The 60,948-nt window shown below is 56.6% G+C and overlaps 1 protein-coding gene across 1 annotated transcript; it reads left to right on the top strand.

Moving 5' to 3' along the window:
* The first annotated feature begins 1,804 nt into the window (after positions 1–1,804).
* TMEM132E (transmembrane protein 132E) lies at positions 1,805–30,195 on the top strand. Its single transcript, XM_072882139.1, has 9 exons — positions 1,805–1,918; positions 14,888–15,785; positions 16,722–16,862; positions 20,605–20,797; positions 21,050–21,193; positions 27,317–27,522; positions 28,100–28,379; positions 28,462–28,653; positions 29,167–30,195. The coding sequence occupies exons 1-9, from the start codon at positions 1,846–1,848 to the stop codon at positions 30,193–30,195; spliced, it is 3,156 nt and encodes a 1,051-aa protein (XP_072738240.1). The 5' UTR covers positions 1,805–1,845.
* The last annotated feature ends 30,753 nt before the right edge of the window (positions 30,196–60,948 follow it).

Genomic DNA, 60,948 nt, shown 5'->3' with positions numbered 1-60,948 from the left:
ATCCCTCCCCAGCCATGCTGTGAGCATCTCTGGGCCCTGCATGAGAGGGTCCCTGGGTGTGTGGTGGGGAGGGGACCAGGCAGCCCACGAGGGACTGGGGCGAGACGGTGGTTGATCCCCCATCCCCGGGGGGGCACAGGGGGTCCCCAGCCACCTGCGGCCATGTGCGGGGGCTGCAGCCAGGCCCTGCCTGCGTGCACAGTGCTGCACGAAGCGGGGTGACAAGGCTGATCCCCCTTGGGTGGCACTGGCAGAGGGGGCCGGAGAGGCAGGGGACACCCCGGTCACAGCGGGGATGGCAAAGGGGCCCAAACCCCCCAGGGTGGAGAGAAGCGACCAAACCCAGCTGGCCCTCTCTCTCCGGGGGTGACGAGGCATGTGCCCCCCGGTGCTCCGCACCTCTCTGCTCCCCCGCCCTGGGGGGGCCCCCCAAACCCCATTTTTTATTATTATCCCCTTGCATCGCAGCGGTGGCGGTGCACGGCATGCAGGGGAGGGCAGGGCCGGCCGTGCTGCCCCCCCCGCCGCACCCCGGGGTACTGGGGTGGGGGGGTCGGCTGGGAACCTGCTTGGGGGGGGTCGGGGGCTGCATCGCATTGCATCACCTGGCATCGCATCGCATCGCATCGCATCGCACTGCACCGGCGGGGAGCGGGGCTCCGTTCGGCTTCCACCTCCTCGCCCGAAGAGGAGGGGGAGGAGGGGGGGGAGGAGGAGGAGGAGGAGGAGGAAGGCACCTCCCCCTGCCGCCCTCCCGTCGCTGGCACCTACCGGAGCCCGATGCGGCTCCGGCCGGGCGAGCGGCCACGGGAGCGCCCAGCGGCGGGGCCCCCCCGGCAGCGGGCACGGCACGGCCGGCCCCGGCGGCAGGCGGCGGGGGGGGGGTCCCGGAGGGTGGGGGCAGGGGGCAGAACCCCTCAAACTTGCCGCTTTGCCCAAGGCTCCTGCACCCCCTCTTTAATTTTATTTGCAAGCAGGAGGGGGTGCCCCCCCCTTTTTAAGCCGGGGGGGGGCAGAGGAGGCGGGGACCCCCCTCCTTTGCATGCTCATGGCCGGGTCCCCCCGCTTGCAGCCCCCACAGGGGGGCAGCGGGTGAGCCCCCCCCTGCCCCGCTCCCCCAAACTTTGCCTTCGGATGCGGGGACTCCGCCGCCGAGCTGCTCCTGCCGCTGATTAATTGCATCTGCCTGGGATTAATTATTCACCCGCCTGCTTTGGGCTGTGGTTATTTGTTACCGGTGGTTTTTTTTTTCCTGGGGGAGCGCTTTAATTCAGCTTTTTTGCTGTTTTTTGAAGAACCGCGCTTGGAGATCTTATTTTCTTGTGCATGGGGCGGCTGGCGACCTGCTAGCCCTGCAGCATCATCCTTCATCAGCACAGCTTTTCTTTTCTTTCTTTTTTTTTTTTTTTTTTTTTTTCCCGGGAGGGGGTTACACGTGCTCTTCTCCCCCGGCTCCTGAGGAGGAAGAGGAGGAGGAGGAAGAGGAGGGGGACCCGCCCCCGCCGGCTGGGCGCTCCCCCGGTCGCCCTGCAGGCACTGGGTGGGGGGGGGGTGCGGCAGGTTTGGGGTGCGGGGAGGGGTGGGGGGCCGGAGATGGGGTGCTGTGCTCGCTGAGCTGGGGGGGCAAAGCCGAGCCCCCCCTAACCTGAGCCGGCCCCCCCACCCCCCTCAAATTCCGCCTTTGGCTGCTGCTCCCGGCTCGCACGTGGTTGGATTTAGGGGATTTCTGCGGTTTTTTTGGTGCTTGGTTTGGATTCCTTTTATTATTATTATTTTTATTTTTTTTGGGGGGGTGGCTCGGGGCCCGCCCGGCCCCCCGGCTTTCCGGCTGCCCCCCACCTTGCAATGGCCTCTCCGGAGAAGATGCACCCCGGGCCGGCCGCCCTGCTCTGCTGCCTCTGCTCCCTGCTGCTGCCCGGTAAGTGCTGCTGGCACCGGGCGGTGGGGGGGGATAGATACGTTATGTGTGTGGGTCTGCAATACGGGGGGGGTTTGCACCCATTTCCCCCCTCCAGCCCCATCTGCTCCCCCAGGGGCAGCCCCTGCCCCGCTGTACCCGGCTGGGACCCCCCCCCCCGCAGCCACCACCTCCCTGGTCCTCTGTGGCCCCCCCCCCCCCCAGCGAAATGGGGAAAGATTAGAGTTTATTCCTGGCTTAATAAAATGACAGCTTGTGTTTGTGAGCGCTTGCAGTTTCCCCAGGCAGGGAGCAGGATGACAGGGGGGGACATGGGGTGTGGGGGCTTCGGTGTCCCCCCCCCAGCTCCCCCTGCCCCTTGTCTTCTTAATGCAGAGCTGCTTTAGCAGGGGGATCAGGGCTTTATCCGCTATTATCCACTCGCTTATCCCCCAGACCCGCACCCAGGCACTTTCCCAGCCTGTGCTGAGTTACAGGGCAAGTGCTGCCGAGGTGGCATCATTTTGGGGTGCAGGGATGGGGGTGTAGCCCCTGCCATCCCTCAGTTTCTTTCTGATCCCCCCCATGGGTTTTGGGGCAAGGGTTTTGGGGCTGGTGGTGCTGCCCCTGCCTGCGGCCTGGGCAGGGAGGGCCCCAGCTGCCTGCGCTCACTTGCCCTGAGTTGCATCCAAATCACTGCTGTGCCATGGCCAAGCTGCGGTGACATCCCGGCCTGCCCCGGTGACAGCCCTGGGGATGCTGGCACCTGCTGCTGGGGGCATTTTTTGGCGAGCGAGGCCGAAGAGGGGACACGGGGCTGGTTTCTGTAGATGGCTTTTTCAGATTATTTTTGTGTAAAACCAAGCCCCACAGATGCCCCAGCCAAAGCCGTTTTCCCTGGCAGCCGGCTTGGCCGAGCAGAAAGCGGGGGGCTGCTCGCTGTTTGGGGGGAGCCACCTGGACCCCTCCTGCCAGCCTGGCTCTGGCCGCGGGCTCGCAATGTCCTGGGGGCTGGGGACTGCACTGCCCAGCTCAAACGAGACCCCCTCCAGGAGCTGGAGGGGTCTCTGGACTGTGCCCAGCTCCATTTCACACCAGCAACCCATGGCCAAGGCACTTTTGGGGCTCAGGCAGGGCTTTCTCGGGCATCTGCAGCCCCCCGAGGCTCTTTGCAGAGCTTGGGGAGCTGCTCGCCCACAGTGGCTAAAAAAGGAGGAGGGGGGACGTTGGGAGCTTTGCGGGGAGCTGGCAGGGGGTTTCCGCCCTTAAAAAACTCCGACCCCAATGGAGAAGCAGGAGCAGAGATGCTCCAGGCTGGTGAACACCGCAACTTTACTTGGCATCCTTTGGCGTGGCAGATGCTGCCCCCCTGTACCCTGAAACTGGGTGTTTCCTGGGGTGCTGCCCGGGCAGGATTTGCTGGCAGAGCTCTCCTCTTTGGGACCACCAGCTCAGGGGGTTTGCAGGCAAGGGTCTGGCATCCGGCAGGGTGATCTCCTTCCGCTCCTCAATTTTCCTGGATGAGATTCAGCTGTCTGGGTCAGCGCTTCCCCACGGGGTGTGGGCTGCCGAAGGTGGCTGTCGGCTTTGCAGGCAGGTGACGGGAAATATCCCTGTGGAAGTGATCCATCGCGAATTGCCTCCAGTGCAGGGGCTGGATGTGGCCCCCTGCTCCCCATCCCCACCCGGGCATTTCCGAGCCCCCCTGTTGCTGCTGGGACTCCAACAGCCGTGTGGGTCAGGCCTCTGGTTTATCCCAGGGCAGCATCTGGCCCCTGGGCTGGGGGATGCAACGGGTGGGGGGTCCCCGTGGCGGCAATGCCAGCGTGAAGCGGGCGAGGGTGGCTTGCACTGGATGCGGGGCCAGGGCTCGCCACGCTGCTGCAGGAGGATGCCTGTGCCGGTGGGGAGAGAAGCCTCTGCCAGGAGTTTTTAGGCTCTTTTCAGGATGCACAGCTGCCCTCGCTGCCGCTTCGGCCTTTCCTGGAGAAATAAAGATCTCGGAGGGAGCTGGAAAAAGGCTGAGAGCTCCTAATTCTCGCAGCCTTTCTTACAAATCGTTCAGGTTGGCAATGGGGGTCAGCTGGTGGCAAAGCAGTGCCCTGCTCTCCTGCCTAGTGTTTTTTATTCCCTTTTCCATTGGTTTTTATTTAAGAGCAACCCTCAGCACCAGCCTCGCCCCTGCTGCGCTCCCCTACTGGCATCGGCAGCCCTGGGAGCTGCTTGGCTGCCAGCCCCCGATCAGCTGCTTCCAGAAAGGGGTTTTTTGGTACCTCCGGGGTGGGATGGCCCCAAGGCTCGCGGGAGCGATGGACCCCGGGGCCGCAGTGCTGTGGGGGGTGCCAGTGCCGGTGCTCAGTGCGGTTGTGCTGCGAAGCTGCAAAGGACCTGTTGGGATGCGGCATGGGGGGGGGATTTACCCACTGGTTTGCGAAATAACTTGTGCTGTCCGTGGGGTTGAGCTTGGACTCCTGCGCCTTCTCTCCGCTGCCTGCTGAGCCTCGTCCCTGCAGTGTGCCTCGGTTTCCCCTCTCCCGGAGGCAGCGCTCACCCAGAGGCAGTGGTCCAGGGGTGCTGGGGTTATTCAGCACCTGTCCTGGCGTGCAAGGCAGGTTTGGGGTCCCGCGCTGGATCCTACAGCCCTGGTGCCTCCATCCAGTGGGAATGGGGCTGTGCCGCTCTCCCCGGAATCTCCCACCGGTTCTTCCCACCATGGGCAAATCCCAGGCGTGGGGCTGGGGGTGAAGGACAACGCTGTGGCCCGTGGCTCCGTCCCTGGTGGGGGGCTGCAGCCAGCGCACCCCAACCCTGCTGGGGGGGATACGGACCACCCCTCATCCCCGTTTCAGCTCAGAGCATCTCCCGGCTCAGGGATTTTCAGACCAGCAGGTGGAGATGTGCAATAACTCGCCGCCGAACCGGGAACGTACACCCGGCGTTTGCCCATTTAACGCCCGAACCGGGAACGTACACCCGGCGTTTGCTCATTTAACGCCCAAACCGGGAACTTACACCCAGTGTTTGCTCGTTTAACAGCCCCTGTCCTGGCCATGCCGATGGGGTCGGAGCAGCTGAGCATCCTTAGCTCCAGCCAGGAGCAGAGAAGGGGCAATAGGATCTTTCCTTGCCCTGGCAGGCAGGTGAGAGGACAGAATCCACGCTCTGAGCTGGGTTAAACCTGGCACAAGTTTTACCTTTGGTGCTGCAGAAAAGGGGGTCATGCAAGGGCACCCCGGAGCCAAAAGGCTTTCAGCTCTGGGGTGTCCTTGCGTGACCCCAGGGCCCACTCCATCTCCCCCCAACCCCAACACCTTAAATCCCAGCAGGATGCTTGTGCTGGGACGTGGGGGGGTGCAAAGTTGGACACTTCGCCGGGAAACTGCCTTTTCTTCTACCCCTTTTTTCCTCTTGGTGTTGTTGAGGAAAGAGAAAAGGCCGAGGGATGCTATTGGTGGCATGATGAAAATCCTCTGAGCGATGATTTTGGCAAGCACCAGTCGCAGGGTTTGGCCCTGGCGATTTCGAGATGCGTTAGGTGCCTTGATACCCTTGGCCAGAACCGTCCTTTTGTGTGGGCATGTGTCTGTGTCTGATGCCGTGCCCTGTGCTTAGCCCTGCTGCATTGCTGGGGGAAACTGAGACAGGGCATCGGGTGGCAGCAACCCCCCTGGCTGGGGATTGCTCAGCGATTTCCCCCCCCCCCCTCTAGAAACCTGGCTATTTTGATTCTTTTTTTAAAGTGCTATTATTTAATTCTCCCCACCATGACTGGCTGCTGAGGTCCCTCCTCATCCAGCTTCTCCGCATCCTAAAAAGAGGAGGAAAAGAAAAACCAACCCAGCCAGGTTCCTGCAGAGCATCCTCGATGTCGCACCAGCACATCCCAGCTCCATCGCCTCCCGTAGCCTCCAGCTCTAACAGGGAGGTGGCCTCATCCTGGGAGATGTGGGGAGATGATGGGTGAGGGAAGGGGTGCTTACACGGCATAACCTGATTTTTTTCGGCTCCTGCAATTGCCTGGCCAAAATAGCCTTACGATGGGTGTGTGGAGGAATCTGTGAGCTGCCCGTGTGTTCCCCTCCCGCACGGCGCCTGTCGCTGCTGCCATGCGAGCATCCCATCCATCTGGAAAAAGGTCACGCTCACTAACCTAATCACAGTCTTTTATTATTAAATACACGGCTCTGCTAACGAGCAGCCCCCGGGAAGGGAGGGAGGTGGCTGCTCCTGGGGTGGGACACGCAGTGACAGGGCCAGGGACCCCAGCAGTGCCTTTGGGGACGGGGTCCCTCCTGGGGAGTTTGTCCATGTGTGACGCCAGGAAGAGAAATTTTTCAATGGTGGAAAGGGAGGCAGGTCCTGGTGCTCCTCGCCAAGGGGAGAGGAGGTTGGAGCTCACCATTTCCCTGAAAATGGGGAGAAATGGGGTCCTCCAGCCACATTTGATGGTGGCCCAGCGATCCCCACCCCGGGGGAGGCACCAGCCAGGCCGGGGGATTTGGGCTGTCACCTCTTCCCCAAATGCCCCAGGTTTGGGATGCAGAGGCTGCTCCTTGGGATGTGGCTCTCCTGGGGACCAGTCCCTTCATTTTTCTTAAGCTGTTGCCCAACTTGTTGCCTCTCCCTGCTGGGCACACGTCCCTCGCTGCCGGCTGGGTGCTGAGCCCCTTGCTCGCTGGTCTTGCCTCTCGGGAGGATACCGTAATCAAGGCAATTCGCAATCTTCTGATGAAGCCACAGTCTCCTGCTGGCGAGCATTTTCCCATCACTTGGACAACATGTGCCGTCCTTGATTTTTCAATAGCTCTGCTAAAAGCCCAAGCAGATGCTGCTGGGGTGGCTTTGCCCCTGCTCACAGGCACTGTCACCTCCCGGCCCCTGCAAGAGTTAACGGGGCAGGTTTTGCTGTGATTAAATGGGCTGGACTGGGCTGGGCTGGGCTCTTCCCCAGGACTGGCAAAAGTTGAGAAATAATTAATTTTTAATTTTTTTTTTTTTTTAAGGAAAAGCTATGTTTTCCCTCTTGAAGATAAATAAAGTAGAAAATGCGATACCTGCCACTGCCAGCTCAGTACGGCTGCTGGATGTGCTCCTCTCTGGGTAGCAGCTAAATTAAAAAAAGGAAAGGGATGTATGGGAGCCCTGCGTGTTTGGTGCTGTGGCTGCTTTGCTGGGTGGCAAAGTGCTGAGCTGGTGAGGTTCCCACCTCAGTGCCTGTCCCTGACCCTGCTTTTGGGGCTATCGGGTGGGGTCTGGGGCTGATGCTGGACCCCAGCCTCGGCTATGGACTGGGTTTATCTGAGGCTCCTTACGCTCCCTGGGTGCCTCTGGAATTGAATCCAGCTCCAAACGCAGCCTGACACACGTCACCAGGAGGAAAGTTAATCGGCGTCTAATCAGTCTGAAACGTGTCACTCGGCGCAGCCCGGGCTGGCGGTGGCAGCGGGGGGGGGCACAGCCCAGGGGGCATATTTGGTGTTCAGATTTGGAGGGTGCTGGCAGGATGTTCCTGCTCCTGGCCATGGTGGGAGGGGATGGAGAGGGGACAGGGGGGATCTGAGCAGGACACGTGGCTTTCGGGGGGGTCATTGCATCGCCTCCACCCCAACACCGTGATGCCAGGGGCTTCTCCCTCGGGAGTTGCTGTCCCTGTCCCTGCTTCCCCAGGCCACCCTTCAGGGCTCTCCCTTGCTGCCCGTCCTCCCACTTCTGGCTCCCCGGGGGGGTTATTTGGGGAAAGCATCTGGGCCCACAGGCTGCTCCCGGCATGGGGAGAACCCAGCCCAGGACTCGCCACGGCACACGCTGGGGGCTCAGGGGCTGCCGGCTTTATCCTGGGGCTTCTCCCCCCTGCCGCTGCCTTTTGGAGTCCCCAGGCATCCCTGTGGACATTCATGGTCAGGCACTTCCTCATCCTTTTTTTTTTTTTTTCCCCCTCTTTTAATTCATTTCTTCATTTTTCTTCCTCCTCCGTAAAGGCCCTCTCCTCCTGTCCCCTGGCCTGTCCCTCGCCGTGATTTGTGGAAATTGCTCTAAAGTAGCTGCCGCGTAAAAGCCTTGCTGGCTCCAGGAATTTATGGCAGGCTGCGCCTCTGCACGGCACATCCCATTTAGGCCATATTTATTTATTCCTTTAGGTTCCTTGCCTTTTTTTCTCCTCCCTTTTAATAATTTCCTGGGCGAAATGCAGAGCTCAGCACCACGGCCTGGTGTGGCGCTGGGATGGTTCCCTTTTGCTTACTGCTGCTGGCCCCGAAATACAGGCTGTGTGCTGGGCTGGGGCTGAGTCCCACTAACATTTGTTATTTTATTGCTTCTGCCAATGAAGCCAGGCTGGACCTTTTGGAGGGGAAGAAGTCTCAAGGACCTAAAAGAAAGGAGAATCTAGCACTGCCCACCAGGCATAAGCACAACCCTGTATTAGACACTAGAGAATCCACTTGGAGCCAGCGCTGCTGCTCACAGGAAGGCTTGATTCACTCTTTCTGGCCAGCACCCACTCAGTTCCTACCCCGGGCTGGTTTTGGGAAGACTGGACCAGTTTAACCTCCCAGGCTGAGCGTTGTGGCCCTTGATACCATGGGGCTTCCCAGCCCTGTTGCCCCATCAGCGCCGTGGGCAGAGCTGGGGGCTGGGAGCATCCCCCTGTCCCTCCCTTCCCTGCGGCCGCAGCTGGGGCGTCTCACTGCCGCGCACCGAGGGAAGGTAATTTTACATTTGTAACAATTATTCATTTAATTGAGTTCCAATTAACTGGGACTGGAGATGGAGGCTCTCGGCGCGTTGGAGGGAAGGGAGAGCTTGTTGTCTTTTATGTGACCGAAAACAATTTTCAAGGCTCCGGCTGCTGGGAAACATTTCGGAGGTTTCCACAAGGGGCCCGCCTGTATTTTCTAATTTTGGCTTGTGTTTTATTACTGGCTGTTTTTTTCCCTGGCTGCGTGGAAGCGTGGAGCAGAGCGGGGCTTGTGTTGGGGCTGACTGAGCTTGGGTGGAGGTGGAGGCCTCCATTTCCCCTTTTTGTTGGTTTTTAGGGTGTTTGGAGGTGCTGACCTCACTTGGGTGGGAGTGGAACGCGGCGGGGATCGGTGCTGCAGGGTGGGGAGGAGAGGGATGGGTGGGGAGACGGTGTGTGAGCCCAGCCCTCCCCTGGGAGCGGGGGCCGCCTCTAGCTGGAGCATCCAGCTGTTGGGACATCCAGATGTGGGACATCCCTGGCATTTGGGGCCATTACTGCTCGTGTTTCCCCTTTGCACTTGGCCCTGATGGCTGTGGGGGCAAAACCTGCACCACCAGACTTTGGGGCTCTGAAGCTTCAGCCGAGGATCTGCGGGATGCTCGGGGGAGTGGGGTGGCTTTATGCTGGCTTGAAATGAAACAGCAATTGGGACATCTGTGCTGGTGTCCTGGTGGGGAACAGCCGGGCTGCGCTTCCTCCTCGGGGGCTGCGAGATTTTGCCGTGGTCCCCTGGCTCTTGGCTTTCTTGGGTGGACCCATCACCCCATTGTCTCTTCTGGGTGCTGACCCATGTGGGGAAACTGAGGCAGTGGCATGTCCTGCCCTCGCCTTCCTGATTCAGGGGTGGGATCGTCACCTTGTCACCCTGATATAGGGCAGGATCCGGGGAGAATGGGAGCACTAGTGGTCCTGGCATCACTAGTGGTCCTGGCAGCCCCGTGGGAAGGACATTGCTGCGTGGCCGGGAGGAGAAGCATCCCCTGCCTGCATTTGCAGAGAGCCAGAGGCGATAGCTGTGCCCTGGGCTGCTGCAGTTGGCAGGGTCCTGGGGCCCGTGTCTGGGGTCTTTGGCCACTGATGAAATCCTGCTGACTTTTCATCCTGTGGCCAGGAATCCCGGCAACCGGCAAGTGCCGAAACCCCTCCACAGGAGTCCCGAGCCAGGCGTGAAGCCAGCGTGAAGCCCTCTGCTATGGACAGTAACACAGCTCCCTGTCCCCCCCCACCATCCCTCCCCGCAGCCCTTCCCATGTATTTATTGCGGGTTTTTATCATCGTGACAGCCCAAGTCATTGCTTTATGGATGACTTCCCTAGCTTGCTCCGAGGTGGGACCACCACAGGAGCCCAGCCACGATGCGCTGGCATGGGCCATAGCCACGGTGTGTGGCGGTGGCGTGGCAGGAGACCGGGCAGCCGGGGCTGGTGTCTCACATCACCGCTATTTCGGCATCTCCCTCAGGGCTGCGTTTGGCCCATTGATGCACCAAGCCCCCAGCGCTGCTTGTTAACACCATGAGAGGTTTTAACCCTCCTGGCATGACCTCAAACCTCCCCTCCCTCCTCTTCTTCTCCAGCGCTTTTTCCTATATGCTCTTCCCCGGCTAAGTGGGGCTATACGTGCTGGGAGCCCCCGACCGCATCCCACGGGATAAGCTGGGATAAAGATCCCCCCTGGAGCGTGGCTAAAGTGATCCCTATGGCAGACAGCTGGGGCTAAGCCGCAGCTCAGCGCTGGCTATCAGTGCTAGATAAGGGGAAGAGGAGGAGGAGGAGGAGGGTCTTCAGCCTTGGGACGGTGGATGGGAGCAGGGATGGGGCTGGTGAGGCTGCAGTGGGTGCAGGATGGAGGGGCTGAGCCACGCTCCTCCCGTGCCCCGTTTGCTGGGGATTCGGGGCAAGAAGGGAAGGTGAAGGAGCCAGTGTCCCCTGCCAGCCATACCTACGTCCAGTCTGCCCATCGGCCTCTTTTCCCATGTGTCCGTCAGTCTGTCTGACCCCAGCATCCCCAAGCAGGGGGGACAGAGCAGGAGGGTGGCCAGTGGTGACCGAAACCCCATGGTGGGGTCCTCACTGAGCAGGGGAAAGGCAGGGGCTTTCCGTGCTGCTTTTTGTAGCTGCAAGACCCCTCGGCATGGGGGGGGTCTTCTTGATTTTAAGGCATGGCCGGAGGGTGCTGCTGCTGTCCCCGCATGCCCTCGTCGGCGGGGGGAATGGCTCAGCCCATCTGGCTGTGGCTGGCGTGGGGCACATCTGGCTGGGCAGATGTGGGGGCTCGGTGAGGGGGTCGCTGGCAGTTGTGCGTTTCCATCTCCCTCTCTTCCCCCCTCTCCCCGCCGTGGGTCGCAGGTCACCCCGGCTCCCTGCAGGCTGCCATGGAGTGGGAAGGAGGGGACACGTGGGACTCCCATCCCGTCCTGCTGTGGGGCTGGGGTGGCTCCTCAGCCCGGGGGGGGTGGTGTCCAGGCAGCCCCTCAGTCGGAGCCTGGCCAGGCACGGAGATCTGCTGTGAGGGTGGAAGGACCATATGGTCCCCTCTGCACCATCCTAATAAACCCAGGAATGCAGGTCAGGCGCTGCAAATCCCGTTAACCCCAGTGGGCCACAGAGCAGAGCCGATGGCCAGGGCTTAACTCTTCTGTCCCCCAAACCCGGCCGGAGGTGGGGGCCCAAGAGCCGCCTTCCCTCCCAGGGGCTGCTAGAAACCAGGGCAGGGCCTGGGACAGTGGTGTGGGGTTCAGAGTCTCCTGAGCTGTTTTGCTTGTCTGTCCATCCTTCCATCCAGCCTTTCTCCCTCCGTCCATCTTCCTTCCATCTCCTGAGCTGTTGTGCTGTCCTTCCTTCCTTCCCTCCTTCCTTCCCTCCTTCCTTCCCTCCTTCCTTCCCTCCTTCCTTCCCTCCTTCCTTCCCTCCTTCCTTCCCTCCTTCCTTCCCTCCTTCCTTCCCTCCTTCCTTCCCTCCTTCCTTCCCTCCTTCCATTGCCTCTTCTCCCTCTTCCTAGAGCTATTCTCTTGCTGTCCAGCCATTTCTGATCTGCCTATCCCCTTCCTTCCATCCATCCATCTGTCCATACACCCTCCATTCTCTCTGCTGGTTCATCTGCCCTTATTCACCCTTTCTTCTTTGCATAGCCAGCAGCCATGCATCCACACATCCATGCATCTCCTTCCTCCCTTCTCCTTCCCTCCCCACGCTCTCCCTCCACGGTGCGGAGGCTCGGGCTGGGCTGGGCTGTGATCCACCCTCCTGGCACCCGCCTGGGGCTGGATTCGGCTGGGTTAGACCCTCTCCCCGGCAGGATTAGTTTACGGCCAAGGAACAGAGGCGCCGGTCCCGTCCCCCTCCTGGCGACAGATTATAGCATCATTTAAATGCATTTTGTCTGTGGAAGGAAATAGCTTCTCTGGGTGCCGGCAATCTGCCTGCACCGAACTAATCGTGACCGTCGCATTAATCTCCATCCCAGCTCGTCCCCGCTCCCTTCCCCCACCTGGCATGGCCGGGGTGCAGGTCTGTGCCTGGGCTCGGTGCCGGGGCCACCCCGGGTGTCCCCACCACAGCAGGGCTTGGCACCGCATGCCTTATCCGGGTCGTGCGGGGTCCCCAGCGCACATCTGAGAGCCCTGCCCGGCTGCGGAGAGGAGAGGGGCTTTCCTTGCCCCCTCCCCCGGCACACAACCCTTATCTGCCATCAGAGAATCCCCATGGCAAGAAGGAAGGAGCCGGTTGCTGGGGGCTCAGGCTGGGGGTCTCTGCCACCAGCCGGGGCTGGCTGCCAAATTGCAGACAAAAAACCGGCTGCTTTTGCCCTCCCAGTGCAGCGGGTGGCAGCGGGTGCCCCTTGCCGGCAGGTGACTGGGCGCGGGCTGGGTGCTCACCAGGGCGGCACGGAGGGGTCTCCTGTCCCCCCACCCAAGCAACAGGCGGTGGCACCAGGCATTTTGCACCATCTCAAGGGTGGGTTTTGCTCAGGGCCGTGTTGGGTGTTGAGTCAGGTGTTTTTTGAGTGGGTTTTCTTCGTGAAATGACCTGATCCTTCCCCAAACCCCAGAGATTTTTAAGAGGTAAAAACTGATGCTATTGCAACGAGTCAGTTACACATAGACTCTTTCCCTGGCTGCCGGTGCCTCCTTCGGTCCTGCCGGTACCTCACCCAAGCGGGCAGGCTCATGTCGCTCCAGCTGGTAGATCCTTTTCTGCAAATCATCTCATGCCTTGGAAAAAATCCCCTTTTCTAATTGCTGGGGATGGCAGGAGCAGCTGTGGCTGTGTCAGCCGGGATGCAGGGAGGACGCAAACCTTCACGTTTCACGGCAGAAAGCGACCTCCGTGAGCCAGAGGAGCAGAAAGCCCCTCGCTGGTGGTTATTTCTGAGCAGAGTGGCACCCATGGGTGCTTTCTGGGGCTCAGCACCTCTCCTGCAGCTCCTGGCTCTCTGGCTGGGAGGTGGGAAAATGGAGCAGGAGAGCGGGACGGGCTCAGCAGCCGGCGGCGAGCAGGGTTAGTTTGGCAGGTGCCGGAGCTATGGCCATGGCTGTGCTGGCATGGTGGCCTTGCTGGTGACGCTGGCAGCGTGTCCCCGGCATCCGCCCGGCCCTGGGGAATTCACTGCCTGGCTCTGGGACAAGTTTCATCCCAGGATGCTGCCCACTCCTGTATCAAGTGCTAATCCCTTTATGAGCCCTCTAAGCTGCTTAACTCCCCCGTGCCCCGCAGCAGAGAGTTCCCTGGGTGGGCTCTGGGGTCCCACTTCCCCTTCAGCCCTGGGGAGTCCAACCAAGGCCGTGCTCCCAGCTGGAGAAAAAGCCCCGGGGTCCCGGCACGCTCCCTGCCAGGGAGGGGGCCGAGCCGTTCCCGGGAGCCGAGCCGTCACATCCGCGCCTTTCGCTGTCGCTTGACACAGGTAATTTGGGCTCTCCTGCTCGGGAGCCGCTTGGGAGCGGTTGCAATCAGCAGCGGGAACAGGGGGTGCGGGGGGCTGGTGGAGAGCCGAGGGGGGTGCGGGGGGGCCCAGGCCTCCTGGGAATTGCTGGCAGCCGCTGGCGGATGCAAAGACCTTGAGATGTCTTCCAGGCTCCCGCAGCTGCCGGCACAGCGCGTGCCGTTGGCCCGGCTCCGCACCAACCGCCTTTTGCAGCATCTGCTTTAGCAGAAAGATTTTCATGGGTTTTCTTTCTGCTTGCTGGCCGCGGCAACAGGGTAGCCAGCTCCCTCCGAAGGGCTCGGGCAGCTCCAGCCCCCGGGAGTGCGTGGCTGGCAGGCACTGTACGCTGCCTGCGCAGGGGCTGCCTGCTCTGCCTGTATGGTGTTTATTCTTTTTTTTTTTAAGGCAAAATGGTCAAAATGTGAAGGACAAAAGGGATTTCCTAAGGGCCGTCAGACCTGGACGCTGCTGTGGTTTGCACAAGGTGGCACCAACATCATCTTTGTCACTTTTCCACTGGGCTGTGTCTGTGCCTGGAAAAATTGAGGCTGGGCCAGCTTTGGTGCACAGGGACAGCACCCCGTGGGTGGCACCCCTGGGTGGGTGACGGGTGACAGACTGGCTGTGACACCACCCTCACAGGCAGCTGGCGGGGACGGAGTGGGTCTGGGGTGAAGGAGCTGACTTAGCCACCTTCCCTGTGTGATCTGGGAGTTAAAAGTAGGAGGAAAGCCTTGATCATAGATACTTGATGGAATCTGCCAGCCAAAAATTAGCCTGGACCTGCCTAATTTTTGGTAACGAGCCTCTGGAGAAACTCAGCATCCTTTTCTCCATGCGTTTGGAAGCAGGGATGTAGCCAGTTATGCCCCGTTTCTACCAGTGGGTCCGTGCTGTTTCGGCCGGTGCCCTGGCGTGGGTGCCAGGGTGGGTGACCTGACCAGTGCTTTGGGCTCCCCGGGGGCAATACCGAGGTTGGATGTGGCTTCAACACACCCTGGCCCAGCCTTGGGCAGCCCCTGAGCATCCCTCCTCACCGTACGCCCTGTCCCGTGCCGAGGGCAGGTTTGGTGAGGCTGGAGCCGCCCGCCGGGAAGCACAGTGATGCCTGAGGTCCCTGGGGAGGTCTTTCACAATTTTTTTTGAAGGAGGGAAACCCAGCCAGGCTCTTGCTGCCCTTGCGAGGGGTCCGGGGACTGAAGCACCCTCTCCTCCTTGCCATGGGGCTGGACCGCTCCTGCCTGGATCTGCTCTCCCTGCTCCAGGGCTTGGGATATGCTCCGGGGGGGATGCCGTGCACTAACCCACACTCTCCATCCCCTTCGCAGCCCACGCCAAGGGGCCAGCCCCCAGCCCCGAGCCCGCCGAGCCCCCCGGTGCTGTCACGTTGCCCGTGAGCTACCGCCTGTCCAACACCCGCTTAGCCTTCTTCCTCAAGGAGGTGGGAGCTGGCCCGGCGGGCAACGGCAGTGCCCCGCTGCAACGCGCCGAGCCCTTCGTTGTCTTCCAGACCAAGGAGCTGCCCGTCCTCAACGTCACCCTGGGGCCCTTCAGCACGGGGCTGGTGCTGCCCAAGGAGCAGCTGCAGCCCTCCAGCACCCTGGAGGTCCCCAACCGCCTCACCGTCAACTGGAAGGTGCGCGCCTTCATCATCCAGCCCCGGCTGGTGGCCAACCAGCCCGTGGTCCAAGTGCTCTTCTACGTAGCCGGCCGGGATTGGGATGACTTCGACGTCACCGACCGGCTGCCTTGCGTGCGGCTCCATGCTTTCCGCGACGCCCGTGAGATCAAGAGCTCGTGTCGCCTGCGCGGCAGCCTGGCCACGTGCCTGGTGCAGGCAGAGCTGCCCCACGCCTGGTTTGGCCCCCCGGCCGTGCCGCTGGGCAGGCGGAAGAGCCCCGAGAGCCTGGAGGTGCCGGGCGAGAGCCAGCAAGCTGAGCTATACTACACCCTGCATGCCCCTGACGGGGCCGGCCAGTGCCTTGGGGAGACGGTCCCCCGCCGTGGGGCTGGGGGGGCCAGGACCGAGGGTCCCACGCAGCATCCGCTGCTGCGCATCGGCAGCGTCAGCCTCCTGCAGCACCCCCCTGGCCAGCCCATGCAGGAGCATCGGCTGGACGGCAACATCTTCATCCGCCTGCCTGACAAGCCCCTCAAGCCGGGCGAGGTGCTGAGCATCCTCCTCTACCTGATGTCCAACTCCACGGTGGAACACTTCACGCTCAGGTGAGGTCCTGGGGCTGCCCCCACTCCGGCAGCAGCCGCCTTTCGAAGGGGTGGTTGTTTCGGCTGTGCTGTGCGAAGGCAGCCGTGGGCAGGAGGGAGAGGATGGGGAGGGCGTACTGCATTTATGGGACCTGCCGGGGGCTGGACCGGGTCTGGCAGGTCTTTGGGAACGTGAGGGAGGCCAGAGGAGCAGCTGGCACGTGGTTTTGAAACGTTTTGGGGCCTTGCAGTGGGAGCTTCTTGGAGGGAAGGGAAGGACTGTCCATCCAGGGTTTCCACCTCTGCCTCACCGCTATGAACTGCTGCCTTCGCCCTCCCAGTGCTCCCAGTTGCACTGGGATTAGGGCCCCATCAGCAGATGTAGGTTTGTTCACAGCCACATCGGGAACAAAGTGTGGTATGGCCATAGGGCTGCTCCGGAGCGAGCGGGGGCTCCCCGTGTCCCCCCCATCCCACTCCTGTACCTACCTCCTAGTGCTGAGCACCCCACTACGGGGAGGCGTGTGGGGGGGACCCCCCTTGCTGCATGTCCCTAAGGATGGGGCGACAAGCCCTGGGCACATCTCTTGAAAGGGCATTTACAAGTGTCCCCGTGGCCACCGGGCCAGCAGTGGCACGGGGAACAGGGCTCTCCAGGCTCTCCTGTCCTTCGCCCCGGGGACGCCCAGCCCCACACGGGCGTTACTGTCCTGGGGCGCAGCACTGGGGCTGGGGGACCAAACTCCTGCTGGAGGGGTGATGGGGGGGACAAATCCTATGAAAAAAGAGGGGCTGGGGTGGGCTCAGCCCCACGGCTGTTGCTGCCAGCCTGGATGATGTTTCTGACAGCCAGGAGGGATCGGGGGCAAAAAATCCCCCTGCGCCTACGGCAGGGTGCCTGGGGGGGTCCAGGGGTGCCGGGGGTGAGGGTCCAGCCCTGACCGTCGCTCTCTGCAGGGTGAAGGCCAAGAAAGGCATCAACCTGCTCAGCACCAAGTCGAGGAGTGGGCAGTGGCTGGTGAGCTCGGAGCTGCTGACGGGCGGCAAGCACTCCACTGCCACCGTTGACGTGGCCAGGGCGGATGGTGCCGGGCCCAGGTAAGGGACCCCCCCTCTGCCCCCCTCTCCCAGCTATGGGGGGGGGCGTGGGGAAATTGCTGGGGTTTGGCCCGAAGCGGTTCTCCCTTTGTCCCCACCCTGGGTGTCTGGTCGGCTGCAGTGCCACGTGGGTGCTGGCAGGGGAAACTGAGGCACGGCAGTGCACGGCCCAGACTGTGAGATGTGGAGGCACTGAAGGGGGATGGGCAATTTTGGGGTCAAACCCTCAGCCCAGCTGAGGTCAGGGTAGGTCCTGCATCGACATGGGAAGGGGCTTAATTTTGGTTTTTAACCTCGGCCGGCACCATGCAGCTGGCTAGAGGGCAGGTGAAGGTGGGTTTCGTGGCCTGAGGTGGGCAGGTTCGCGGTCAGGCAGGCTGCTGTGTGAGGTGGTGCGTTCAGGTGGGATCTGCTCCGGGTCAACACAGGCGACCAAGCTGGGGCTCAAGCAATGCGCTCGTAAGTCATCGGTCCCGTTTAGCACCTGCATCCCTGCCGCCGAGCTGGGATCGCCTGCCCGTGTCGGATGCTGGTGGGCACATGCGGTGGATTTTGGAGCTGAATTGTGAAGCCATGGAGGTTCCCCCGGTTTGGGGTGGAAGTATTTTAATTTTTTAAGAAGTTTTAATGCCATGAGAGGCAGCAGCTCTTTGCTGATTATCCTGGTGTCTCCTCCGGGAAGGAAGAGGAGCAGTCCCCGGGCAAGGTCCTGTCTGGACCCCAAGGTGATGGATCAGTGTCGGATGGGGAGCACGAACCAAGGCAGCAGCTGAGATGGGCAGAACCAGTTCTGCTCGACACAAGGACGATGCCCCTTCCTGGGGCTCCGGGAAAGGCTCGGGTCGGTTGAGGAGAGTCCAGGGGATAGAAATGAGAACGATCTGAAGGAGCAAGGACACCCAAGGCCAAGTTGAAAACCCAGGGGCTGCTCAGCCTGGAGAGGGGGAGATGTGGCACTGGCCTGCAAGCGCATGGAGGCTGCAGGTGCGAGGGGCAGCTTTGTCCCTTGCGTCCACGTGGGCAGGACGTGGTGAGCAAGGGCAGGGGATGGGCACGGGCTCAAGTTCACTAGCAGGAAAGACATCGAAGGGCTGGAACGCAATTGTTCCCTGGCTATGGCATCTCAGTCGCCATGCCTTTGGGGACAGGGAGACAAATGTCTCCAGGAGCTGGGTTAAAGCGAGTTGATGCACTTGAGCCATTCCTGCTCTCTGTGGTGGAAATCTCCCCACATCTCTGCCCCCCACCCCAAAACTAAGTGAAGCTGGGGGTGAGCTCTGGCAGAAGGGAGATCCTCAGCTCTGACTGCTTTGAATGTGACCTCCAAAGCTATCTGCAGAAAACCCCTCCAAAGGGCTTACCCAGAGGATGGATTTTACTTTACCCCAAACCATTGCTTCCAGATACAAAATGAAACTGCAGCATCCAAGCCTGCAGCCCCGTGGCTGACATCGGAGTGTCCCCGGGGCCATGAGCCCCCCAGTCCTCTGTAGGGCCACCCCAGCACCCCTGCACGCGGCTGCCAGACCTGCCAGCAGCGGGATCCTCGCCTCTCCCCCTTCCCCCTCTCCCCGTCTGCCACTGCTGCTTCAAATCAGCCTGGAAAGGTTAGAGACGGAGGATGAATTTAAAGTGATTACAATCACCTTTTAGACAAACAACTCCATCAAATATTAACGGAATGGGAAGTATGAATGACTCAAAGCCGTGTTGCCCTCCAGGCTGTGCAACCGGAGGATTTTGCTTCGCCGGGGCTCTGGGGGCTTTTGGCAGCGCCGGCTGCGCGGGGAGGGGGCGAGGGCCCTGAGCTTTGGGGTGATAATGGCCAATTTTGTATGTTTTGCACCTCAGCAGCTGCATCCTAAGTAATTCCCCCATCTGGGCAGCCCGGCTGTTGTCTCTGCCGTGACTGAGAGCAGACGATGCTCGGGGAGGGCAGAAGATAGTGGCTGGCCCCTGGCAGGGCTCCTGGGACACCTAGGAGCACCCCATGGCGAGGAGTCCCAGTGCCAAACCTCCTCTGGCATGAAGCCGCAGCTCTGGTTTGCCTTTGAACCTGGCTCTTCCCGGCTGTATTTAATACGTCTGTGTTGGAAGAGGCAGTAAGCAGCCAAATCGCCTTCTTCAGACTGGGTGGGCTTTGGTGATTGCCCTTGCACCCCCGTAGGTGCCTTGGGGCACAAGTCCCAGCAGGACCCCACCAGCCCTTGCGTGGCAGCTCCACTGCAAAGCCCATCGTGCCTGCCGTGGGAGCAGGGCTTGCCGTGGCCTGGAGCAGCCCCGGCTTCTTGCTCTCCCCTTTCTCTGCTCCCTTTCACTCATTAGATATTTATTAGAGAGAAACCCGACTGTATCCTGCATCCCCAGATCGACGGAACCTTCTTGATGGCTGCTACATGGCATGATGAGAGCAGGGCCGGTCCCGGCTTCCCCTTCCGCAGGGATTTCACCTTTCCTTGCCCCTCTCCCTCCTCCTGCTCTGGGGGGGCTTTTGCCAGCTCTGTGGTTCGTGGGGGCTCTGGGGTGTCCCCTGGGGATGCTTCATTTTGGGGGAGCGTTGGAGAAATTTGAGTTGGGGGGGGGGGTTGAACCCTGAGTCCCCCCAGGGGATTTGCGGGTTGGACACAGAGATGGGAGGGCAGGATCACATCTGGGGAGGTTTGCTCATAGGGTGCGGTGTAAGAGTGATTTACGCTGCTGCTGTCTGACCGTGTCCAAGCTGTGATGCAGAGGACAAGGGACACCAGCTGCTGAATCCCCTTGTCCCCTTAGACTGGCACTATGTGCCAGGTTTGGCAGCGCTCAGCCTCTCCGTCCTGTCCAGCCTCAGGGACAGCCCAGGGTTTGCTCCCTGTCCGTTAGCTCTGGGTCCTGCTGTCCTCAGCAGCGGCATTAAATGAGTGGGGTTTTGATGAGCTGATGGTCTTGGGGTCATTATCCCCTGCTGGTCCTGTCTAGCTCCCCACCCCCTGCCCCTCCACCCCACGCATCCCCATGGCTGCCCGTGCAGGCTGAAGGACAGCCCTGCCCCGAGTCCCAGCCCAGTGTTGTCCCATCTGCTGTCTGTGGTTCAACCGCTTTCTTCCATGCCTCAGTTTCCCCTTGTGATCCCCTTGGAAGGTGCTGTAAAATCAACGGCTTGAGCTGGGCTCTTGTACAGGGGCTTATTTGCTGTCCCCAAGCGTGCTGCCCTCCTGCGTGTGGGACACTTGGGGTTTGACCTGCGGGAGACGAGCGTGCAGGCAGGAGCAGCCCGGGGCAGTAAATCCAGCCACACTGCTGGGAAGATGGAGCCGGGGAGCGAAGACAGAGCCAGGGAGATGAGGGCAGTGCCTGCAGCCACCCGCCGTCCCCCAGGGCCATGGCCATACACTCACCCTGTGATAATAAATCACCCAGCAGCCTTGGGAGAGCGCCCAGTTGAGCCACCGAGGTTTTCCTCCCGCTGGGGAGAGGCAGTGAAATACATTTCTTTCTCCCACTGGGAAGATTCCCACGGGAATCTGCAGGTTCCCATTGGAGCAGGCCCTGGTGGAGGGGGGCATCAGGACTGCTGTGTTTGGGAACAAGCATCGTGGTGGCACCCACAGCATGGTCCCTGTGGCAGGCATGGGGACCCCGAGAAGGGACCTGCTGGGGATGCTCTGCATCACTGGAGGGGACCGTCCGATGCTGATCCTGGGGTGTCTGTGGGACTCAGGGCACCCAGCTCACTGCGTCCCCCTCCTGTCCCCCTGCCCAGGGATGGGGACTCCTCCTCCGAGATCATGCAGCTGGATTTCGAGATGGAGAACTTCACCAGCCAGTCGGTGACACGCCGCATCATGTGGCACATCGATTACCGGGGCCGCAACCCCCCGCCCGACCTGGAGAAGGTGGTGACGGAGCTGACAGTCATCCAGAGGGACATCCGGGCCATCGTGCCCCTGGCCATGGTGAGCAGGTTTGGAGTCGTGTCCCTGCCCTCTGCTTAGCTTATCTGGTTTGATGTTGGGGATGGGTTGGGTCCCCCTGAGGGATCTCCCACCAGCCCATCTGCCCCGTAGCACCTATATATCCATACATCCCACCCACCCACCCACCCATGGGTGCTTCTCTGCCCCAGGGCTGGAGCAGGAGAGGGGCCAGCTGGGATCAGGGACAGGCTGTCCTCTAACATGACGGTCCCCTTTGTGCCCTGTCCCCAGGACACAGAAATCATCAACACGGCCATCCTGACGGGGCGGACGGTGGCCATTCCTGTGAAGGTCATTGCCATTGAGCTGAGCGGTGTCATCGTGGATGTCTCTGCTATGGTTGAGTGCAAGTCCAACAACGAGGACATCATCAAGGTGGGTGCAGGGAGGGGGCTCTCATGGCCCTAGTGAGGGGCCAAGCTTCCCCCAGGGGTGCTGACCCCGATAGCGGCGCGGGCTGGAGCTGGACGAGCTGGGGCTGGCGGCTGAGCCGATGTGCCGCACAAGCCCACCCCATCCCATCCCAAGCGTCATCCCCTTGGTGGCTTCAGTCCACGTGTACCTCTCCCTGAGATGTGTCGGGAGAAGGACAAGACACTTTGTCACTGTCCCCAGAGAGGCTGCAGGATGCTCTGGTGCTGCGCGGGCTGGCACCAGGCAGCAGCAATAACTATGTGTTATCACGGCACTTAGTGCTGATAAGGTGAAATATTGTCACCTCGCAGTGTAAGCCGCACGTTTCCATCTGCGGCTTCACTCCTGCCTCCGGGTGACATTTATCTCCCATTTGGATGGGACTCTGGGCTGAGCTCGGGCTGGGGGCTCCCCAGTGAGGCATGGGGGGACAAGCTGGGCAGTTGGGGATGATGGAGGGAAAAGGGGGGCTGAGGGAGAGAAGCAAGATGGGCTGCACGGCAGAGATGCTGATAAGGCCAATGCAAAAGGCTCGCTGTGGCAGCAGCAGCGATTGCCCATGCATCTACCCCAGCCGCTGAAGCAGCAGTCGGTCCCCAAATCCACCTATGATTTTTCCATCACCAGACCCATTCATCCATATACATTTTTCTGTCGCTGTACGTATCCATCTACCCACCTGCCCGTATTATTCTATCACCATTTCCATCCATCCATCCACCCCTAGACATCATTACCTTCTCCCAAACACCACCTGCCCCCTTCCCTGCACGCACCCAGCCAGCCCACCCTCTCCATGTCCCCACTGCATCGGGAAGAGGCAGGGAGCCACGCTGGGGCTCTGGGCTCTCCCGGGTCCCCCAGGCCGGCTGGCATGGCCCCTTCTCTGCCGGCTGCTCTCCCAGCCGAGCCAGGGGTGACGGGCAGAGCCCCGGCCCCCCTGCCCTGCGCCCCAGCCGCCTTGGGACTTGCTTTCCCTGGCAGTCTGTGGGTGCGTGGGCGGGTGACGGCTGCTGTCACAAACTGTTTACCCAAGTTCTTGACTAAAACTCCGATCTGTGCGATTTACAGTGCCGGGGCTAATTTATGGAGACTGGTCCTCCACAGCGTGATAAAACACTGGAGCAATAATACACTTCGGGATGGACTCCAAGACACTTAAACTGTTTAATGTGCTGCCTTTCTACTCGTTCTACTATTTACACGCTGTCCCCAGACCTGGGGGGACCAGACAGATGCACACAAGCCGGGATGAATAATGCATGGAGCAGCCCTCCAGCCCCGGCTCGCATCCCCCTCGCCGCTCGGAGCCCCGTGCAATTTCTCGCTGAGTTATTTTGTGTTTGTGCCAGAGCTTCGTTTCCGAGGGAGCTCTTGGTTACCTGCTGAGATTGGGGAGTATGATTACAATGTCAGGGCTATAAACCTGTTACATAAATCAAAGCTTACATAGTGGGATGCGCTGTTACTGTAAATAATGTAACGTGAAGGAGGGCTGGGGAGCTGCTTCTCCCCATGCTGCCTGTGGCTCGGTGGTGGTTGCTCTCGTGTGTAATGTGGAGGGAATATGTCCTGGACCTGGTGGAGACACGGCTGTGAAGGTGCCAGGGCCACCTGTGAAAGATGGTAGGAGAGCACAGGTGGGAGTTGTCACCCTCATCCCCTTCGGCGGTGACACAGGGCGACTGTGTCCTTCCAGTTGCAGGGAATGATGAAGGAAGAAACAGGAAGATCCAGCAGATCAATACCTGGCTCTGAGCCTGGTGTCACCAGCAGAGCTTCTGGTGTTTCGAGTTTCTGGTGTTTCTGGTGGTTTCTGAGTTTTCGATTCTCGGAGAAGTAAGGAAGGGGGGTCAGCAGAACTGCTACCTTGGACTTCCGAAGGGCAGACTTTGGCCTGTTTAGGAGACTGGTTGACAGAGTGCCTTGGGAGGCAGTCCTGAAGGGCAAAGGAGTTCAGGAAGGCTGGACATTCTTCAAGAAGGAAATCTTAAAGGCTCAGGAGCAGGCCATCCCCATGTGCCGAAAGATGAGCCGGCAGGGAAGACCGGCCTGGCTGAACAGAGAGCTTTCGCTGGAACTCAGGAAAAAAAGGAGAGTTTATGACCTTTGGAAGAAGGGGCAGGCAACTCAGGAGGACTGCAAGGATGTCGTGAGGTTATGCAGGGAGAAAATTAGAAGAGCCAAAGCCCAACTAGAACTTAATCTGGCTACTGCCATAAAAGACAATAAAAAATGTTTCTATAAATACATTAGCAACAAAAGGAGGGCTAAGGAGAATCTCCATCCTTTATTGGATGCAGGGGGAAACACAGTGACAAAGGATGAGGAAAAGGCTGAGGTACTTAATGCCGCCTTTGCCTCAGTCTTTAACAGTAAGACCGGTTGTTCTTGGGGTACCCAGCCCCCTGAGCTGGAAGACAGGGACGGGGAGCAGAATGAAGCCCCCATAATCCAAGGGGAAATGGTTAGTGACCTGCTACACCACTTAGACACACACAAGTCTATGGGACCGGGTGGGATCCACCCCAGAGTACTGAAGGAACTGGCAGAAGTGCTCACCAAGCCCCTTTCCATCATTTACCAGCAGTCCTGGCTAACCGGGGAGGTCCCAGTTGACTGGAGATTAGCAAATGTGACACCCATCTACAAGAACGGCTGGAAGGAGGACCTGGGGAACTACAGGCCTGTCAGCCTGACGTCGGTGCCGGGGAAGCTGATGGAGCAGATCATCCTGAGTGCCATGTGGCACGTACAGGACAACCAGGTGATCAGGCCCAGTCAGCATGGGTTTAGGAAAGGCAGGTCCTGCTTGACCAACCTGATCTCCTTCTACGACAAGGTGACCCGCTTAGTGGATGAGGGGAAGGCTGTGGATGTTGTCTATCTAGAGTTCAGTAAAGCCTTTGGCATTGTTTCCCACAGCATTCTCCTGGAGAAACTGGCTGCTCATGGCTTGGACAGGTGTACTCTTCGCTGGGTAAAGAACTGGCTGGATGACCAGGCCCAAAGAGTGGTGGTGAATGGGGTTTACTCCAGTTGGCGGCCGGTCACAAGTGGTGTCCCCCAGGGCTCTGTGCTGGGGCCAGTCCTGTTTAATATCTTTATCAATGATCCGGACGAAGGGATCGAGTGCACCCTCGGTAAGGTTGCAGATGACACCAAGTTGTGCGGGAGTGTTGATCTGCTGGAGGGTAGGAAGGCTCTACAGAGGGACCTGGACAGTCTGGATCGATAGGCTGAGGTTAACTGTATGAGGTTCACCAAGGCTCAGTGCAAGGTCCTGCACTTGGGCCACAGCAACCCCATGCAATGCTACAGGCTTGGGGAAGAGTGGCTGGAAAGCTGCCCAGCAGAGAAGGACCTGGGAGTGTTGGTCAACAGCTGCCTGAATATGAGCCAGCAGTGTGCCCAAGGGGCCAAGAAAGCCAATGGCTTCCTGGCTTGTATCAGAAATAGTGTGGCCAGCAGGAGTAGGGAAGTGATCGTCCCCCTGTACTCAGCACTGGTGAGGCCGCACCTCGAATGCTGTGTTCAGTGTTGAGCCCCTCACTCCAAGAGAGACATTGAGGTGCTGGAGCGTGTCCAGAGAAGGGCAACGAAGCCGGTGAAGGGTCTGGAGCACAAGGCTGATGGGGAGCGGCTGAGGGAACTGGGGTTGTTGTGGGTGTCGGTCTCTTCTCCCAGGTCACAAGTGATAGGACAAGAGGAAATGGCCTCAAGTTGCGCCAGGGGAGGTTTAGATTGGATCTTAGGAAAGATTTGTTCACCGAAAGGGTTGTCAAGCATTGGGACAGGCTGCCCAGGGAAGTGGTTGAGTCACCATCCCTGGAGGTATTTAAAAGACGTGTAGATGTGGTGCTTAGGGACATGGTGTAGTGGTGGACTTGGCAGTGCTAGGTTTACGGTTGGACTTGATGATCTTTAAGGTCTTTCACAACCTAAACAATTCTATGATTCTATGAATGCCTGTGCTCAGCCCAGAGAGAAGGACCTCATCACCCAAGGTAGCGTACAAATAATCCCCCTTCCCTGCCTTGTGGCCTTGGGGACTGCATACGTGTTGAGGGACACGTAGGGAGTGGAAGGGCCACCTCTGCCACCAGCAACGATCAATGGGAGATGCTCAAGCTCACCTGCTATGTGAACCTTTCTTAGGAACCCACCATGCACATCTGCTTGAGGACCCAGCAGGAGCAAGTCAGCTCAGTGGGGCTGAACCTCAGGGACCCTGGTCACCCACAGCCACCGCTGGGACTCCTGGGTGGCCAACATGGGGTCCCACCAGCCACTGTGGCTCTTCCCACTCCCGAGGGCCTTGGAGAAGACGTGTCCCCAAGATCCCATGCTTGAGGCCGTGCCAAGGGGGGAGCTCCTGGCTGCAGAATTGGAGCTGGCGGTGCCTTGGCTCGGAGCCCAGGCAGACCTCAGCCTCTTGCTTCCCGACACCTTGCTGCAAATCCAGGAAGTTTCTCCGAACAAGCGTGCACTTCATTTAAAAGCTAATCTGCAGTCACTCCATCATCAGGAGAGGCGTCATGTGCTGGGATTTTTTGTCATCTTAGTTTCAACCCCTCCAATTGCAAAGCAAGTGGTCTCCAGAAGAAGATGCTGGGGGAATTTATTAGCTAAGGTAATGCAAGCAGCAGCCCATCATATTTATTGTGATAAATGGCACAATATCCAGAGCACTCCTTTGCTGGAGGATTCACCCAGGAGCTTGTCTTTATTCAGATGCTGCCCTGCCAGAGATGACATTGTCTTTTCAGACGTGCTGAGCTGGTATCTTTGATAGGAAGACAAGGAACAAACCCTCCTGCATCGCACTCCCCTCCCATGCCCGGGGAACAGGGACTTCCTAAGGAGCCCAGGTCCTGGGCTCTGCCTCCTCTGCCGGCCCCAAGGACCATGGGTGCCTCACGGTGGGCTCCTGCAGCTGAAACATAGAGCTCTTGTAGAAGCCAGGTCCTGCTCATGGGCTCGGAAATACAAAGTTCCTGCAGCCGAATGACCACAGATGCCCAAAGATGAGGTGGGGAGATAAACAGTGATGCTATCACCTCTGCTGTCAGCTACCGTGCAGGATGGACTCAACCCCTTATCAGCCATCAGAGAATCCATGTGGGATAGCAGCTTCTTGGAAATAAGCCTCTCTGTGCTGTTGAGATGCTCAGTGCATCTGGGAGAACGACTGTGCTGCTGGCTGAGCAAACGGATTTTATTTTTCCCCAGCAGCAAACACAAACAACTTGGATGCAATTCCTGATGGGGGGCGGGGTGGAAAGGGGTCAGGGTTGGGCCATGGAGCCACTGCAGATGAGAGGCTGGAGCCTCCCCAGCCTGGTTGTCTCCTGCCACCCTTGCTGGGAAGGAGAAGATGCTGTTGACTCTGACAGCCAAAGCCGAAACACGGGCGATGCTGCAGTGGCATCCTCTCAGCTCCTTAATTGGCTTGGATCGGTCAGTAATAAGTGGCCCCCGCAGGATGTATTTATTTTATAGCAAATTTAACTAATGGCATTTGCATAAATGGGAATTAGAAAGAGAGAGAAGATGAACGTGAGCATTCAGATGGACTCTGGGAAGCTCTTCCCGGGGTTAGCAGAAGGGGCAGGGACGAGGCACCGGTGGATACCTGCACAGGGGCGTGTGGCTGGTCCATGCTCACTGCCTGTGCCCTCTGGGCATGGCTGGAGGAGATTTTGGAGCAAATGTCCGGGATGAGCAGTTTGCAACCTCTGTGAAGCACCCGTGCATGCTTCTAGCTCAAGTGCGGTAACGGGGTAGAGTTTGGTGTGGGGGCCAAAGAAGCTGAAGCACCAAATGAAGGTGCCTGCAAGGGCTGGCAGAGGAGCTGGGTCGGGGGAAATACACGTTACAGACGTGGTGTGTGGGGGTCCATGCCTCTGAGCGGGGACCTAGGGGAGCAGAGAGCATCCCCGCTCCTGGGGCCACCTTTAACCTGGTACGTGCCGGGTGAAATTCTGCTCCTCCGACAATTCCCGTCCTCCGGGCAGCCTCCTGCCAGGATCCCTGGTGTGTCTGCAGGAGCGTTGCAACCCCCCGTTCTCCCTTCTCCCCCAGGTCTCCAGCAGCTGTGACTACGTCTTCGTCAGCGGGAAGGAGTCGCGGGGCTCCATGAGTGCCCGGGTCACCTTCACCTACGAGCACCTCTCTGCCCCGCTGGAGATGACGGTGTGGGTGCCCAAACTGCCACTGCACATCGAGCTCTCGGACACCCGGCTGAGCCAAGTGAAGGGCTGGAGGGTGCCCATCCTGCCGGACAGGAGGTGTGTGCTTCGGGGCTGCTGTGCCTGGGGTCTGTCCAGCATGGAGAAAGCAAGATGAAGGTGGTGGTGAGGGTCTAATTGCCTTGTTCAGCTACTTAATGAGGAGGTTTTAAAAATGGTGGAGCCAGAGTCATCTCAGGGGTCCCCAGTGAAAAAGTGAGAGATCATGGACACAGGTTGCACGTTTGTATGGAAGGAGGAAAATTTCACAATGAGGGTGGTCAAATGCTGGAACTGGTGGGGAACATCTATCCTTGGCAATGGTCAAAGCTCCAGTTAGCCCTGCTTTGAGCTCTAGAGACCTCCAGGTGTCCATCCCAACCTGAGATATCTTGTCCTCTTGGCTGATTAGGGGGCAGCGATGCTGGTGACTCCCCTTGCCAAGTGCTGCTAAAGCCCTCAGAGACCTCACGGGCAACAGGCATCTTTTTGTCCAGGAGCCACCAGTTTTCTCCCATGCTTGGGGAGACCCTGTGCTTCTCCCTGCCTGGCCACCCTTCTCCTTTCCTGGGGGGGCTGAAGAGCCACGGTAGGGGGGAGCTTGGTGGAGCTGCCCACCCACTGCCCCATCCCGCAGGTCAGTGCGGGACAGCGAGCATGAGGAGGACGAAGAGGAGCGGAAGCAGAGCCGGGGCTGTGCCCTGCAGTACCAACATGCCACGCTGCAGGTCTTCACCCAGTTCCACACCACGGCGGCCGAGGGCACGGGGCAGGTGGTCACCATGCTGGGGCCCGACTGGCTGGTGGAGGTCACCGACCTGGTCAGCGACTTCATGCGCGTGGACGACCCGCGGGTGGCCCACATGGTGGACAGCTTCACGCTGGCCGGGAGGGAGCCGGGCACCACGCTCTTCAAGGTACCCCCCTGGCCGCCTTTCCCCCCCTCTGCCGGTTTGGCTGAGGGTGGCAGGCAGTGACGGGCACCCTTGTCCCCTGCAGGTCGTGTCCCCGCTCATGGAGGCGGTGCTGGGCGAGACGCTGGTGACAGTGGCAGAGGAGAAGGTCAGCATCACGGACCTGAAGGCCCAGGTGGTCTCCAGCCTCTCGCTGTCCCTCCACCCCAGCCCCGGCAATAGCCACACCATCATTGCCCGGACGTCTGTGCAGCAGACCCTCAGCTTCTTCAAGCAGGTGAGGTCGGGGGGGGGGGCCCGGTGGGGAGCTTGGGGTGGGGTGAGGGCTCCATCTACAACCCCCCCCTCCCAAATCCTGCCCACAGTCATCCCAGGCCCTGACAGCACCCGCTGTCCTCCAGACACCCTGGTGACCCCCAAAGCACCCCAGAAACCTTCACACAGACCTATGAACCAACCCTGCCCAGCCTGAGGACAGGACGCAACCATGGGGACAAAGGGGGCTGGAAGAAATACAGTTCCCTGTACAGTTCCCAGCTCAGCTCTGGTAGCCACATCTGGCACCTCTGGGGCTGGGATTTGGGGTGAGCCTGGGCAAGCATGGGGAAAATCGAGGGAAGAACAGGCAAAAGGGAAAAACTAGGTGATGGTTGGAAGGAACAAGATGGATGATGGAGGAATAAAGGGTGAATTGGATGGAGAGAAGGATGCAAAGGAGGAGGGATGGACAAACGGGTGCAGGTGGGACTGGCATCGTGCTGGGCAACCGGTGCCTGTGTTGGTCCCGCAGGAAGCGCTCCTGAGCCTGTGGATTTCCTACAGCGATGGCACCACGGCCCCCCTCTCCCTCTATGACCCCAAGGACTACAACCTGGTGGTGAGCAGCCTGGACGAGAAGGTGGTCTCGGTGACCCAGGACCGGGCGTTCCCCTTGGTGGTGGCGGAGAGCGAGGGCGCGGGGGAGCTGCTGCGGGCCGAGCTGGTCATCTGCGAGAGCTGCCAGAAGACCAAGCGCAAGAGTGTGCTCTTCACAGCCTTGGCCAGCGTGCGGGTCCACTTTGGGTCCGAGGAGGACCCGACCTATGACTACGACCACGTGTCCAGCAAGCCGGGGCTGGCGGAGACAGGGGCAAGCACCACCCTGCGGGCAGAGGTGGAGAGGAAAGCAGAGCCGAGCGAGGACAGTAGGATGTCCAGTGCGTCTCACCCCACTGAGGACTTCCCCACTATCCCCACTGGCTTTGTCCAGGTGACCAGGGGGCTGACGGACCTGGAGATAGGCATGTATGCCCTCCTGGGTGTCTTCTGTCTGGCCATCTTGGTCTTCCTCATCAACTGCATTGTCTTTGTGCTGAAATATCGGCACAAACGCATCCCACCTGAAGGCCAGACCAACATGGACCATTCCCACCACTGGGTCTTCTTGGGCAACGGGCAGCCCTTGCGGGCTCACAATGACCTCTCCCCCCAGCCCGAGAGCCCCGGGAACCCCTTGGAAAATGTCCAGACCTGCTGCCATGGGGACCACCACAGCAGCGGGAGCTCGCAGACCAGCGTGCAGAGCCAGGTCCATGGTCGTGGGGACGGTTCCTCGGGGGGCTCCACGCGGGACCAGAGCGAGGACCCGCTCAACTCGCCCACCTCCAAACGGAAGCGGGTGAAGTTCACCACCTTCGCCACGCTGCCCTCTGACGAGCTGGCCTACAACTCCATCCCCATTGCTGATGAGGAGGACTTGGAGTGGGTCTGCCAGGACATGGGGCTGCAAGACCCCGAAGAGCTTCACAACTACATCCGCAGAATCAAAGAGATCGCTTAACGCAGGGGCAGAGGGGACAGGGCGGGAGGGAGGGGGCTGCCACGCCATGCCACGCCGTGCCACGTCACGCCATGCCACACCACGCCGGCTGCTTCCCCGGGGCTGGAGACCCAAATTTGGCTCTCTCTTGCGCGTTCCCTCTTCTGCACATCTTGCATCCTCCTCACCCCCTTGAAAGGCAGCCCAGGGGGCCTTTTTCTTTTCTTGCCCTTTAGCATCTGGTTTTCCCAGGGGAGGCATCAGCACACGCACAGCCCCCACCCTGCCGGCCTGGGGCGAGGGGGCAGCGAGGGAGGTGAGCTGGGGGGCAGGAGATGGATGGGGTCAAAACCTGGGGGTGTGTGTCCGACAGCGAAGGGGGCAGGATGATGCTGTGGGTCCTGCTGTGCAGAGGGTGGAAGAAGGGAGAGAGATGTTCTGGACCCCCAGGAGCCCAGCGGGGAGGTGGTGGGTGGGGGCTTCCTGAAGACAACCCCTGCTGCCTTCACTGCACTTAGTTGCACAATTTTGGAGGTGAGTGCTGGTTCAGGGATTCGCTGCCCCACGGCTGTTGGGGTGTTGGGGGGCTCCCCCAGCTGGAGCCCACTGCCCCACACTGCGGGTGATGCTGGGTGAGGCAGGAGAAGAGGGCGGCTGCTGGGGGGCTGGAGCCCCATGGCCATGGGTCTGAGGCACCGCTGTCCCCATCACCTGCTGCGTCCCAGCCCCAAATGCCGGGCTCGCCCCACTCCCTTTGGTGTGGGCCCTGTGGGATGGTGACAGTAATGTTTGCCACATGAGCATCCCTTGGGGACCGCGGGCAGCTGCCTCTGCCCCCACGGTGCTGCCTGGGAAGGGCTGTGGCCCCTGGGCAGGGCAGTTTGGGGGTGGCCAGCGAGCTCGCTGCCTGTGAGCTTGCCTGCCCTTGCTTCTCCCTCTGTTCCCAGCTGTGGGGCCAGTGCTGGGCCCCTCCACCCAACAGCCCTGCTGGGACCTCCGGGGCCAGCCCCTGGTTTCTGCCCTGAAAGTGCTGGGACGTGGCTCCGGGACTGGGAGGTGGTGCGGGGGCTTCCCACTGCCCCCAAGCCTGGGTGGGGACACCCACAACCGGACCCAGTGCCAGCCCAGCAGGGATGCCTGGAGCCAGGCTCAGCCTCTGTGGTGCCTTCTGACTGCCATAACCCAATGCCTCCCCGGTCCCCCCACGCTGGTGGCAGCTCCCAGCCCCTCCGGCTCACCCGAGAGCCCCCCGCAGCCCAGGGCCACCCCATCTCCCAGCCCAGCACAGAGCATCCTCAGCCAGGTTAACCTTGCGGGGACACTCGGGTACCAGGGCCGGGGGTCCTGGGCTGTGCAGTCGTACCCGTGGGCACCGAGCGTGTGGGATGGGGACCCCCCCCCGGCATCACCCCGTGGAGGAGGGAGGCGGAGGCTGGCAGCGGATTATTTCTGGATCAGAAGTTACCCACCACTGTGTCTCTTTTTTTTTTTTTTTTTTCTTTTTTTCTTAAATAAAAGACCAGAAAAGAAAAAAACAATGAAACAAAAAGCCAAAACCAAAAGGCATTGCAGCACTGTGATGGGCCTGGCGGGTGCGGGGTCTGCTGGGGAGAGGACACGCGCTGCCAGGGTCCTGGAGGCATGGCTCAGCTTTGACCCCCACCTGAGCTATGAGCACTTTGGGGTCAAAACTGGATTTGGGGCTCCCCCTCCAAAATCCTCCCCTCTTGGGCAGCCTGATCAAAGATCAGTGGTCAGGGACCAGGCAATACTGCAGCCCCATCCTCGCTGGCCCCCGTGCCTCAGTTTCCCTGGCAGGCAAGCAGCAGTCCGTGGTGGTGTGCAGTGTTTCAAAAGCCTCTTTAAAGAGTTTATCAATTTTGGGCTATGAAAATTTCTCCCCTGAGTGGCCTTAAAACTTACCTGATAGCTCTATGCTGATTTTATATATACATATATATGGGGGAATTGAGATGTGCTCAAAGGCCAGGCAGATGATGCAGTTAGGTTTTACTGTGCCCTGTTATCTAAAGGACCCAGGTCTGGCTGAACGAGCTGCTGAGCTGATAGTGGCTCTGAGCAGTAAAATTAATACAGCCGACTTCCCTGCTTGGAACTGCCAAACCTCCTCGTTAAATTAGCATATATGAATATTTGCTAAAAAAAAAAAAAAGAGGGAAGAAAAGGAGGGGGGAAAGGTAAAAGTGTAAAATAAAATTTTATAATTGTAATAAGACATGGCAGCGCCCGACTCCTGGTCCGTGAGTGTGTCCCAGGGGCTGCGAAGGTGGAAGGCGGAGGTGGGGACACACAGACTGGCAGGGTTCAGGGACAAAGTAGCTTGGCCGGGCTTGACGTGGGGTGTCCCTGCGGCTGAATCTCCACCAGGTTTTGCCCCCCTTCTTCTGGCTGCTTTCCACCAGCCTCCCTGAGCAGCACTGGCCGCTCGCCCACCACCTCCTCCTGGCACTCAGCAGCTATAGCTGGGCCCAAGGTTTGACACCAAGCATCAGCGGCGGTTTTTCCAGCCCATCACCTCCCATTTCAGCTGACGGATCCAACTCGGGTCTCCAAGAGCCTTTGGGAAGGCAGTGCCCATGGACCAGGGGAGCCCGAGCTGTTTGCAGGGGCTGATGATGCTCTCGTGCCCCTGCATCCCCAGCTCATGTCCGAAGCACAGCTCTCCCCACCCAGGCACCTCCATCCAGGCGCTTCACCCCGCCAGCATCCCTGCCTCCCTGCAGCTGGTGGGGACGGCGCGGTGCGGGGCGAGGGGCAGCGGGTGGGCGAGGGACCTGCTCAGGCCAGCTTCGCTTTTGCATGAAGAGAGCAAAGCCTTCTATATAGCTGTATAGCTATCTATTTATTGATATAGAAACATGTATATATTTATAGTTCATACATATGTATATATTTATACATATATATATGCATATATATTGTGTGTGCATATATTTATTTTATATATCTATATATATATATATGATGTATGCGTGTAGTCCCTGTATGGATTGATGCAAAGGGCTTTGCTCTGGTGTAAAGGCGTGCATGTGCACGCACATACACGTATAAACACGCACACACACACTCTTGCCCCTGAGCATCACCCACCATCCCAGCCCTCAAAAGCCCGCCCTGGGCACTCGGAGCAGGAGAAAAGCAGCTCACCAACAATTTATTTGGGCTCCCGATGCCCTTGAAGCCTGTCAGCAAGCGCAGCAGGAGGCAGTGGGCAAAATGCTGGGGACAAACCCCAGGAAAATGGGACCACTGTAAAGGCTCCAGTGGAGTCTGACGGTGCCTGGTCCCTTTCCCAGCTGCTCCTCTTCACTCCTACTACTGCGCTTTTATTTTTTCCCATCAGGAATGAGCAGGTGGGACACGGAATTGAAAAAAAAAAAACCAAAAGACCCAAGAGAGCAGTTGGAGAGAGTGCGATTTGGGCTGCAGACCACCCTCGTGTCGGGGGCTGGTGGCACCCACCAGGACAGGCCACCGGCCACCCGCGCCCCAGCACCCAGCTAGTCTGAAACCGGCACCTTCCTCCCTGATTGCTTCAGATCCCATTAAACAAACCCCCACCAAACAGCCCAATCTCACTGAAGGAAAAAGAAAGAGGAAAAATAATTAAAAAGAACCCTCTATTCCCGCTCCCCTCTCGCGCTGCTCTCTGTTTATTCTCCGCTGCCTCTTTCCTGTTTAGCGTTTTACTATCTGCTCCCAGCAGGCAGGGACAAATTTGCATTTTAATGCGGCGTTGTGAGGCTGCACAAACCACCTGTGAGGAGGAGGCAGAGCTGGGGACAGGCACCCCTGCACCCCGACGGATGCTTGGCCCCCCTGATCGTGCCACCTTCCCAAGAACGTAATGGTCCCCTTAAAAAATGATACGCTCTTAAAAAAAATTTAAAAATCAGACCTCATAAAGCATCCAGCCCCTTCATGCAACAGCGAGAAAGCAGGGAGTGAGCGTGAAAACTGGGAATTTTCCTGCCCTGAGGTCAGCCCCAGCCGTGCCCCAGTCTCCCCCCTCCTCATCCTCCAGCCACCCCCATCATCTCCCCCATCATTTTTCTCGTACCTTGGGTTTTCGCTCGACCGGCAACAGCTTTCAGGGCCCCGTTTTCCCAGTCCCACCCCAGGACATCCCTGTTGTGCTCCCCTTGAGATGCTTCCAGCTGCATCCCCTCCGCGTGCGGCTCTGTCCCCGTGATGGGACTTTTCAGACCAGGACAGGGATCCCAAAACTGAAGGGGCTGTGGGGGACCCGGTTGCTTTCCCATCCCTGCTTTTGCCCCATGATGCCGCTTCCACCCTCCGTGCTCCTGAGCGTGGAGCTGCCCCACATCACGGGAGATGGAGAGATATTTCCAACAGCAAGAAATTTATTTTCTGGGAATACAAGCGATAACAAGAGCCTCTCCGCAGCCATCTCCTCTGACTGGCCGGGGAAGTTTAATTAAGGCAGGACCTGCGCGCTGCCCCTCCCTCGCTGTTGACATTAACTGGGCAGGATTTGCACAGCGCCAGGATAATTACTTTGGTAATTGTACCATTATTTCTGGGGGCTCTCGGCTGTGTTTTTGCCTGACTCAGCGAAGATATCTCCCTGGGGAAAGAGGAGGGATGCTCTCCTCCCCAGACCAGCCGGAGCTGAGGACGGGCTTCCCGAGTGGCTCCAGGGAGCAGGAATAGGAAAGCCCATCACGTCCGAAACTTTTGGGGCTCCTCCTCTGCGCTGGGAAGCTGTTCCCCTCCTGCCAACCGTGGGTCCTTCCGTGCTGCCAAAATATTCCCCCGGGGCAAGGGCTCCCTGCGCAGGGAGAGGAGCTGGAGCTGAGGCTGGATCCGGCCCCCCAGGTGGGAGCCCTGGGGTGGGGAGCAGGCTGCAGAGCCCCGAAACACTTGGGAGCACCGGGGAGTCTCCGCAAGGTTTTAGGTCCATGAAAACCAGAAACGGCCAGGGGACAGCAGTTCCCGGGTCGAGGATCTTGCTATGAATTTCCCCGTGTTTTCTAGGAATGCCTCAGCACTTTCCAGGGACAGTGGGACGGGAGCCTGTCTAGGAGGTTTTCAGGGCTTGCTGGGGACTTTTGCTGCTCTCCAGGACTCCCCTCAGCTTGCTGGGAACTCTGGGGTCTTTCCAGGGTTTCCCTGCCCTTTCCAGGAATTTTCTGTACCTTCTCATAAATTCCTGGAGCCAGAGCTGGTTTCCAAACCCTTGGCTGGACACCTTGGATAACAGCTTCAGCTGGGTCAGTAGAGCTTCGAAACACCGCAGCACCCAGGCCACAAGAAAGGGGGAAAGAGGGTTTGATTTTCCAGGACTGCCTCAGTTTCCCCAGCTGTCTGCGGACCCAAGGCACTGGCCGCCTCTTGGAGGTTGTCGGTGAGCAGCCATGGGATGTTCTGCCTCAGCTGACATCATGCAATCGCTGCATGTCCAGAAATTCCCTGTAAATAAAATCAAAGCACCCTTGGGTGATGGGAGGATGGAGCTCATGGACAGAGCCACGTGGGCATCCATGAGCCCCATCCTTCCATCACCCAGGGCGTGCTCCACCTCGGCCAGGTCCTACGGCACCAGGCCCCTCGTTTGGCACAGAGCCGTTCTCCCCGCTCCTGCGGCTGCTCCCCCAGACCTGCTCTGGGCCTTCATTCAAGCGCCTCGGTAAAGATATTATCAAGATGGCATTAGGAGACGCAGATCCCTTTTAACCACCATTGCATTTTAAATAAGCTTCACTGCTTCCCGTAAGGTAAAACGCTCATTTTCATTTCACCAGCTCAGCACCGGGGGGAATAATTACCTGCAGTTCGCTCCCAGCCTGCCACTGGGATCGTGCCCGGGGCAGCACCGGTGGGGTGACCCAGGGCTTGTCCTTGCAGTGGTCTGGCTCTGGCTGATGCCACGGGCACCGCTGGCACAGCCGGGTGGGAGCCCTGTCCCCAGTGATGCTGCGTCCCCCCTCCAGCCGGGCGAAGCAGGCTGACTTTGCGCTGGAGCAGATGAGGAGCGCTCGCCCAGGGTGACGGAGGGGGATTGCTCCCCGCAGAGGGGTGCAATAAGCACCCAGCTGGTGCTTTGCTAAATACAGCTATTCTCGGCCGGTCCTTGCCCGCACAGTAGAGCCAGGCAGGGCAGGCAGCAGATGCTGCTGGCGGTCCCGGCAGCATGGCCAAAGAAAGGCCCCAATTTCATTAGTTCATGGATTTAAAGGTCACGAAAGAGCATCTTGCCTGACCCCCCCATGACACGGCTCAGTGAATGGCACCCAATTACCCGTCTGTGGAGGCTCTGCATTATGTCCGATTAAACGGTTTCTCTTGGCCATGATTGAAAACAAGGCTGCGAGGGCCCACGCAGCTGGGTCCCTTCGTTTTCCCCGTGAGAGGCTGCCCGCCACGGAAGAAACCACCTCCCACATATTTGGCTTTTGAGGGACAGTCGAGCACCTGGGGTCTCCACACTTCTGGGGCCAAAACATTGAGTGGTTTTTGGGGCCAGTCCAGGGAAAACAAAGCCTTTTGGCCATGCGGGAAAAAATCACAGATCCTCGTTCCTTGCAAATTAGCTGTTTTATGGCTTGTTTTTGTTGTCACTCTGTTTCTTTGTTGGGAACCCAAAAAGGGAACTGCTCTGCAGAATGGGGTCCTAAGTGGCAGGAGAAACCAGCTGAGCCTCAAGAGAAAAATGGCTCAAACTGGGATGCAACTGGGAAGACCAGCATCTCTGTCACAATTGGCACGACGGGGACAGGACGCGGAGCCCCGGTCCCTCAAAGCTCCCGTGGGTGGCCCTGGGAAATGGCTTCATCCACCTGTGCCTCAGTTTACCCTGACACTACTATGTCCTTACCCCGCTGGGAAGCCTGTGACGAGCTAGGCTCAGGGCTGCGGTCTCAGGTGCAGCCTAATTAATGAAATAATAATTCATTGCTAAGTAATTAATCATAGCCAATTTTCACGCCCTTTCTGTCCCCCTCCCTGGATTTACAGGGTCTAAGTCTGTCCTTTGCAAGATGCCATTTAGGGCAGTTAAAACTACAGCCCACCTTAGAGCAGATAAAATCCTTCCTCGGCCCAAACTTCCACCCAGCTCCACCTCCAGCTTTGTCGGCGTTGTTTACCAGGGAGCTGATGTCCCAACATGCCAGGACGCTTTTGCCCGCCTCGACTTTGCAAGGGTTCAGGTCTTTTGGCTCCCTGTCCCCGTCGAAAGCGGCGGGTGCCCAGCCGGGGCTGTGCAAAGAGTAATTGGAAGCAGCATAGATCACACTAACAACGGCAAATCCAATTAGCCAAGGGTTAAGCACTCCGCTGATGAAAACCAGGGGTTCAAACTGCTGAGCCAGCAAAAGCTCTGCACCGATCAATGGCATGTAAATAATATTGCTTGTTCTTGGGAGCCCATTTCTTTCTGTTTCAGCAGTGAAATACATTTGGCCTGGCAGTACCCCGCTGAGCAGATTAATAAACATTGCCCTGGTTTAGGTCTGGAGGGGGGGTTACGTAGAGACACCGCCTTTCCCGGCTCTCCTGCACACACCGTTAAACAAAATGAGGAATAATTGCTGCTCACATCGTGCTGGTGGCTGCTATCAAATGGTCCTGGGATTACTTAGAGAATGAGGAGGATTGTCCGAGTTGTATCTGTAGTGGAGGGGAAAAAAATGCTGTTTCTAGATCGGTGTAATCCAACCACTGGTTTATGGAGCCAGAGTCCTCTGGGGAGCTCAAGAGAGGGGACATGAGCTGGGAGACACGGAGAAGCACCCAGTGAGAGCTGGCCCCAGCTCACCTGCACCCATCATCACCTCTGCAAGGTCCATGAGCGGGTCCGAGTCCCACCATGGATTCTCTAGTGGCTACTAAGGGTTGTGCCTCTTTCTCCATGTGGGTTGTGCCTCTTCTCCATGTGCCCATCCCTTCCTCCCCATATTGCTGATCCTAATTCCTCCCAGCCGCTCTGAGCACTGACCAGGAGGTTCAGAAACATCTAAAAGCAGAGGCAGCTGCACGGGGAATCCGTGCACTCCCCTAAACTACCTCTCCCCGCCCCAGATGCCTACAAGGACCTGCTGAACACTGCTGCTTCTCGGGATTAGGCTCAGCGAATGCTGCCAGATAAATAAGTAGGGGGGGAAAAAACCCCAAACAATTAAAAAAAACCAAAATGCAAGTGCAGGCAGAGGTGACAGTGGGAGAGACGCCTGCCCCAGCTGGGTCCTTGCTCCCAGTGGCTCGGAAAGTCCTTCTGCAGTGCAGGAAGGGCTCCTCGCCACTCCCGATCAATCGCTGGATGCCGCTTGCCTCGGTGACATTCAAACCTCAAAGGGTGACTGCTTCCAAATGGAGAAAGGGATGCGCAAAACCAGTCTGGAGGTACGTGAAGTCCAAAGCTGCCCAGGCGAATGCTCCCTGGAGAGGGAAAGGGGCTGGGGACCATGGCGGTGTCACCCCGGGTGTCCCAGGCTCAGCGCAGGGGCTTGAGGCTGAGCCTGCCCCGGCCAAAGCCCCAGCTGCAGTGAGGCTTTTCAGTAGCTCTCCCAGCCTGCCGTGTGATTTCAGCTTCAGGGGACACGTCCATCTTGTAGCCTTAGATAAATAGGAGCAGCCGGTGGCAGAGATGCTGCTGGGGGCTGGGGAAAGCATCTCCTTGGCTGTTTCGGGAGTGATGGGCATTTTGTATCCCAAGAGTTTGCTCCAAGTCCCTTGGATTTGTCCCTGCTTCACCTGATTGCTTGTGGCTGAAACACCAAGAGACTCCAGGAGAAAAAGGACAGAAAAAACACATTCAAAAATAAAAATATTTCCTTTTGACATGTTTTCTTGGCTTGCAATAAGCCACTTCGATCTTTTGATCTGAAGTTTCTTCCCCTCTGACATGCCCTTTGATTGCATTTATTTATTTTTTGCCTTAAAAAGCTGGAAATCAACCCAAGCCCTTTTGATTTTGACTGGAACAGAGCAGGAGCACAGATGATGTCTCTGGAAAGTGATTTTTTTTTCTGAACTTCTCCAGAACTGGGAAGAAGAAAAACCCCAAATAAATCTGTTGTTGGCAGAGCTGAGAAGGAGATATTGAGCGTGTGGAGGTCGCCGGGGGAGTTGGCCTTGGCTCGGCTCTACCAACAGCTAGAGATGCCAAAATGCCTCTGGCAAAGGCTGGAGGGGAGCAGGGGAGGGTGCAGGAGCAGGGCCCCGGGGTGCTTGGCAGAGAGAAGATGGAGGAGCATCCCTGAAGCCAAAATGAGGCCCTCCAGCATGGAGATGATCCCATTTGGGGGAGGTTTCAAGGATTTGGTCTTTCATCCAGGCTCAGAGGGATGGAGAGGCAGCGGTGGGGGGGGGAAAGCCGCCTGCCCTGGCTCATCGAATACTGACACTGCCGTTGGGTTCTCCCTCTTCCCCCCAGAAAAAAATGGACCTTTGGGGATCTTTATAACTTGCAAGCTTATTTTTTTGCTGAGATATTTCCTTCTGGTCCTTTGCTGGGGTTTAGCTGGCCCCCAGCCCTCTTGGCTGGCCGGGATCGCATGGGACACTGCGTGGGGTAACCACACAGACCGGGCAGCGTTTGCTTGGGTGAGTATGAGTCCACATGAGAAGCATTGTAGGTCATCTCTGTTTCAGCTAGGCTAAGCAGAAGTTATGGGCTTGGAAAGCCTTGTAGGTGTGGGAAAGACAAGCCAGGGCTTTCTGGGAGTGGCAGCAACAAGTTCAGTGCCATTTCACCAAGAAACATCTGGTCCCACCGCAGCCGACGGCATCGTGTTGCCCAGATGAAGGGTCTGCACACTGTGAATGCAGCCAGGGCACAAGCACCCTCCTGCATGTCTCTGCCCCCATACAGCAGCTCCCAAACCACCTTGAAAGCAGTTGAATCATTTCATTAGTGCGTTTTTAAAGCCATCTTTACCGTGGCTCTCAGGTAGCTGTTTTATAACTGGTTTATTTTCTCTCCAGACTCAAAACGTTCACAATAGGTTTCAAATCACTGCAGTGCACACATTTGCCAGGTGCTTTCTCTATTACCCGATTTTGTATTTAGGCTTTGCATTGCGGGTTATGATCAGGAGGGAGCTCTCCGGAAGCAAAGTCTCTCTGGGGCAGCTCCCCTGGGCTCTTACAGCTAATGGCTGTGGTTGAGAAGATACAGGTATCTTAAATCCTGCCCTCCTTCTGCTTTTGGGACTGGGGCATCTCTAACTCTGAAGACCTGAGGTCCCTTCTGGGGGTTTATGAATTTACTAGAAACCTATTGCTAAAAACTACAGCCTCCAGCCCGCGGTGCCCGGATGCTTTATCCTCTCCTTGATGGCCCTGCAAATTGCTATTTGTCTAATGTAGTCAGGGAATGTTTTGTTTCACAGCTCACTGATGCAGAGATGGCAAATTTTCCCTGTAATCAGGTTGTGATTTCTTTTTCCTTTCCCCTAAAAAACCCCATTGTTTCAAAAAAAGGTATTATCTTACCAAAGTGCATGGCAGAAGACACAGGAGGCAATGGCAACCAGGAGGGGAGGTGGCATCCTGGGCTACAGACCTTCCTCCCCAGCAGAGAGAGGAGAAACCTCTAAGCCCAAGTTGAAGAAGAAATTAAACCGCTGGTGCATGGGGCTGTGCTACACTTTCCACAAGTGCCCATGTCCGTGATTGTGGTCGTGCCGATCAATGGTGGAAAAATCCAGCTCCTTCCCCCTTTCTGACCCTCGGGACCCACCCTGGGGTCTCCCTCATCCCGCAGGCTCTGCAGATGCTGTGCCTATCCACCCTGCAAAGCCCCTGGGTCCCAGCCCAAGCTCATGCTCTCTGCACAGGTAAATCTGGGTTAAATCCTAATAAAGGGAGCAAAGACCCTCTTTCCCCTCCTGGACCATAACATGCAAACTGCTGCCTGACCTCCACGGGGCCCAGAGATGTGTAATGCAATGCGGGAGGGATCCAGGCTGGCTGTGGGGAGCTCCACCCATTTTTCTTTCTTATTTTTCGTCTCCTTCCTCATTTCCTCCCACTCCCAGCACCATGTGATCTATAGCAAGATAACAGCTTCAATTGCTCCAAATTGCTTATTGAGGACTCTTGTGGTAAATCAATGATTTTAAATGGGATCACAGAATAGCGATCCCAACAACAGTGGAATAAAAAAAAAATAAATGGAGCCGGTTGGCAGCGAGGAGAGGCAAAGTGGCCAGACTGATTGCATTCAGGCTCTGCCGCCAGTGATGGTCACCGGAGCCGCCAGCATGGGATACAAGAGACAGGATCTGGACAACCCGCTTGGACACTTGCCTGGGTAAAGCCAAGCAAGGGGCGAGCTTGCAAAGGTCCGAGCGAGCTTCCCTTGCTCCTTTGTCTTGGGTGTTGCAAGTAAAATTGGGATCAGCTCTTCAGCATCACGCCTGGGACAGGATCCACGGAGCTGGACTCCCAGACGTGGCCTGCAACTGACCCTACAGCAAGGTCCTGAGCTTCCTTGCACAGGGCAGGGAAACTGAAGCATGGGTGTGTGGACCCCCCTGGCCTTTGCCCATTGGGCTCCATGGCCACAAATTGGGCTAAAATCCCCCCACGTGTGTGTGCAAGTCCCTGTGCACGGTCCACATCCCAGCATGTGTTTGCAGACAAGGTGTAGACAAGGCCAAGTTCCCACCAAAGCCGTTACTCACCCCCTCCAAATTTAATTTCTGGGTGAAAATATCCCCAGTCCTCTCAGAACAAACAGCTTGTTGGTCGCTACTGAAGAACATGAGTTATCATGTCCTTAAATAGCCATTTTCTTGCTTTTAAGTGCTCAGGTTCTCACAGTGAGTTAGTGAGAGGAGAAATGCTGTCACTTAGCAACCTCCCCAGTTTGGAGGATGCGAAAGGAGGTGGTGATGGGGATTTTTGTCTTTCTTCTGCTGGAATTTCCAACTCGGTTCGGTCCTGAAATTTCTGTGTGTGTGTGTCTGTGAGGCAAGACAAAAATGAAGATGCAGGCAAACAAAAGCACCATTAGACATGTCAGTAAGTGGATGAATGAACGCTCTTCCCTTCAGTTTTTCTCTCCCCCTTGATTAATGAATTTCATTGACTGCATTAACAACCATACCTTCATCTGCACGGTCAGGGCAAGAAGCGGCCCTGCCTCAGTGCAGGCCAAATAGACAGAGATGCAATGGATGGAGGGATGGATAGAGGGATGGACAGGTGGGCTTTTTGTATGCATGGTGCTGCTCGCAATGTCCCACCTGGCAGAAAACACATCAGTTTGGTGGGCATCCCTCGTGCCTTTCAGGGATGGGATGAAAGGAGATGTACGAAATCACAGGACAAGATTTCTGTTGCTCTCCGTGGTCATTTCCTATCTCTGCCACCCAAATCTGGAGCATTTCAGTCCATATAAGGCTATTGTAAAATGACTGGAAGAGGGAGAGTTGGGCGCGACATGTCAAAACCCAAGAGCAGGCTCTGGAGAAGGTCGTGGCAGTTCTGGGGCCGTGTGGGTAAATTAACTTCAATTAGCTCCAGGGTGGGATAAAAAGTAGGTTATAAAAAGCATTTAGAGAGTCAGAGAGTCTTGCATGGGCACGGGGTGGGTTTGGGACAGGTTCCACCCAAGGAAGGAGAAGCTGGATGGAGTTCAAGGCCCTGGGCTCTGGGACAAGCTGCTTCATGGGGTTCACGTTAAAAGCGAGTGGGGATAAACGTCCCCAAGAGTCAAGGCTGAGGCTGTCATTGCAGCCAGGTGGGACACTTTGGCTCTGCCACATCCCTCCTGCCTGAGCATCCCCAGACAACACTACAGCACTGCCCTCAGACGTGGGACACTGCTGGAGTTACCAACCCAAGTAGCCCAGGAGTGCACGAGAAGTGGTGGCGGAGAGGGATGATGGTGCTTCTGCCGGGGTGGGCACAGAGCAGGGACAGCAGGGACCCCCCTGTGCATGAACTGCACTTGGGGAGAAGAAGCAGATAAGCAGAAACGGTGCAGAAACGACTTCATTTGCAGGGTGCAGGCTAAATGGGGACAGCTGCAGGCCAGTGACACTCATGGCGAGGGGTCCCATCACTTCTACCCTCTCCGCTCTGGTCCCCCTTGGGTTTCTGGCTGCCGTGTGGGTCCCACTCCGACGCACCCGAATGGGAGATGGCTCAGCCCTGCTCTAAACGAGGCGTCTGAAACACAGCCCCCATTCTGCTTTAATAGACCACTTATTATATATAGGGAGCAAAATGCCACTGATCTTGCAAATACAGCTGGAACAGGCACCACCACACAGCACCATTGGTGTCTATTATGCGACTGTTAAAGAACGTTTCTGATAATTAATTGTTGGTTATTTTGGAGGTGAGAACTTGCCCATTACACACAATGTGCAATTAGCTATATTTAAAAAGCTCTCTGCAGGGCTGGATTCGGCAAACTTGGCCCACCCCAAAGAGCAGTTAAGTGCACGCTTGACTTTAAGCAGGTCCTTTTGTCTCACTGACTCCAAATTAAGCACACGCCTAACTCTGTTGCTTATTCTGCACTTGATTTATTGACTGATTTATTGAAAAACGTAACGTAGCACTGCTGACAGTTTAAGCTTCAGAGACCTGTCCAAGAATAATTTTTATGAACAGAGACAGAGGCAAAATCTAACTCAGTTATAAACTGACATTAGAAAGCCATCAGCTCTACGGTTTTCATGGGGCAGCCGCATGTGGAGAGCTTAGTGTGGGCATGCACGTGCCTCCTCGTGCAGCATCACAACCGGGTTTGCAGTTTCTCTCGTCCCCAGGGTGGTTTTCTGCCCCGGGAACCTGATGCTGGACCTTAAAGAGGGGACTGAAGGGACAGAAGGGGTAGAGGAGATCAGAGAGCATCCTTGCGAGGTGCTGCACCCACAGCAAATTCAATTCCCACCCCAAAGGAAGAGCCGGGATGGCAAGATTTAAGAACCAGCAAATGCCACGGTTCCTGCCAAGGCTGGAGATTTTGCTGGTGTTGAAACGGGCTCCTTGCCTGTGACAGTGAGCAGGATGGGTCCCACCACCGGTCCCTCCAAATCACGAAGGGAAAATGAAGGCGTGATTCGCCTCAACGCCTTGAGCTGCTGCCCATGTTGGGGACAAACTGAGCAAAGTCCCTTCTCACTTTGCTGCTCTCCCCGTCTGTAAATACTTAGAGATAGCAGCCGTAAAAGTACCTTAGAGAGAAGGCAGCAGTAAAATTACATCAAGCCTAGGGGCTTAAACTGATTGAAGGATACGTTTTCCAAGCTGATACAGCTAAAGCAGCAGCAGAGCACTCGTGCACCGAGCAGCCGGTGAGCTGTTTGATCATTTTTTTGCCCTTCTAACTGGCCAGACAGCTGGAAAAAAGCCCCACGAATATTTTCAGGAGGGCATATTTTCAGGAGGAGGAGTGCAGTGATGGGGGAATGTGTTAGCCAGAGGCAAAAGTCTCTGAGATTTTCCGTGCAAACAACCATTGCTTGGAAAATAATAGGGGTAGTGTTAATCTCGGCGCAATGCTGTAACCTCTGCTGTTTTCTGGCCCATTCAGGGGCTTCTGCATCGGGTTGTGAAAGGTGATGGTGGTCCTGGAGCTGCTGCTGTCGGGACAGAAAGGGAGAGGGAGACAGTGGCAGTCCCAGCAAGCGCACAGCTCAAATACGTGTGTTATCTTTTTTAAAAAAAAAGCCCTCTGCACACCTCCTCCCCATTAATTTCCAGCCTCCCTGCCTTCTCTCTGCCCCTTCCCAGGGTGCTACATCATGTCCCTCCAGCCCCAGCCCATGCGGAGCAGCGTGACCCGGGTCATGGAGGGGCTCAGCCCCGCGGGACCTTGATTCGACAGCTGAGATGAGATCAGGTATATTTGCTCTGACTCGCCCTGGTACCTCTAATTATGATTAATGGTTGTGACAGTTATCTGGTTGACTTTTACTCTGCACCCCGGCCAGTGCTGGGGGCACGGATGCCTGACCTGCCCCGGCGCGTGGGGGCCAGCGCTGACACCGAGAATCGATCACGGCAGCTATTGCTATTGCTGGGAGCAGGGAAGAGAGGGCGCGGGGAGGGGAGGGAGGGCTGGCTTTGCTCTGCAGTGGGAATTTCCCCAGGGGATACGAGTAAATGTGCCAAAAAGATCCTTAAGGCTCTTCAATTACCCCCGTTGCACCTTCTCTGCGCTTGCTGAGGGTGGGAGGGAGGGGACAGGGCAGGGAGGCTTTTGACCCCAAACCTAAAGGCCAAAATCTTGAGTGATTTGTGTCATAAAGCCTCCAAACCTCCTCCCCCACCCCGGCCACAGAAGTCTGGCTGTCAAAGGGATTAAACACCCACTTTCCCCCCTGCAAGGGATGGCAGGCAGGGGGGAGCGTGACGCAGCCTCACATCCCACGTTCGACGGACTCGCAAGCCAAACCCCTTCCCCAGGGCAGAGCCTGCCACCACCAGACCCCCTCTGGAGACCCTCCTTCTCCCTGGGCCTTCACAAGGACAACGTGAGAGGGTGTTCGAGCTGCTTTGTGCCCGGCTCCAACAGATGGGCTTGGGGAGTAAAAGCCACCTGAGTGCCCATCCCATCCCGTCCCCAGCTCGCTCCATCGCTCCTGCTGGCTCAAGGGTAGGGAAGGCAAGAAGAGAGCAGGGGCAAAGGGCAAAATTACTTCTTTTAGCAGCAAGGAGTGATTTCGAACAGCATTAGCCAGTCTCTACTTATCTCATGATGCCACCTTCTAGGGAGAAGGAAGTGGCTGGGGAAGGGTAGCCTGGACCTGGCACCCGGGTGGGATAACACCATCACCCACTTGTGCTGGGGAGACAACGCAAAGCATCCCCAGGGAGAGCTGGTGGGGTCAACCAGGTGCATGAGACCGTGTTGGCCTCACCGCTGTGATTTCAAGCTTTGCCTAAATGCCTGGGGGGCAAATACGGGTTATGAATTGGCTGGCTGCAGTTGAATTTCACTGTGGGCACGGTGCTAGCAAGATGCTACTGTGGTACCCAGAAGGGCTCTAATGATCTGGGAGGAAAATAAAGGCAGGCGTCCTGATCGCAGCTCACGGCTCTCCAGCACCGCAGCTCGTTTCTGAAATAGTTCCTGGCTTTGTAATGAAGTACAAGGTTATGCTGGACTTCAACAAACAACACAGACATGGCAATATGCTAATAAATGCTGATTTAAATTTGATGGAAGCCAGGAAGAATTATCCCAGAATGTATTAATTAGTGTGATTATGAGGTGTTTGAAAAATGAGAATGCAAAGCAGAGGCTATAAGGAGGAAAGCTATTTAAGGAGGGAGAGCCTTTGAAGCTCTTCCCGGGGAGATGTGCCTGGATTCCTGCACCGAGGCCAGTCCTCATTCCGGGGCTTGCTGCGGCACCTTCCCCGTGACCACCCCGAGCCGAAGCCCTGGCCACGCTCCCAGCCCCCAGCACAAAGCCCTGAGCAACCCACGACCCCGCACTCCATTTGCCAAGGTGCGATGGGGCTGCGGGAGCTGGAATTGCCGGCCCAGCTCTTCTCCCCAAGTGATGTGGCACTGCAAAACTCCGCTTTGCTGTAACACACCGGCAGCTCTTGAAATCACTTATTTCCCTGCCCAAATGCCTTCTCCAGGGAGCAGGACGCTGCCTCTCGCAGAGCAGTGTGCCCGGTCGGCTGCTGGCTGGGCTGGCACGTGTTTCCCCTGAAGGGGAATAGGTTTTCAAAGTGAATCTTAAATCAGCAGCCCTGGATGATTTTCTTCTTGCTCTCTTTTCGCTATTGATGTTATTTTACCTCCAGTATTCCTAGCTGCCATTTCCTCCACCATCCTCTCCCCCTGCAATTCTCCAAATCCCACAATGTGCATCAAACTCACTCTTCAGCCACCAAACCGGGGCTGGTGCTTCCTCTCTGCTGCAGAAACCTTCCCAGCGCCTTCCCAGGAGGCTGGCAGCTCACGGAGGAGAAGGGCAAGCTGCGGCTCTGCCATTGAGACCGCGAGCGTCACCCTGGGATGGAGCAAACCTGGGCTCGCCTCTGGGCACAGCACCAGCACCAAGTGCTGTGATCAGGTGCGATGCCCCAGACTGCTTTAAAAGAACATCCTTGAGCTCCTTTGATGCAGCTCTGAGCGGGGAAATGATGCTCAGCAGTGCTCACGTGCCCAGTAAGGGCTATCTTGCCCTTTGCTGAAGGTTACATGACCATCCCAAAGCAGGTCTCTCTCTTTCTGTATCTTTCACCAGAATGATAATCACGCTGGTGCAGTTTCCCACTGAAAAACGCTGCAGGACAGTGGCAGCCCCAGGATCAGGCTGACACCAGCCCGCTCTGCTCAGTGTCAGTCTGTGCCCTATTCACCAGCTCCGTTGCCAGTGAGAGCAGCTGGATGGACGGAGGGATGGACGTTTGTCTGGAGGAGGCCAGGAAGCATATATGGGGACGGGTACACAGTGCTTTTTCTGGGGGTATGCAGCTAGCTACACAGCCCAACTTGAAAGACTTCCCTCTCCCGTGATGGCAGAGATTTCTCCACTCCTACCTTTCATCATCAAAGCAGACGTGTGCTCTGCAGCATCTCCCAGCTGACAGCCCTCCTGCGCTGTGGCCCCGGCAGGCACGTGGCTGAGACGGGGACAGGGTTTCCCTGAGCTGCTTTCAGCTGCTCCTCAATGCACACTTGCACGCATATATTGATTGCAGCAAGCCCACTCAGCTGCGGTCCCGCAGCTCCTCGCTGGAGCATTGGTGCTGTGGTCTTCATAGTCTCCTCACCAAAGCCTGGGACTGAGCCTTAGCTGAGAACATAAAAAGCGTCCCAGCTCCGGCTGCCCTGTTTGCGGTGGAGAATGCTCAGCCGTAGCCCGAGCTGTCATGGCTCCAGACTAAAGTGTGGGGGAAAAGACTCCAAAGCCACGGCCCTTGATCTGTCACAAGGCAGGAGTTGAGCTAGCGGGCTATCGACATCAAGCAGCAGTTTGTCCTCTCCCGCAGAGCAGAGCTGAAGGGGGACATTCTGGGAGGGCTCACACCTATTTCCAGCAGGAACAAGAAGCGCTGGTAAAACTCTCTGCATTTCTTGTAGGGAGCAAGTTCAGTGCTGGGGAGAAGGGCTGGAGGGGACAAACGCACAGGGACAATCCCAACCCCCAGCTGGGCTCGCCATGGGGGATGCGACCTGGGCACGATGCTGATTTGCACCCGTCGGGCGGGCTGGGGATGCCGGCAGCAGCGAGCTGGCTGGCTCCAGTGGGAGAGGCAACCAGGTCTGGGACACTTTTCCAAAAGCCTCAGGGTTTTAGGCATTCAGATGGCAGGCGTTCACTTGCTTAATGCAGAGGCTGGGGAGGAGGAAATGGAAGGTGAAATTCATGGCTAGATAAATGGCTCTATAGGGGGGGCAGATGGGTGGGTTTTTCTGCTTGGAAATCTCTACCTACCTTCTTGCATCTGGCTTTTAAGAGCCCAGTTACCTAGATTTTCACCGACAGGCTCTTCAGGAAGTTCAGAAATGCCCACCCGTCCAAGCTGGCATCCTTCATGCCAGAGCTGCCCCAGCCCCAGGCATCACCTTCCTGTCCTTTTCCTCCAAAAGGATTTAAAGAAAAAATAAAACGTTCCCATCTTTTTGGAAAAAGAGAATCCAGGTTAAAAATATCCTACTGAAAGGAGAAAAAAACCCCTATCAGTAAGAAAAAACAAGCCAAAGCAAACTGAGCCCACCTACAAACCTTCAAGTCTCCAATCCCATTTTCAAAGCCAAAGGCATCAAGGGCATCTTCCCACTTCCCCCAGTAAATTCTTACACATTGGGTCTTTCCTGTGAAGTTCTCCGTGTATAATTCATACTTATTCCCACACCACCCTGGGGTTTTTTTTCCTCATTTTCAGGCAACGCCTACAAAAGCAGAGCTTCCTTTGTCAGCCAGCACATGCGCACCGTCGGCTCATGCACATGGCAAAAAAACAACTTGGGGAGCTTTGGTGGTGAGTGCAGCCCCTCGTCGCTCCTGAAGCCGTGACCACCCTCCTCTCAGTGGGTGACGGAGCTGTGGGGCTAATGCAGGGGCCGAGTTCACCAGGGCATCAGTATGAGCCAAGATCTGAAATAGTTTTCCAAGACCAAAGTGACCACGAAGCTCCAGGTCTCGGTGTCACTTGTATCGGTTTCAGGACTGGTGTCCTGCCTGGGTTTGGACAAGGCAAGGTGATGAATCCTCAGGTCTCCCCTGGCTAGGGAAGGTGTTTGCATTAAAAAAAAGCAATTCTTGCTCTTTGAATATCAGAGAAACACACCTTCCTCAAAGCCTAGAGCCACTGGTTGCCTCAGGGTCCCAGCTGCCACAGTGGGAGGGCACCCAGCAGTGGCCCCACGCCCCATTTCACCCCGCTTCACCCAAGTTGCATCCATGAGAAGTTCAAAAAGAAATGGGCAAAATCTCCCCAAACCGCACTGGCCCGTTTGGAAGGGAAAGATTTTGATTCAAAGTGACTGCTCCTTTGGAAATTTCCTCCTGCTGAAGGAGAAGCACAAAGAAAACCCCTTTTCTTTGGGAAAAAAAACAGGGAAACCAAGCTCAGATCAGAAGGGAAAGCCGTAATGGGAGTAGACACCGTCCGCTGCCACGGCTGAACTGACCGCCAACAAATAATTTCAGGTCAGTGCAGAACAACACAGGCTCTTCTTGGAGCTGGAGAGGCCGTGATGGAAAAGCACTGCATCAATTAATTTGGGTGTTTTTAATTAGGGCAGCCCGCCTGGGCTGCAAAGCCAGGCTCAGCTCACTGCGGGGCTGAACCTGGGGACGGGGCCGTGCCAGCTGCCTGCCTGCCCCGAGGTGTGAACCTGGCCCTGCCTGCACGTGCTGTCCGGGAGATCCGGGCACGCCATGCCCTTGGCTGCCGATGCCTTGGGGTTGATGGAGCGGAGAAGTGGCTTTTGCTACTCAGGTCACCCCACCTGCTCAGCTCGGGTGGTTTTGGAGCTCAAGGAGAGTGACAGTGAGCGAGGGGTTGCCTTTATCCTCCAGAGCAGCAGCAACAGCTACAGTCATCTTCAGGCCCAGACGGATGGACATGTCTTCTCCCTTGACACCACCTGTGAGGCTGCTGGGGCAGGAAGAGAGTCTGTAATACTAGGGTCTCTCTTCAAGAAGGACTCAATGCAGGGCAGCATGTGGGATGGCTGTGGGCATCCCACGGGACACGTACGTCTGCCCTGGGGACTCCCTGCCCAGGCGTGTGCAGAGGAGGGTGATGAAGGGATGAAGCTCCCCAGGACCCTCAAGCCCTCACCGCCTCCTCTTGCTGGGCTCCAGATATCTCAGGGCAGTTCAGCCCTGGATGAAGGTGCAATGGGTGGGGCTAGGAGAGAAAAAAAAGAGAGGGAGCTGGCTTGCGGAGACGCTGGAGTGATGGCCAAGCTTTGGCACTCCCATCGCCTCTCACAGCCAAGCACGGTAATTCTGGATTTGGCAAGCAGAAAGCTTTTTCCCTTCAAAAGCAAGCCTGGTGCAACACCGTCCCCGTGCCGGGAGGCTGAGCGTGTGTGCAGATAGAGCCTGCAGCGGGATTAAATAGAAATCCCACCAACGCTCAGGGACTGACCCCTGCAGTGCTGGGGGGCCTGGGGTCCAGTGCTCCCAGCTGCACCCAACTCCCATCCCGGTGGGGGATTCCCTTAACGCAGCTAAAAGCCGCTGCAGGGCACTTATGGGGAGCAGGAAAAGGGGCCAAGAAGGTCCGAGGTGTCCGTCCCAGGCGAGTCGGGGTGTCTGGCGAGCCCACGCTGGGTGGATGCTCAGGTCGGGGCACGCGGCCGAGCGGAGGAGAGCTGCACCCGGAGGTGGAGAACTCAGTAATCTATCAGGCATCCCAGCGCAGGCTCTGCAGCAAGACTTTAATAGACTTATCTTTACCACAATAATGTACTTTATTTTTCCAGTGCACATTCATTATTCACACACTTATTTCCCCACAGATTATGTATGCTGCCTGAGCTCTGTTCTCCTGCCTTATTTTCACAATGTCGGCTCTGGTACCTACTTATTTTTACAGCATTGTCACCTGCAAACAGGTTTCTATTTAATCGCCAAAACTAATAATACGGCTCAGTGGAGATGTCAGAGGTAGGATGCTCATTCCCTCCCAAAGTCCCTCGTGTGCAAAAGACCAGCTGCTGGCACCGAAGCATCCCGCGTGCAACTAGTCTGGGGGCTCTCAGACCACCTCCTGCACAGATCCTCCACCACGGTGGGTGAATCTTGTGGCTGCAGCATCCAAAGCCCCAAGATGGAGCTTGCTGGAGAAGTGAGGGATATACCATGCATCAACCCTGCTGCTTCATCCCAAGTTTGAAAGGGACTTTAAAAGGCTCCCAAAACCCACCACCTCCCAGCCAGCCACTGGACCAGAGCTTCCCAATGCCACGTGGCACAGCAAAACCCTTTGACTTGTGCTGGGCTACACAGTCCATGAACATTTTTGAATCACTCAGACCTGGGATGACCCACAGCACAAGGGGAAAAAGTACAAAGTAGCTGCTTGTTAAGCAGGGACATCTGTGAAGCCCATGAGCGCTGGTGAAGTGGGATGAGCAACATTGCTCAGAGGCATTGAGCTCCGTCTGCAAGGCTTCTGCAGAGAGCAGCTGCATGAACTGCACTTTGGTAGCCCCATGTCCAGCATTTCTGGATTTTCAACCTCTTGTCATGTTAAAGTGAAGAGTAGTCCCTTACCATGAGTTTATGGTAAGCCCAACACTCACCCACAGTTACCAGGCACATCCAAATACTCATGCACACAAAGCTACCATGCCATGCCTTCCCCCATGTACAGCCACACACACTGGGTTTCAAACCACCTAACACCCTGATGATCTATTTTTGAGCTGGATCTTGGCTGGTTTTGGCATTCTGGTGTTTTGTGGAGGATGATGAATTAATTTCATTGCTTTCCTTCCCTGGGAGAGGGAGGTTACTTTACACCAGAGGAAGCGAGGGCTCATGTTTGCATGCATGCCTTCCCGTGTCAGGGGGAAGCAGCACAAACAACTTCTGCAAGCTGTGAAGCACTCTGAAAGGAAGAGATACTTCTGTTTTTTCCCCTGAAATGGCTTCCAGGGTTTAGATTAGCTGCACACTGGGTTCGGGGCTGGATCCTCAGGCAGCAGAGGGGTGCTCAGCACCTTCATCCCAACCATCTTCCTTCTCCATTCCTTCAACTTCAGACTTGCAGCCCAGGCAGCAAGGATGGGCTGAGAAAAGTGAAGCCTCCAAGTGCTCAGGGGGAGAGTTCTCCTTGCAGTTGCTTTGTCAGTCCCTTCACAGGGGCTGAGCACCCCATACAAAGTGTCCTCCCAGATGGGTAAGCACACATCGGTCCTCATCCTTCACCTTCCCATTGGGTGCTCCCGTACCCTGCAGGACACTCCAGCTCAAGCTCTGGTCCCCAGGCACAACCTGACCATGGTCACGTTGGCTCAGCTGCCCCAGGGTCCTGCCCTGCCTCCCTGCTCTCAGTCTGCACCCAAGCCCTAGCCCTCATCCACCACCAGATCCCTGTTTGCTCTTCAAGCCTTTTATAACATAACTCCTGAGCCATGCTTCACCCTGAGCCTGGACGCTGCCCATCCAGGCTGGGCTCCTGTCCCCACACCACTCCCCCCAGCACAGCCCTGGCTTCACTGCAAGTAGTTATTCTCACCCGTAATTGCTCTCCCCCACCTTTAGCCAGTGCATTATTCTGCCCACATCCCTGTGCTTGCTCCCTGCCTTCAATAAGAGTCATAAATAAGGCATAAGGCATGCTAAAAAGGGAGGGAAAACATTTAATCTTTTATTCTAGTTTGTTGCAAAGTCAAGATGGATCCAGCTGCTCAGGGTCCCTCTTCCAGCCCAGCCGGCTGCTCCTGCCCTCCCTTATGGAGACAGAAGGGTGACAAAGGATGGATGCTCTTCCTCTGGGGTTAAGCTTATAAAGCAATGTTTCTTTTATTCTTTTCTGCAGATGGCAAGTGCCAAACTGCACATGGGCAGGGACATCAGTGCATCCCATGGAAGGGATGGAGATGTCCCATTAATTGGTTTGTGAGCCCTCAAAATAGAGGTGCTCTTGGTCCCTGAAAGCACTGAGCTCTGCACCCCACAGAGGTTATTTGGGGAAAAAAAGAAGAAATCCTATAGCTCAAACCCATTTACCCCCCCCGGTGTGAAATCCTGAGGCAGAGGGCATCTCCCACCGCGATGCTCACCATGTGCTTCCAGCTCAGCAAAAAATTCAGGGCTGGGTTTGGTCAGGAGCTTTTCCTGTGACTCAAGGACAGGTCATTCGTCATGGACTTCTGCTGGGAGGGGTTTTTGTCAGCGCTCCAAGGCTCCGAGACCACAAGCGAGCATCCTCAGAGGGAGCGGTCCTGGGATGCTGCTGCCTGCCCGAGAGCTGCCCCGGTGGCTGTGTCGCTGCCGTCCCTTGGCGATGCCGGGAGGCATGTGCTGAGCCCCCGAGAAACAAACAAACAAACAAAAGGGCATTTTCATTTCCATAAGGCTGGTTTCCTGAGGAAAAGATTTATGCAAACACACTCCCTCTGCCTGAGACAGCCAGTGCGTCTTCCCTCGTCATTTTATACTTTACGAGGCAATTTGAACCAAATTTGACAGTAATAATAGGAATCTGAAGAGAATTATGTTCCGACAGGCTTGGTGAGGATCCGCAGCCTGGCAGAGGAGTGAAAGACATAATTAATGGCCCCGCTGAGGAAAAGGCCGCATTGTGAGTGTTTTCCTTACTAGTCATCAGAGAATCTACAGGCAATTAAGAGCAGTCCCCAGCGGGAAAGCCTTGGTCAGCATTTGCGTTAGCCAGTGGAGAAGCCACCAGTAAGGAAACTCCAGCTGGCAGCAGGCACTCTGGGGTCTGCTGGGCCAAGTCTGGCAGAGGAAGCTTTCCCCCCCTTTGGGACATCACACCGCTGCTCTCCCGCGTGGATTCTCTGGTGTCTACTACATGGTTGTGCCACTTGGCAGCCTTCTCACCCACCCGGTCAGCTCCTATCCCATGCTCATGGCCATGGCACCAGGAGGAGGAAGGAGCTTCAGCCAGATGCAAGGAGCCCATGGGCATGCATGGTCCTCACCAGCTGTACCCTTCCCTCCATTCTCACCCCCCACCGAGGCATCACAGCACGTGCTGTCCGACATTTCCCCAGCACAGAGACCATCTACACGTGCTTGGAGGACCGACGTGCTTGTCCTGCCATTTCCGCTTAGCTCTGCGCGGGCACAGGGACGCGCTGCGCATATATTTAATCTTAAAATATCACTTGTTACACCTGGAATCAAACTGAATGTTGCTGTTGCAGCCGAGGACTTTGCTCAAACCTCATGATGGAAGCGCCAGTTTGAGTCCTCAGGAGGTTTAATAGAAAGGCTTGCTTCAAACCTAAACTTTAATCTTCCTGACATTTTTTTCCGCTTATAAAAAAAATTGTCTTAAACAGCAAATGCAAAAGCTCCTGTTTCTGTCAAGTTTATAGCAAAGTGGGTCCCCCACAAACCATCGATCCGGGGCTCAGCTGGATTAGGGTGGGATTCAGCATCTTCTCCCAGAGGGATTTTTTTTTTGGCTCTCTGTGTCCTTACAACCTAAAGGAGGCTGCCCCGGGGTGCAGTGGGGCTGGTGAGGAGTTAAAAAGCATTTAAAAAACAGTAACAAACCGTCCTGCTACCTGCCTCCTGCAATCTCACCTGCATCAGCTGGAAGGAAAGGGTTTGTTTGCCTCCAAGATTAAAAGTTCCCTTTTCCTTCATGCCCCTTATTTCAATATTTGGAAACAAAACTGTTTTGCAGTAATGCATTTTGTCTCCTTTCCATTTCCTTCCCTCTGATAGGAATTAATTTGCCGAGGCTGACGGCAGTCCCCAGGCAGCTCCAAAGGCTCCTTTTTGGGGCCAAATTCCCCCTTTCCTTGGGTAAAGGACTGGGGGATGGTTGGGATTTTCCTCCAACAACTGGTTTCTTTGGAAAACACCAGAGAAAGGCTGAAGCTGCGTGTGAACAGTGGATATGTGTGACTTTTTTTTGGCTAAAAAAGGCTGGAAAAGTAAAAAAACCCCAAACCCTGCTTTGTATGACCACTGTAACGCCAACCACCCCCCTGCATTCCCCGGCACATCGCTGTGGGTGGATGAAAACCAGCACCGGCGCCTCCCCTTCTTCGATAAACACAACGAACCCCCAGACCCAAGAGGTTTGCAAGGAAAAGGAAATAAAATAAATAAACCCAAGTCCCAGCACTGGGAGAGAGGCAGAGCCTGCAGAGGCTGGCCCAGAAGAGAAATGGGTGGGAATAAAATAATAAAATAAAGGCAGAAAGAGTCAATGTAAGAGGAATTATTTAAGAGGTAGAAGAAAGCCGTTAAAAAAAGGGGGAAAAAAAATCAACCCTCTCTCGGGGGGGAATAAAAATGTTCGAGCGAAAGTAGGCCATTTGCTAAACAATAAAAGGGATGAAGCAGATGATGACTCTAAAATGGCTGAGATGCTGAACTGCTTTTAAAAATCTGCCTTTATCAAGAGAAATGTGGAAGAGTGGTTTGGACAATTAGGAAGTAACAAAGGCCTCATAAAAATAGCTCCGGGGGGCAGAGAAACACTCGGGAAACGGGAGCATGGCAGAAGCATCATGGCAGAGCGCATTAAGGGATTAGCTGATGGAGGGGCTGACCCTGCGCCGGGGACCAGGCAGGATGGATGGGAACCGGGGCAGGGGGCCGCATCCTGCCCCCTCCTGGCACAGCACCAGGAGCTCCTAAATCTGCCGCCAGCACGGACTCGTGGCTTTGGGAAGCGTGGAAGAGGGTGAAACGAGAGAGGCTAACGAAGATCCCATCAGACAAATTGGAGCGTTGCCTCTTCTTCGCCTTTTAATAGCGGAGCCAAATTAAAGATGGCAAAGCAAATTCTCTCTGGATATCAGGATGCGATATCGCTTCCCGGGGGGTGAAATGGAGGAACGATGGAATTAAATTAAGAAAGAGGAAGTTAAAATTGAATATCTGAAAGGAAACATTGCTCAGAGTAATTCTCTGCTCAGCTGGGGATCAGCGTCCCGGAGGGTGATTGCAGATAAAGTCCGATAGCACCTGGATCTCTCGGCATCCAGAAAGCATTTCAATCACAGTTGTGGGGGCTGCTCTGAAGAGCAGAAACGGGGGCCAAACACTGCGAAAGGGGGGCTTGGAGCCCACCGTGCTGCAGGGAAGGGCCCCAGGGACAGGGGAGAACAGAGAACAGGCAGAAAAAAAAAAAAGGATAAAATGCCCAGGCAGGGCGGATTTTCCTGACAGTTTTTCTCTGCATTACAGTCACCTGGACCCCCTCTTTTCAGTGTGGGAAGCAACAGGGAGTAGGAGGAGATGATGCACATGACCACACAGGGCATCCGTCTGCTGCCTCAGTTTCCCCCAGGGATGGCACGGAGGAGAGGCCGCTGCGTTCCTACTGCTCTTCGCTAGTGCTCTGTATGGGCTGGTGGTCCAGAACAGCCGTACAGGCTCAGCCCAAAATCCAGCCTTTGCCCAAACCTGGCCTCTGACCATGCCCAACAGCAAGGAGGACAAATGCAGCTTGAGAGCATCGTGCTGCTCGCCCAGCTCCTCTCCCCCCCCCCCAGGATCGCATCTCAGGGGCCAGGATGGCTCCTGTGTCACGGCCAGCGGAGAGGAGGCGGTGGGTGGGAGAAGAGGAGTCTTTCTCTGCCAGACCCAGAACAGCCGGGGGCTGGTGTAAATCTGGCCGCTCCCAGGGGTCACTTCCCCAGCTCTGACTCAGCCGGGCTCTGCTCACCCCTGCTAGCCTCATCCTCCTCCGGCCAGCCTCCCCGCGCCTTCCGCAGGGAGCAAACAGCATGTCCCAAACCCTGCTGCTGGAAACCCCTGTTACAGAGCAGGGAAGCACCTGACAGCCTCTTCACTCAGGGAGAAAGCAACCAAGGGGGGGAGAAGCATGGAAAAAGCTCAAAATAAGGCAATCTGGGATGCTAGCACCCCCAAGTTTTCAGAAGTATTTTTAGCATCAAGTTTTGAGCTAAAGGAAACAGCTGTAGGAACTCTGGCAGCAGGAGAGACAGGAGGTGGGAGCCAACACCCTCATATTTTCATTGCACTTTTCCTTAAACCACCCTGAGTCATGCAATTGACAGCCCCCCCTTCATCTGAAATGAGAGCAAAGCATCACCAGCATCCCCAAAAAAAGCCTGTCCCCTTCGCAGCGCCAGAAGGCTGACAAAAATAGGTCTCTGCTACTGCAGTGCCAAATGTACTCACCACCACCCAGGAGCCAAAACCCCTCTAAGGCCCCAGGGACCCCTATAGAGAGAGCTCCCGGCCAGCCCAGGAGCACCTGATCCTGCCCCAGCCCCTCGCCTGGGAGGCTGCAGGTGAGGCTGAGCCCAGCCTTGCACTTAAAGGACCAGTTTTCCTCGTGAATGCAGTGATTTAAACGACCAGCTTTGTTTTTTCCTTTAAATTATGGCATGTCCTGGCTTTGCACTGGGCTTGGGGAGAGGAGAAACCCTCCTTGGTTTTGGTAAAATGAAGCCCTGCTCAGGGAGGAACCCAGTCTCTGGCTTCAGCCTCTGATCTCCTCCCAGAGGAGTGGGGACAGGCAGGGACAGCGGGGCAATAAATCAGGGGAAGGGTTTCTGAAGGGCTTTCTGAGCAATCAAGATGAGACACAAATATCCCCGACTCCGGAGCATCTGCTCCAGTTACCACCCACCCACTCAGCCCCAGCCGGGGCCCAAAAAGCCGGAGGAGATCACTAGGATCTTTAATAAATCTTGCGATGACCCAGCTTGGGTTTTAGGGCAAAGAAAAGGGAAAAAGGCTCCCGAGCGCACCCTGAGTGCTTCACCCACCCCCTCCCGCTGCGGTAGGCTTGCTCCCTTGCCCTGGGCTCCTGCAAGAGACTGCTCCGAGCCTGGGGCACCCAATTCCTGCTAGTCCTGTTCCAGGGTGAGAAAAGCAGAGGCGCTCCCCAGGGATATGCATGGGAGACAAGCAGAGGAGGACTCCGATTTCAGCCACGGGAGCCCAGGCTCAGCCCTCCCCAGCTGAGGTGGTCCCCAACTCTCCAGCTGAGGTCCCAGGCTGCTGGCGGTCAGGGCAGGTCTTCTGCTATTGCACCAGCCAGAAAGTCCAGCAGGGAGGTGAGCTGAGGCTCTTTCCTGCAAGGAGCTATGAGGTAGGTGGCTTTTTTGGCCAGAATACTGTTGATGTCCCACCAGATCTGCCTCCCAGGCATTCAGTGATCTGTACAGAGGTCACCTCTGCGTCACATGAGGATACGGAATTAGGACCACGAGAAGATATGAACGGTGACCCAGGAAAGACAGCTTGGGTTGTATCAGCTCTAGTAATGCAAAAACTTTGAGGGGGAAATTTTCTGGTCTGTCTGGGAAGGTCGGGTACTGGGCTCATGTTAGCTCTGGCATGGAGCTGTGAGTCCATCAGTTGTGTGAGCTGGGCCCATCTGCCGCTACAAGCTCGATGCAAAGAGAAAAAGAAGGCCACCACACCTCCCAGAACAACTGCTGGGTGACTGTTCCCATTACACCTTGTTCCCAGCACTGATCTCTATGTTGTGCAAGACTAAAAGAAGCAAAGAGGATCCCAAGCCATCATCCGGGGGTGCGATTCCTTGGATGCAGATGCAACCCTTGGCGAGGAAGAGAGCTGCTGGCCATGAGCCATGCAAGCACAGATTGGTGTCTGGTACCAAATGCCATTGCTCCATGAGCTAAAAATTCTATGTTCAAGTCAAACAGGAGAAACTGGCTAAAAAGCAAAATTTAAGGGACTCGGCAAGCAAAATGTTGGCACTGTGAGTGACTTGTCAGAGGACATAATATTAGGGTTGGCCTGGAAGAGCCCTTGTATGTCAAGGGGAGAGTCCTGTCTCAGCATAAGACATGGAGATGCTGAGCTGAAGGGCTGACATTCAAAGGAGCCAAAGGTGCTTTCTACTTAAATCTGGGCACTTGACCATAAAGAGGGCTGGCTCCTGGGCACATGGCTACTGGTAGCAGCTTCAGTGTGGTGCTTTGGGGGCAAAACTCAACGGGCTATAGAGACAGAAATCAAAATCCTGCCTGTCCAATCTTCTCAATTGGTCCTGAACAGACATAGATGGAGAACTCAGCCTGCTCCATGCACCGGGATGGCAGGAAGGTCTTTGCCATTTCAGCCAAACCACCCCTGTAGGCAAAACAGAGGGTCAGCCAATTCTTGGCTTGGGTTTTGCTTGAGGAAGGAGGTGCATCACTTCATCCTGGGAAGAGGTCTTGGGCATTCACATGCTAGAAGTGCCTTGGAAGATATAAGCAAGGGTGAGAGACCAAGACAACTGGTCTCTGTTGACAGAAGCCATCCAACCCGAACAGGCTTTCATCTAAGGAAAGCTTCCTAAACACGGAGCCCCAGTGTCTGCGCTGTCAGAAGTGATGTTGTAAATGGGCCTTGGATGTACTATCACCTTGTAATACTGTACAAAGAGCTTGGTGGATCAAGTGGAAAAATGATGACTTTTCAGAAGAAATAATATCTTGGAGATGGGGAAAAAAAGCAGTAGTTTAGAATGATGTGAATCTACTGTTTTTTCTCTGAGCTGTGCAAAAAGGAGCTTTTTTTCCAAGAAAAGCTGGCTCTGCAAGAGGTTTGGGCAATAAAGTCACATCTCCTGCAATACCGTGGCACACAGTACTTGTTGGAGAGTTTGTGTGAGCAGTCAGACAAGGCAAAGACTTGATACATCTCCTCCGTTAGATCCTCTTTTTGCTCATATTTATTAACTTCATTCTTTTACTGCTACTTACGCATCACAGTTACAAGCTCCAGCCCTTTTTCCTCAAAACAACAGCAAGAAACACAACAGTTCAGATGTACAGTCATGGTTTTTAATACATTTTGCCTTCCGGGGCTGCAAAGAAAGCACAGAGAAATTGTTCTGATGGCTCAGATCCAGGGAGAGGTGAAAAGGGGAGCAGGAAACATGATGGTAATCGATGGAGAAAGGGTCACTGTGGGGTGGCCAGAGTCCCCTGGAGCATGCTCTCCCGGGGCTGCGGTGGGGCTGGGGCTGGCCTGGGGTGGGAGAGCAGAGAGCAGCTGAGACCTTGGTTGGGCCAGCTCAAAGGAAATTGGGAGCTGGGACACTGCAGACCCTGGGTGCAGACAGTCTGGAGTGTTAGGACAAGGCACAAGGTCACCCGGAGAGTCTGGGAGCCGGCTCCACTCCCCAGACACTAAGTCACCTCAAGAGTTTGGGCTCTTTGGGAATGTGAAGCTATGTCCCATGTCTATGGAGGGAGACAGCCAGCCATGGCCCAAATATCTTTGGGTTGCACCTCGATGCACCTAATTATGCCCTTCATTTGCACGCTCGAGAGATGGGCCTAACGATGTATCTCAGTTACTACATCTCCTTGGAGCACCAGCTCTCAGGAAGACAGGTCCAGCCCCACCTTGAAAGACGAGCAAGAGGACACTGCTGCCCCCGAGATGGTCCACGCTGTGGAGGGACCAAGCAGGGGTGGACGTTTGCTTAATTTAGTCTCCTCCCCATCCTCCGCACATCTCTCATTTCCTGTGAGCCTCTGTTCCTCGCCTGCGACACCATGCTGAGCCCAAGGAAGCCAACCCAGGGCGAAATGACAATAGCTGAATTCTCTCGTTAGCAGCAATGTGATGTCGTTAGGTAGGATGAGGTTTTCATGGAGACCAGAATTTTTTTTTAAAGTCAGAAA

The sequence above is a fragment of the Ciconia boyciana genome, chromosome 17, assembly GCF_034638445.1.
Source record: "Ciconia boyciana chromosome 17, ASM3463844v1, whole genome shotgun sequence".
In the NCBI taxonomy this organism is placed as follows: Eukaryota; Metazoa; Chordata; class Aves; order Ciconiiformes; family Ciconiidae; genus Ciconia; species Ciconia boyciana.
Note: the sequence above shows the minus strand (reverse complement) of the source record. Positions and strands in the feature narration are given on the sequence as shown.

What these genes read in the sequence shown, in the direction of transcription:
- TMEM132E (XM_072882139.1), top strand. Translation starts at nt 1,846, where the DNA reads ATGGCCTCTCCGGAGAAGATGCACCCCGGGCCGGCCGCCCTGCTCTGC. An exon ending in GCGGATGGTGCCGGGCCCAG is followed by an intron (nt 16,863 to 20,604) that starts GTAAGGGACCCC and finishes CCCCCTGCCCAG; the next exon opens with GGATGGGGACTCCTCCTCCG. An exon ending in CCCTCAGCTTCTTCAAGCAG is followed by an intron (nt 28,654 to 29,166) that starts GTGAGGTCGGGG and finishes TTGGTCCCGCAG; the next exon opens with GAAGCGCTCCTGAGCCTGTG.